We start from the raw sequence: 72,089 nt of genomic DNA, 5'->3' as shown, positions 1-72,089 counted from the left end.
TTCCCCCAACCTGGCACCCTGCAATGTGGTCTACTACTGTTCCCATCATTCGGTGCGCACACGCACACACACATACACACACCGTGTCATGGTGCCTTTGTGCAGTACACAACCTGCACACCTGCTTGCGGAGCCCTGCACTTATTTGTGTTTTGGACCCCATTAACCATCTCCAAGAAAGGAGGGTCAGGAACATTTCTTGCTCAATCAGACAGAGCAGGAACCAGGCAGCCACACAAAGATAAGCAGCAAGCTATGCCTCCCCCCTCTACTAGAATATGGGCCATAGCAGGTGCCCAATCGTGTGGCATCTCTGAAGCTGCTCCTATGACTACAAATCCAAAGCTTTGCAGTCCCTCCAACCCCGTGTGGCCCTTTTTGTGACAACCCCTTAATCTTCGGTTGTTGTGGATGAATAATCCATCCTCATATCTGCCATTCCCATTTAACTGAAGGATTTTCAGTCTGAATTAGAGAGAGTAAACTAACAGTTCCTTACTATGGCTACTCATGCCACTTACCATTTCTCTAATCTTTAGAGTCTCACTGAAGTCCAATATCTGTTTCTCATCCAACATTTCTAAGGGAAATGTTCCAAAAGCAATTCAAAGTGGAAAACTTTAGTTTGCAGATAAACTTCATGCTCATGTGACTCTTTATTCTATCCTCCTTAAACTAATGCATTCTTAGAAAGGGGACAACAGGTTACACACACACACATACCCCGCACTGCCCTTTCTGCTTTCTTAAATTGTGTAAGATACAAGATAACTCCAAACTTCGCTTCTGGTCCAAATGCTCTGCAAAATTCTTTGGTGGGGGCAAGGGAGGAGAGGGAGAAAAGTTATAATTTTATTCACTCCAGCCTTGCTCAAATTGTTTACAGGATCTAGGGTCACGGCATGTTTCCTCCTGTCTCCAAAAATGTATTTTCGAAAGAACAGGCTGTTAACTCTGATTAGCGAATGCTGTATCCTCACGCATTGTGTTGGGCACTCTGTGAACAGCAGTTTATTTTGGAAGAGTTTAAGGCCAATTTAGGACCACGTGCCTTAACGCCTGGGGCAGAGATTTCTGATACTGTCCCTGGCTCAGCAATGGAGCCATGGAGTGCTATTCAAGAAACCAGGGGTCTGAGGGGACACACAATTAATGAACAAGACACAGTTAATGAGCAAGATTAAACTCCACACCATATAGATAAATAAGGAGTAAAAAGCAAGGGGAGAGGAACTGTACCTTGTGATTATTATCTATTGTGTAAATGTGCCACAGTATTGTTACAAGAACAGACCACGGAACAACGGACTGGTTTAAGATTGGGAAAGGAGTATGGCAGGGCTGTATACTCTCACCCTACCTATTCAACTTGTACGCAGAACACATCATGCGACGTGCTGGGCTTGAGGAATCCAAGGCTGGAGTTAAAATCGCTGGAAGAAACATTAACAATCTCAGATATGCAGATGATACCACTTTGATGGCTGAAAGCGAAGAGGAACTCAGGAGCCTTATGATGAAGGTGAAAGAAGAAAGTGCAAAAGCTGGCTTGCAACTAAACCTCAAATAACCAAGATTATGGCAACCAGCTTGATTGATAACTGGCAAATAGAGGGAGAAAATGTAGAGGCAGTGAAAGACTTTGTATTTCTAGGTGCGAAGATTACTGCGGATGCTGACTGCAGTCAGGAAATCAGAAGACGCTTAATCCTTGGGAGAAGAGCAATGACAAATCTCGATAAAATAGTTAAGAGCAGAGACATCACACTGACAACAAAGGTCCACATAGTTAAAGCAATGGTGTTCCCCGTAGTAACTGTCATGTTCATCATTTCAATGTTAAACGTACATCGTAACATTTCGCATGTCATTTTGCTGATGCGTGTTTCGGTTGGGAGGGGAGGAGGATTCTGTCTCCTGGGATGGTATCTGTATTCAGCTGGATTGGAATGTGTTTGAGTTATTTCATGTGTTCAAGGTTTTCTTCCCAGGACATCAGCAGAAATTGTTACCAGCACCTGCGGTGGGGAATTTGAAATGGTTTGGGCGAGGGGAGGGATTATGTTCACACCGAGAGTTTTTAGTTTGTATTTGGCGCGCTTTTGCTCATTCTCAGCTTTCTCTGTATTTGCATACTATTCTTTAATAAATCAGATATCATTAAGTCCCTACTTGTGAGTCTGGTTCTGTTAGGGTAGGCAATCATTACATAAAGCTGAGAATCTTAAAAGTTTACCATTAGCCCCTTTCCAGAGTTATCTTGTGAGGGAGTAGTGCTAGCGATGACTGAACCAAAACCCCAAACCGGGGAAAGCGAGGACATGAGTGATGGGGAACCCGACTCCACAGTGAGGAGAACGGAGAGGGTTCCTACTCGGGAAATATCGGAGATACAGGAGATTTCGAGCTCCAGCCTGGAGGAAGAGGAGGTTGGAGGAAAAATTGCCTCTGAACCTACCGGAGAGTCGCCTGGTGAGCTGATCACTTGGGATGAAGCACAGGGACCCCTACCAGGGACGTCCAAGACGTCCTGGAAGCAGCGGTACCTGATGTCCCCAGTCGTGGTGAGGCAGGACGGGAGAAGGAAAGAGGATTCCCAAACCCCTGAAAGGATAAGACTATTGGAGGCCAAATTTGAGTCGATGGAATATATGCTAAAGAAACTGTCAGTGGACTGGGGGCCTCGGGAGAGGAGGAGAGGAGAATCAAGCACCAGGTATTCATTCCCTTCTCCCCCTCCCCACTCAGTAGAAAGACCCAGGAGACGGCACAGGGCTGAGCCAAAATCTCACAGCACCAGGTATTCGTCCCCTTCTCCCCCTCCTCGATTGGTGGAAAGAGGCAGGAGACGGCACAGGGCTGAGGCAAAATCTCACAGAGTGAGAATTTCCAGGTCCCCTCCTCGAGAGTGGAGATCCCCAGTATCCAAAAGAAAGACCGACCGCCCAGATGCGGCCAGGGGCCCGCCTGGAGTGGGGGTTAAAGACTTTGCAGTCAAATTTGATGGGGATACAACTAAGTTGTCATTTTTTTCTTACCAATGCAAGGAGTTATATGGACGAAGTTGGACCGTATTTCCGTTCCGAAAGGGCCAAGATAAATGCCATTGCCACCAAACTAAAGGGCCGGGCTGCTGACTGGTTCATCCAGTAAAACGAGGTGGACGCTCCTGAGCTTGAGGATTTCGAAGAATTCCTGTGGGCATTAAAGCTACACTTTGTAGACCCATTAGCCAAAGAAAGGGCAAAGAGGGCTTTAAAAGAACTCAGCCAGGGGCAAAGATCCATAGCAGACTACACTTTGGAATTTAAGTCATTGGCTGGGAAGGTTGAGGACTGGTCCCAGGCTACCTTAATAGAGCTATTTAAGGATGGTCTGAACATGGAGGTCCTGCGGTGGTCATTGGGCAGAGACAACCCAGATACCTTGTATGAATGGATACAGTTGGCAGGGAAGGCTGAACATGCCCATGAGACTTTCGCACACAGTAGGAGGGCGTTGAGACACGCGGCACTCAGCAAGGTATCCCGATCCACTGCCACGACTGGGAAATCCGGGCAACGTGCCTGGGAGGAGGAGAGGGAGTGCCATTATGCCAAAGGGCAGTGCCTCCGGTGTGGGAAAGAGGGCCACAGGGTGGCTGCTTGCCCAAAACCCAGGGCAGAAGATCGGTCAGGAAAAGCAGCGGGCAAATCGCCCTCACTGCCCAGGAAAATGAAAGCAGCCAAGGCGGAAACTGAAGTGGTGGAGGTTCCTTACTTCGGGGGAGAGGAGGAAAACAATCTAAAAGAGGCAGCGGGAAATGCCAGCCATCTGCTCTGAAAAGCGCCTGTGGGCAGGTGGTGGATGACGGGCGCGAAGATGTTTTGGTGAGTGCAAATTGTCCCACGCTGAATGTGAAAGTGAAGTTAGGCTCCCGCACTAAGACCGTTGAGGTTTGGGCATTAATCGACTCGGGGTGTTCGCGATGCTTAATGCACCCCGACATGGTGGCTGCTTTGGACTTACCCAGCTTCCCACTGCAGCGGCCCATGGTTTTCACCCAGCTGGATGGTTCAACTGCGGGAGGGAGACCGGTGACTCATTTCTCGGGAATGGTGGCGTTCCAATTGGGCAGCCACCGTGAGGGGTTACAGTTTGTGGTAGCACCTGTGGGTCATTCCCTAGTCATCTTGGGGATTCCCTGGCTGGTCCAACAAAACCCCTATATAAATTGGGAACACAGGACTTTGACTTTTGCCGATGGCTTTTACCAAGCCCCTGCAGCGGAACAAGTACCGTGTGCTGCAGTGGGGAGGGCTGCGGCAGCAACCCCGCATTTCGATGTGACATCACTGGAGGGCTTGCCGGAGAAATACCAGGACTTTGCGGATGTGTTTGGTGAGATGGAAGTGGACCAACTCCCGCCCCATCGAAAAACTGACTGTGCAATAGAGTTGGTCCCCAACGCTCAACTGCCGAAGCCGAAGATTTACGCCATGACTCAGAAGGAGCTTGCGGCATTGAGGGATTTTGTGGATAAAAACTTGGCCAGGGGATTTATCGAACCAGCAAATTCGCCGGTTGGCGCCCCCATACTGTTCCGGGGTAAGAAGGATGGGACACTGAGACTCTGTACTGATTACCGTGGATTAAATGCAGTCTCCATATCAAACAAGTATCCTTTGCCATTAATAAAAGACATGTTAGCACATCCGGCAAAGGGGAAAATCTTCTCCAAGTTGGATTTGAGGGAAGCCTATTTCCACATCCGCATACAGGAGGGGGATGAATGGAAAACTGCTTTCAATTGTCCACTGGGTTCTTTCCAGTATAAGGTCTTACCTTTTGGGTTGGCGGGGGCACCAAGGGTTTATGCAATTAATCAATGAAGTTTTACATGAACATTTGTTTAAAGGTGTACTGGTGTATTTAGATGATGTTTTGATTTATACTGAAACTGAAGAGGAGCACAAACGCCTGGTGAGACAGGTGCTTAGCAAATTGAGAAACGCTGAACTGTTTGCCAAACTTTCTAAGTGTGAATTTCATAAGACTCAACTTGACTACCTGGGGTATAGGATCTCTGACAAGGGCATTGAGTTGGACCCTGGGAAAATTCAGGCCATTTTGGGGTGGGAGCGCCCACACACTCGGAGGCAACTCCAAAGTTTCCTTGGATTTAGCAATTATTATCTCCAGTTCGTCCAAGGGTTCGCTGAGATTGCATTGCCCTTAACCGACTTATTACGTACCAAGGGGTTGGGGGACACGCGCAAACCCAGGGGCACTGCTGAATTGGACAACTGACTGCCAGGTGGCTTTCGACAAACTCAAAAGCCTGTTCACTGCTGAACCAATTTTACAGCACCCTGATCCCACTAGACCGTTTGTAGTTCAGGTAGATGCTTCTGATTTTTCAATTGGGGTGCTTTTATTGCAAACAGATGCTGACAATCACTTGAAGCCTTGTGCTTATTTGTCTTGGAAATTTTCCGAAATGGAACGGAGGTGGCATGTCTGGGAAAAGGAGGCTTTTGCAGTCAAGGCTGCTTTGGAAGCATGGCGGCACCTCCTAGAAGGGGCTAAATGCCCTTTTGAAGTTTGGACTGACCATAAGAATTTAGAAGCACTCCACACACCTCGCAGACTCAGTCCTAAGCAGATTCGCTGGGCTCAGTTTTTTAGTCGCTTTGATTTTCAATTGAAATTTATTCCGGGCAGGAAAAACTTCCTAGCTGATGCGCTTTCTCGCCTACCCCAAGATTCATTCCAAGCCCCTGACATTGTGGGCACAGTGTGGACGGAGCCCCAACTGGGGTTGCAGGCTGTCACACACAGCCAAACCCGTGCGCAACTGCCTCCAGCTTCGGTTTCACCAGCTGGGAGGAGGATGCCAGTTCCCTCTCAATTGCAACAACAGTTTCTCCAGGAACTGAAATCCGATACTTGGTTGCAGGCAGAGACAATGTAACTTTTGACAATGAGTTAGCTTGGAAGCAAAATCGCCTCTATGTGCCTGACAACTTGTGAAGGGAAATTTTAACCAGGTCTCACGATGATAAAGTGGCTGGTCATTTTGGGTTTGTAAAAACATTGCACCTGGTACGGCGCCAGTTTTGGTGGCCTACCCTGAGACGTGATGTAAAAAATTATGTTGCTTCTTTCCCTGTCTGTGCCATGTCAAAATGGAAGGGGGGTAAGCCGCAGGGGCTTTTACAGCCAGTTGCAAGCCCATCCCATCCATGGGAGGAGGTTTCTATGGATTTTATTGTGGACCTACCTCCTAGTCAGAAAAAGACTGTGATTTGGGTCATCAAGGATTATTTTTCCAAACAAGCCCATTTCATTCCATGTGCTTCTATTCCTTCCGCCCCACAATTGGCACGCCTTTTCCTAATACACATCTACTGGATTCACGGTAGCCCCTCCCGCTTGGTCACGGACCGCAGGACACAGTTCACTTCCCACTTTTGGAAATCATTTTTGAAACTGGTTGGCACCAAACAGGCATTGTCCACTGCTTCACATCCAGAGACTGATGGATCTACAGAGGTTTTAAATTCGACCCTTGAACAATTTTTAAGGTCATTTGTCAACTATCAGCAAGATAATTGGGTTGATCTACTACCTTTTGCTGAGGTGGCTTACAACAATGCTGTCCATCAGAGCACGGGGCACACCCCTTTTCAGGTGGTTTCAGGGCGAGATTTTGTACCCATTCCTGAGTTGCCACAGCCTTCTACGCAGCCCTGTTCTGCTTCTGATTGGGCTGCTCAGCTGGCTGATTCATGGCCGGTGATTCAGCAGGCATTCGCTGATGCCCAGTCTGCTTATAAACTACATACAGATAAGCGGAGAGCCCTTCAACCTGATTTTAAGATTGGTGATCAGGTTTACCTTTCCACCAGATTCATAAAGTCCCCACAGCCTTCCCGAAAATTGGCTCCTAAGTTTGTGGGTCCTTTTCCCATTGTGGGAGTTGTGAACCCTGTCATGTTTAAATTGGACTTGCCTCACAATCTGAAACGTTTGCATCCTGTTTTTCATTGCAGCTTGCTTAAGCCTGTCAGCCACTCATCCCATTGGCATCCGCAGCCTCCACCTCCTGCTCTGATCATGATTGATGGGCAGCAGCATTTTGAGGTGAAGGAGGTCCTTGATTCTCACAGGATTTGGGGCACCCTGCAATACCTGATTCGTTGGAAGCACTTCCCCCACCCTGAGTGGGTGTCTGCCCGTGATGTTAATTCTCCTGTTTTAGTTAGACGCTTTCATTTTGCTTATCCTCTGAAACCTGCTCCCTGATGTTTTGCTTTTTTTGGGGGGGGGCGATATGTCATTGTCATCGTTTCAATGTTAAACGTACATCGTAACATTTCACATGTCATTTTGCTGATGCGTGTTTCGGTTGGGAGGGGAGGAGGATTCTGTCTCCTGGGATGGTATCTGTATTCAGCTGGATTGGAATGTGTTTGGGTTATTTCGTGTGTTCAAGGTTTTCTTCCCAGGACATCAGCAGAAATTGTTACCAGCACCTGCGGTGGGGAATTTGAAACGGTTTGGGCAAGGGTAGGGATTACGTTCACACCGAGGGTTTTTAGTTTGTATTTGGCGCGCTTTTGCTCATTCTCAGCTTTCTCTGTATTTGCATACTATTCTTTAATAAGTCAGATATCATTAAGTCCCTACTTGTGAGTCTGATTCTGTTAGGGTAGGCAATCATTACAGTAACATATGGCTGCGAGAGCTGGACCATAAGGAAGGCTGAGAGAAGGAAGATCGATGCTTTGGAACTGTGGTGTTGGAGGAAAATTCTGAGAGTGCCTTGGACTGCAAGAAGATCAAACCAGTCCATACTCCAGGAAATAAAGCCAGACTGCTCACTTGAGGGAATGATATTAAAGGCAAAACTGAAATACTTTGGCCACATAATGAGAAGACAGGACACCCTGGAGAAGATGCTGATGCTAGGGAGAGTGGAAGGCAAAAGGAAGAGGGGCCGACCAAGGGCAAGATGGATGGATGATATTCTAGAGGTGACGGACTCATCCCTGGGGGAGCTGGGGGTGTTGACGACCGACAGGAAGTTCTGGTGTGGGCTGGTCCATGAAGTCACGAAGAGTTGGAAGTGACTAAACGAATAAACAACAACATTGTTACAATACCTGCTGATCAGCTAATCTGCATTAAACATCATCAACAAAAAATACCTCTCTGCCCCTGCATTAGAAATACTGTCAATTTAAAATATTTTCCAGAGGAGAGTTGTGCTAATCTCTTAAGACTCAGGGGGTACACTAAGAAATAATATGTTCCTTATGGGTCTGTTGGTGCCATTATTATGGTTTACTGCTCCCATTTTTATGATTTCCTGGAACCATTATTATGGTTGAAGCTTTGCTAGAGCACTGTGCCCTTCATCATAAATGTGTTATGGCCTTTCCCACTGTTGCTATCCGCCCCTCCTTGAGTCAGCCAAAAACTATTTGTAGTTGTTCAGTTGTTCAGTTGCTTCCAACCCTTTGTGACTCAAGGAACATAATTTTATCTATCTATTTATCTATCTATCTATCTATCTATCTATCTATCTATCTATTTTCAAGAGAGGGACTCTGGGTGGTTTACAATAAAGCTAAAAAAGATTAAAATACAATAAAAACAAGATATCTTACATAAAAATATAAATCTAAGATATAAGATAGCATCCAAGATGGTAATATTAAAAGTTTTCCAGTATTTTTTGTCAGTAGCTGCTTCTTTCAGTTCTCGCAGGCTTATGCTCATATCAGCAGCAGCAGTGATACTACCTAGCTATCTTGTCTTCTCTTCGCCTCTTTGTTGATTGCCTTCCATTTTTCCAAACATAGAATCTTCTCTAGTGACTCTTGCCTGATAATTTGTGGCCTGTCTCTGGTGGTGTCTGCTCAGCCAATTCAGGCTGACAGGGGTGGTGGACTCTAGGTCTCTTCCATTAAACAGTGTCATCTTTCAGGACACAGGAAGCACACCTTCTCTGACGTGATGCCTGCGGTTCCCCCTCAGATCCAGGTGGCTCCCACCCAATGGCATTCTGAGGGCCTTAAAGACCTGGCTGTTATCCCAGGCTTTGGGCTAGAGCAGATGAAGGCCCTGCTGGGTGTATGACCTATGTTATGCATTGACTGGATTTGCCATCTGTTTACTGTTTTATGTAGATTGTTATTTTTGGAGTCCTTGGTGCTCTCTGAGCTTGGCTGTTTGCTTGCAGATGTTTCATTACCCAACTAGGTAACACCATCAATGCCTAGTTATCTAGTTACCTAATTAGGTAATGAAACATCTGCAAGCAAACGACCAAGCTCAGAGAGCACCAAGGACTCCACAGTTCAACCCTGAGCTACATATACTCTCTTCTATTGGATTGTTATTTTTATATTGTCTTGTACTGTGAGTTGTCCAGAGTCAGTCTGGAGTCATGCGGCATCTAAATTAAATAAATAAATTATGTATCCCAAATGTTTAAGCTTTAGCTTCATTATTCATGTTTTTAGCAAGCAGTCTAGTTTTACTTCACCTAGTACTGAACAATTTGTTTTTGCAGTCCAAAATCTCAACAGTTTTCTCTAGCTCCATATTTCAAACCCCTCAATTTTTCTGGGTTCGAAGATCCAGTTTTCATATGTTACCCCTGGGAAAAGTATGTCCTTGACCATGTGCACACTTTTCATCAGTGTAATGTCTCTGTGCTTTCATATTTAGCCTAGATCTACTTCTCCAAATAGCAGAAACCTCTTCATTTCATGGCTAAAGTTGCCATCCCTGGAATGCTTGAGCCTGGGAAATAAAGTTGTTATTACCTCAACGATACTGGCATGGCATTTGCTGTCCCCATTGTCAGTTTCTATCCTGCCTCTATTGCCTCTGTTTCCAGTCAGTGCAGCCTCCTGGTAATACTGGCCTGGTAATACTGTGTGACAGAGCCTAATAAATCTTATATACCTTAAAGCTGCCCTGGACAGTATCAGATAAGGGGTGGGAGGAATACTACTTTAATACCAGTACAGCTAAAGATTACTTAAGCCTGTCTCACAGGTGGTCTGGGGACAAGATGAAGGCAATATCATGAGACCACTGCAAAAAAAAGGGGGGGGCATGTTTGAACCACAGCTAGGTGAAAAAGGTCAAAGACCATTCTTCTTTAATGTGCCACAAGACTGCTGTTCTTTTTCCAGGTTAATGTGAGCACTGGAATAACTATTTGGTTTTTTATGGCCAGAAATCAGTTCATTCAATAAATAAGGCTAATTAATCCCACTATGGCTAATGAACCAGAGTTAGGAGAGCTGTGGCTCAATACCACCTGAAGGACGTTAAATTCCTTACCCTTGGCCTCACTATCTCAGTCATGTCCACCTTATCTTCTCCTATCCTTAAACTTTTCTGGACACTTTCAATGCACAGATAGAGTTCTTCTTGCTGCTACTGTACTGAACTATCAGCCTTTTCCCATCACAGTACTACTCCTCTTCCCTTTCCAACAGAAAGTACATTCTTCCATGTCAGTCTTATCCAGTGTGAGACCCAAACTGCTTTTTGGTGCTATCAGGATCTCATTGGGAAACAGAATACAATGAATACAATCCAATTTCAAGTGAAAGGGCAGATGGGATGTATCCATGTTCATTACATATTTCTGCCATTCTTCATGACAAAAATATGCAAGAGGAGTTGTCCAGAGTCCAATGGAGTTGGGTGGCCAATAAATTTAAAATAACAATAACAACAATCATCACCACCACCTACAGCAGTTGCAAAACAACCAACATCTTGGGCAGGGAAGTGGACATTTTTGCATTTTCTCATCTGGTAGGACCTGACAAGTTACAACTTGGGTGATGTATATATGAAATCTATCTAGCTGCTAAAGCATTCAAAATGAATAGATTTTTATGAGCTATAGTTAGAACCTGTGGTTTTCAGTGCATGCTTTCCTCCTCAAAAGGCCACTTCTAAGAATTCTGGGAAAGATTATCCTTTTCATTTCTAATTGCTGCGATTGACTGGACAGGGTCTGGATTCTGAACTGATAAACAGAAATTGCTCACACAAATTCTTCTCCTGGCTAGAAGCTACTACCTAGAAATCATTCCAGCAAAAAAACTCATAAAATCTACAAGAAGCTTTATTTTTAATGGTTCTAATAATAAATCTCTGCTGAGATGGTCATAGACTGTTCTGGGGGGATTTAAGATTGATGCTGATGATAATTAAAGTCCCCTGTCTCCTACTTTCTCCTACTTTCTCCATATTTCCTTTCTTCCTTCCTTTCTAGAATTGATCCAGTTAACATTCAAATGCCGGTGTCTGGGATAAGCTGGAATTTCTAAGGCTGGGTTTTTGCATTTCTGGTATTTCCAGGAATAACAAAGGGAAGGGACTGGAAGTTCTACTGCTGTTAGCATCTGTCCTCTGAGGTCATTGCCTGTCTGCCTGGCAGCTGGACCTGCCCCTAAGGTTGGACTTACGCTTCATTGCCTTTTGCATTCCCAAAGCATTTTTGTACATATAATACCTCGTAACAACCATAGGACAGCTATTGGTACAGGATAAGAAGTCACATCTTTTAATTAAGTCAAGTTACACTTAATTGCTTCTAACAGAGAAACTCCAACAGCTACCTGATTCTGCTATACTAATGTCTCTGCATTTCTTTTGAAGGAATTGGGGGAGAGGTAGTATCAATACTTGTTGTGATGTGCTAAGGTTGCCATTATTCAGCTCCTTCTTGTGGGTCTCTAGTAGCTAAATTTATTAACAGAGAGTAGATGGCCCTTAACTCTAGTACTGAAGCATGTTTATTTTGTTTATTTATTTATTGCTCAAATTTCTGTCACTGCCCATCTCCCCCCACAATGTTGCAAAAGCATTTATGTGCACAAAAATACTAGCATTGGGTTTTTCTTCCCTGTCCCACATATTACATTTTTCTACAGTCCCAGTGCAAATGCTGCAGAATATGTTTTATATATAGCTATGACCATATAATATATATGTACTGTATATGTATATGTCTATATATGATTATATACAGTCATATAATATGACTATATTATACTGGTATAATAAGTACCAGTACTGTCATCCTATTAAGCTCTTAAAGCTTAAAACTGTCATGTTCGCCGTTTCAATGTCTTTGATACATCGTAACGTTTCGCATGTCATTGGCAGGTTGCGTGTTTCATCTTTCTCCGGAGGATGGGAGTACTTATGTTTTGGCTTTGCTCTGGAATGTATTTGCGTTATCTACTGCGCTCAAGGTTACTTTCCCAGGCTAGCAACTCTGACGATTGCTTGCACCTGTGCCGGGCGGGGCTGTTACGAGGGAGGCGGGATACGTTTGTACCAAGGGTTTAAGTTTGTATTTGGCGCGCTTTTGCTCATTCTCAGCTTTCTCTGTATTTGCTTTTAGTTCCTTAATAAATCAGATTTCATATAGCAGCCTCTTGTGAGTCTGAGTATTTGGGCTAGGGCAATCATTACATAAAGCTGAGAATCTAAGATCCTAACTCCGCTGGCCCCTGTCCAGGAAAAGACAAGTTGTCTACCCCTGTGAGGGAGAGTGCCAGCGATGACCGAACCTAACATCGTGATGATGGAAGAAGGGGAACCGGACTCGACCGTGAGGCGGCTCGACCGACCGTCCCAGGGGGGGGAGCTGTCAGCCATCCTAGAAGAGGCGAGCTCCGAGTCGGAGGATGAAGCCGAGGGTCTGAAAACCGCCCCGGAGACTACCGTAAATTCTCCGGGTGAGATGGTCACCTGGGATGAGACCCAAGGGGATGCCACGGTGGCGGGGGGCCCCTCCTGGAGGCAGAGATACCCATTATCCCCCAACGTGGTGCAGGTGCAGCCCACGGAGGGCTCTCCCACCCCGGATTGGATCCGAGTGCTGGAGTCAAAAATGGACTCGTTAGAAGCGATACTGAAACAGCTGAGCTTAGATGTGACCTCGTTGCGGGAGGTCCGGGAAGAATCAAGCCAGCGGTATTCAACCCCTTCGTCCCATGTGCAGTCCCCGGAGCATCGACGGGCGGTGCGGAGGCGCGAAGGGGACCAGTCGGTCCAGATGGAGATTGCGGCGTCGCCAGGGCGACCGCCCCGGGGCCCCGCGCCGCCGCGAGGCAGGGAAGTACAACCCCCTGCAGCACCGGCGGCGGGGCGCAGCCCGGCGGGAGGCGGGATGAGAGACTTCCCGGTCAAGTTTGATGGGGACCCGACCAAACTCTCATTTTTCCTGACGAATGCTAAAGCCTACATGGAGGAATGGGGGTCGCTTTTCCAGTCGGAAAAGGCAAAGATCATCACCATTGCCACCAAACTGAAGGGGAAGGCGGCAGACTGGTATGTCCAGATGTGCCAGTCGGAAGCGCCTGAACTGGAAAAATTCGATGAGTTCCTCTGAAACAACACTTCGAGGATCCTTTGGCGAAAGAGAGGGCGAAGCGAGCCCTGAAGGAACTTAAGCAGGGGTTCAGATCCGTGGCGGATTATGCTTTAGAGTTTAAAGCGCTGGCTGGGAAGGTGGATGACTGGTCCCAAGCCACCATTATCGAGCTATTCAAGGATGGCCTGAATACAGAGGTGCTGCGCTGGTCCCTGGGGAGGGACGACCCATATACGCTGTATGAATGGATCCTGCTGGCGGGGAGGGCTGAACATGCCCATGAGATCTTCGCCCATCGAAAGACCGCCAAGTCGGGGTGGGAGGTGAAGCCCAGCCGCCCAACAAGCACCGGGGGGAAACCAGGACAACGACCCTGGGATGAGGAGCGAGAGAAGCGGTATGCAAAAGGCCTGTGTCTGAGATGTGGTAAAGAAGGGCATCGAGTGGCGGCGTGCCCAAAGGCAAAGGGAGAGGAACGGCTCGGCAAGCCGCCGACAAAGTCCCCTGCCCTGCCGAGGAAGCAGAAAGCTGCGGTGGCTGAAACCATGGGAGACGATGTGATGTTCTACGAGGAGGAGGGTGAGCCCGAAATCCTGCAGCCAGCGGGAAACGCTAGCCACCTGCTTTAACGGGCACCGCAGGGCAGGTGGTGGAAGAAGGGCGCGAGCCTTCATCGGTGAGTGGCAGTTACCGCATTCTCACGGTGAAGTTGAAGTTGGGCTCCCAATCCAAGATTGTAGAAGTATGGGCCATGATTGATTCGGGGTGTTCCCGGTGTCTAATGCACCCTGATGTGGTAGCGGCTCTGGAGCTACCCACTTTCCCTTTACAGCGACCCATCGCCTTTACACAGCTGGATGGGTCCATGGCAGGGGGCAAACCGGTCACCCATTTCACCGGGCGGGTATCCTTGCAGCTGGGCAGCCATCAGGAAGGTTTGTCTTTTGTCGTGGCTCCAGTAGGGGGTCCCTTGGTGGTGTTGGGGGTGCCTTGGTTGGTTCAGCAAAACCCCCAAATAAACTGGGTTTACCGGACTATCACGTTTAGGGATGGGTTCTACCAAGCGACTGAGGGGAAGGGTGTCCCAGAGGAGATGGTGGGGATTGCGGCAGCTGCGACTCCGCATGTTCCGGCCCCTCCTCTGGAAGGCTTGCCGGCAGAGTACAGGACGTTTGCTGATGTGTTTGGCGAAAAGGAAGCCGACCAATTACCCCCCCATCGAAAAACGGACTGTGCCATTGAACTGCTGCCCAACACCCAATTGCCCAAGCCAAAGATTTATTCCATGACCCAAAAGGAACTGACTCTGTTACGAGACTTTGTGGACAAAAATTTGGCGCGCGGATTCATCGAGCCGGCGAATTCACCGGTGGGGGCGCCGGTTCTCTTTCGCCCAAAAAAGGATGGGACATTGAGACTTTGTACCGATTTCCGCGGATTAAATGCCGTCTCAATTTCCAATAAATATCCCTTGCCATTGATCAAGGACATGTTGTCACACCTGGCCAAGGGAAAGATCTTCTCTAAACTTGATTTAAGAGAAGCCTACTATCATGTACGCATCAAGGAGGGCGATGAGTGGAAAACCGCCTTCAATTGCCCGTTGGGAGCTTTCCAGTATAAGGTGTTACCTTTTGGTTTGGCTAGGGCCCCTGGGGTATTTATGCAATTGATCAATGAAGTACTGCATGAACATCTGTTTAAAGGGGTATTGGTGTATTTGGATGATGTATTGATTTATACTGAAACCATGGAAGAGCATGTGGCTCTGGTCAAAAAAGTGCTGAGTAAACTCAGATCAGCAGAATTGTATGCCAAACTGTCTAAATGTGCATTTCACCAGACGCAAATTGACTATTTGGGGTATAGAATTTCAGATAAGGGCATAGAAATGGACCCTGCCAAGGTGCAGGCTATCATGGACTGGGAAAGCCCCCGCACCCGCAGGCAACTTCAAAGTTTCCTGGGGTTCAGCAATTACTACAGATTGTTCATAAGGGGATTTGCTGAAATTGCCTTGCCATTAACAGAACTGCTCCGAACCAAGGGTGTGGGAGATACTCGGAGAGTAAAGAATCCAGGGGTGTTGTTGCGCTGGACGCCTGCTTGTCAAACGGCGTTCGAGCAGCTGAAAGCAGCTTTTATCAAAGAGCCCATTTTGCAACATCCTGATCCCTCCAAACCGTTTGTGGTGCAGGCGGATGCCTCCGATTTTTCCATTGGGGCGTTGTTGATGCAACACGACGGGAAAGGGTGCCTCAAGCCATGTGCCTACTTGTCCCGCAAGTTCTCTGAGACTGAGCGACGTTGGCATGTATGGGAAAAGGAGGCATTCGCAGTAAAAGCCGCGTTGGAAGCTTGGCGGCATCTGTTAGAAGGGGCGAATCACCCCTTTGAGGTGTGGACTGATCATAAAAATTTGGAGGCTCTTAGCACCCCTCGAAAACTGAGCCCGAAACAAGTTCGTTGGGCTCAATTTTTTAATCGGTTCAATTTTCATTTGAAGTTTATTCCGGGGAAAAAGAATTTCCTGGCTGATGCGTTGTCAAGGCAACCTCAGGACTCGGGGGCAGCGCCAGATGTGGTTAGCACCCTGTGGACAGCACCCCAATTGGGTATGCAGGCTGTGACACGTAGCCAAACGCGCGCGCAGCAGCCACCCGCTGCGGACGCCGCCCAGCCAAGCGCTTTGTCAATTCCTTCCCAGTTGCAACAAAAGTTTCTAAAAGAACTGAAAACAGATACTTGGTTGCTGGCAAATAAAAACAATGTTACTTTTGACCGAGGCTTCGCTTGGAAATCCGATCGCCTCTACGTCCCTGAAAGCCTCAGAAAAGAGGTATTACTCCGTTCACACGATGACAAACTGGCAGGTCACTTCGGTTTTGTAAAAACCTTGCACCTTGTTAGGAGGCAGTTCTGGTGGCCCACATTGCGTAAGGATGTCAAAGACTATATTGCCTCCTGCACTGTTTGTGCGATGTCTAAGCGCAAGGTGGGGAAGCCCCAAGGACTGCTGCAGCCGGTGGCTGCCCCTTCATGCCCCTGGGATGAAATCTCCATGGACTTTATTGTTGAATTACCACCCAGTCAACGCAAAACTGTCATTTGGGTGGTCAAAGACTATTTCTCAAAACAAGCCCACTTCATCCCTTGCGTGTCCATTCCGTCGGCACGTCAATTGGCCCGCCTGTTTCTAGTACACGTGTACAGGCTACACGGATGTCCTTCCCGCTTAATTTCGGACAGGGGCACACAATTTACTTCACAGTTTTGGCGGGCGTTCCTCAAATTGTTGGGAACGAAACAAGCCCTGTCCACGGCTTGGCACCCCCAGACGGATGGGGCCACAGAGGCTCTGAATTCTACTCTAGAGCAATACCTTCGAGCTTTTGTGAATTACCAGCAGGACAATTGGGTAGACCTCCTCCCTTTTGCCGAAGTGGCTTACAACAATGCAGTGCATCAAAGCACCGGCCAAACCCCATTTCGGGTGGCTCAAGGTAAAGACTTTGTACCTATCCCTGATCTACCGCAGCCTTCGGGTGGATCGGCTACTCCGGGTGATTGGGCGTCGCAACTGGCAGACTCCTGGCCAATGATTCAAAAGGCGCTAGCTGAGGCACAATTGGATTACAAACAGTATGCTGATCGGAAGCGCGCTCCTCAGCCGCCGTTTCAAGTAGGGGACTCGGTTTACCTTTCCACCAAGTTCATAAAGTCCTCACAACCTTCCAAGAAGCTGGCGCCCAAATTCGTGGGTCCTTTCCCAATTACCGCTCAAATTAACCCGGTGACTTTTAAACTTGATTTGCCTCATAACCTCAAACGCTTACACCCTGTTTTTCATTGCAGTTTGCTCAAACCGACTATTCCTTCTGATCGCTGGCATCGCCAACCTCCACCTCCAACCCCCATCATGATTGATGGTCAGCAACACTTTGAAGTTAAAGAAATTTTGGACTCTAGACGCCTTCGCAATACGTTGCAATACCTAGTTCGTTGGAAACATTTCCCTCATCCGGAGTGGGTCGCTGCACCAGATGTGGCTTCCCCTGTCCTAGTGGCCCGTTTCCACTCTGCTTATCCCACTAAGCCGGGTCCCTAGGAGTATTTTTAGGGGGGCGGTATGTCATGTTCGCCGTTTCAATGTCTTTGATACATCGTAACGTTTCGCATGTCATTGGCAGGTTGCGTGTTTCATCTTTCTCCGGAGGATGGGAGTACTTATGTTTTGGCTTTGCTCTGGAATGTATTTGCGTTATCTACTGCGCTCAAGGTTACTTTCCCAGGCTAGCAACTCTGACGATTGCTTGCACCTGTGCCGGGCGGGGCTGTTACGAGGGAGGCGGGATACGTTTGTACCAAGGGTTTAAGTTTGTATTTGGCGCGCTTTTGCTCATTCTCAGCTTTCTCTGTATTTGCTTTTAGTTCCTTAATAAATCAGATTTCATATAGCAGCCTCTTGTGAGTCTGAGTATTTGGGCTAGGGCAATCATTACAAAAACATTCTTCAGTGGTCTTTTTAATAAGATAACCTCCTTCAAAACCCAAACAATAACATCCAATGTAATATTTTATATTGCAGGGTAAAACAAACAAGCAAATGAGAAACAGAAAAGTGTTTAGAAAAGAGTTATGTATTTAAAATAGAAAGAACCTGGGATTGGTGGACTTCCCTGTTGTGAAAATATGAATCTTAGAAGTAAACATGCTCGTATTTTAATCTCGATTTCCCCAAGCTGGAGCCCTTCTAGATTCCTAATCATTTAGAAATTCTGGAAAGTTGGAGTCCCAGCATGTCTTGAGGACATTTAGTCAGGGTGGGCTGTCCTAAATCCATGAAAAGATCTCTCTGAATAGTCAACTAGGTTAGAAATAAAATTGTTCCATGTTCCATGACTCAGGGCAGGGAAGGGATCTTAAACCACTGAGGTGCTCATTCACTGGTAATATGATGGTCTTACATGGACCCATATGTACTGTTGATATCACCCTTCCCTAACCCACTGCCCTTTGGCTGTGTTACATTCAACACCCATCAAACACCCATCATTCACCAATAAGAAGGAAAGAGTTTGGGGAAAGCCTGGTTCAGATGCTGATTTATGCCACTTCAAAATGTTTTAAGCCACTTCTGATGCAGTTTCTTAGCATACTTACACACCATCGCGGTTTGCATCCCCTAAGTCCTCAGAACCAGTTTGGAGACAATCTGCCTCAAAATGCTGGGAATATGAACAAGCAACAGTGATCCCTACCTTTTTCAGAGCAGTGGAAAGTCCTACACTAACCAAACTAATCATCACCCTCATCCCTTTTGGACCTAATAAGAAAGGATAGAAAAATATCAGTAGCCTGGCATTTGGCACACCAACTCATCTGCTGCAAAACAGGAGGGAAAAACAGACCCACCTGTCAACTTTATTTCCGCTCCTTTGTCTGAGCTGCTGCAAGGGAGCTGCAAAGCCGTCAAGCTAGCATTTCTCTACTTACCTCCGACAAGTCCCAATAAAAAGGAAACTGGTCAGATTCTGACTCCTGGTGGTCTAAAAGGTAAAGGTAAAGGTTTCCCTTGACGTAAAGTCCAGTCGTGTCCGACTCTAGGGGGCGGTGCTCATCTCCGTTTCTAAGCCTTGGAGCCAGCGTTGTCATAGACACTTCCGGGTCATGTGGCCAGCATGACGACTCGGAACGCCGTTACCTTCCCGCCGAAGCGGTACCTATTGATCTACTCACATTTGCATGTTTTCGAACTGCTAGGTGAGCAGGAGCTGGGACTAGCAACGGGAGCTCACCCCACCGCGCGGTTTCGAACCGCCGACCTTCCGATCGGCAGCTCAGCGGTTTAACCCGCAGCGCCACCGCGTCTATGTAACTATAAACATTCCTCTTAGAAAATCAGAAGCTCAGGAGTTGAGACAAAGGGGGAGGCAAATGTTCCTCCAATGCCAAAGTGAAGCCACAGCATCTTAAATAACAAACTAGCTTCTCAGCAATCTGAGCCAGGAATAAATCAGCCCAGCAATCATAAGACTAAAACCATCTGTAGTAAAGGTAAAGGTTTCCCTTGACATTAAGTCCAGTCATGTCTGACTCTAGGGGGCGGCGCTCATCTCCATTTCAAAGCCGAAGAGCCGGCGTTTGTCCGTAGACACTTCCGCGGTCATGTGGCCAGCATGACTAAATGGAACACCGTTACCTGCCCGCTGAAGCGGTACCTATTGATCTACTCACATTTGCATGTTTTCGAACTGCTAGGTTGGCAGGAGCTGGGACTAGCAACGGGAGCTCACCCCGTCATGTGGATTCGAACCGCCGACCTTCCGATCGGCAAGCTCAGCAGCTCAGCTGTTTAAACCGCAGCGCTACCGCGTCCTACCTGGTTTTAAACTCGGGCAGAATCTTGAGTGGAACTAAACTTGTTTTGAAGGGCCGTGGGTTTCTGCCCCCTAGTCCTACACTAAGGGTAACATTTTTATCCAGCATGATAAAAGGAAAACAGTGTAACAGAAACCATGCAGCCATGTACCGAAGTCTAAGAAGCAACACCATTTTTTTTCTTTTCTTTCTGGTGCCAGCTACATCCAGGTTAGCCATTGCCTTGATCTCCTTGCGGGTTATATTATTGCTTCTAAAGTAGAATAATATTAGAGAATCCAAATTTTGCTTCAATGTAAAAAAAAAAATGAAAGGAAGCCTGCTTATTTCTACTATTCCCACATAAAATGTGTTCTGAATGGTTGCAGAAAGGCGGATTTCCTGCAACTGTAAAGGGAGCTAATTTGCAACATTTGTTCCTTTCTCTATAACTCTGGGTCAGGAGTCCAGAAGGAGGAGAGCATATGATTTTCCCAGGAAATGAATATTCCAAGAGAATATTCCAAGAGCATCTCCCAAGAGGGGGAGATGGGCAGTAATATAAATTATATAAATAAATAAATATTGGTCTTCTGGAAGGGTATAAAATTCATGAATCCACAGGTCACAAATTGCACAAAACTATGGTTCACCATCACACTACAGCGTAAGCCATAAGGCATTTGAGGCAAAGAAATGGTTATTTGTGATTTGGAAGTTGCCCTGGTTACTTGTCCAATGAGCCCTTCCCCTTCAGGGGTCTCAGGGGTCTCAGGATGCAACTTTTAGCATCCCAGTATGAGAATGTTGAGAGACGTAGTCCTGATCCATCTTGAAGGACTAGTTTGGGAAAGACCAATGTAGGTAAAAGGAGAGATCTCTCCTTCTCTTTGGCTCTGATCCTTGACTTTTCCTGCTAAAGTTGTGCTCCTTTGCTACTGTTGGCAATTTCACCATTCCTGGTCCCAGGCTCACTTGTAGCTCCCCACGTTCTTCCTTTTGTTTTCTTTGTAATAATTGATCCTGGAGAAATTTCTGAGCCCTTCTTACATCAGTCCTTATGAAAACAGAGAGCCACATTCCCTGCTGATGATCTTGTTTTCAGAGCTTCATGCTCAATGAGTCAGAACAGCCAAATGAGATGCCCCCAATGAAGGGGGGTGGAGTTTGGCTTAGGTGTGGAATTCTATTGCTTCCAGTGTTATTGTGGATGGGGGTATCTTGGGCCAAAGCCAAGGAATGACTGATCTTGCTGCAATTATTTGACTTTAAGTGGTATGTAATGTTTTCCTGCAATATTCAGCTTACAAAAAACAAGATTTTTCATGGGGTCTGTTACAAATAGTTACCTAGCCTTGCACAGTTGATATTTTTAGCAAAGAAGATAGAAAGCTGCCATGGAGCCTCTCTTCTAATATTAGAAATCTATGTTGGAAATGTGAACAGAAGGGAAATTTTGTCATGCTGCCTGCCCTCTACCACCCCAGCTCACCTGGCCATCTTCTTGCCCCCTCTTGTGTGAAGCCGGTTCCTGCTGAAGCTGCTTGCAAATGTCAAGCATCTTCTCCAGGAACCAGCTTTGCATGAAGCCAGCAAAAGCATGCCCTTTCACTCAAAGGTGCCCCTTCATGCCAAGGCATGCCTCTTTGTCCCCCTTCACACAAATTGCAAGTGGCTTCTGCAGAAACCAGCTCCACACAAGGGGCTATTATTGTTGTTGTTGTTGTTGTTGATGTATGAAAGATGCCAGGGTTCTAACTATTCTTCTAATGAGCTGACCCTATACTTTATGGAGGAAGGAAGGAGAGATAAGGAGGCCCTACACATCCTTGCATCTACTACTTCCTTTCAAGGTATCAGCTGTGTGCACATGAAATCACCAACCGGCAACAAAATGGCATCATAACAGGAATTCCATACTTAAAGGAGCCACCAGAGAAATGTAACTAAAGACCTATATACAACAATATATCTGTATAAAAAAGAACAATTTCATAAGAGTATCATTAATGCAAACTAAATTCTCATTCCAATCCTCCACAGCAGCTATGTTCTCCAGAAGGTTTAGCACAGCTGCTTTGAATGCTTTCTCAGGTTGTCTTTAAAAGTGTGTACGGGAAAGTGTTTTGCTTTGCTGGTGATCCCAGCAGAAGAAATATCTCTTTTGATTTGATTAAATATTTCTGTTCTCTGGAATCATATACCTGGAAACTAACAGGAGGACCACCAAACTGGGTATCATATGCTTTTATGGTTGTAAGAAGATGGATACTACAAGGCTATACTACAAGGTTCATTCTCTGTCAGTTACACAATAGCTCACTTCTCTTCTGATAGCAGAACTAGCATTTGATTGCGGGGAACCTCATGTGAAGAAAAAATTAGAAATTTAGAAATGACAAACTGTACTGTATATGCTCAACTCTCCCTCCCACCCCTTTTCCTACAGCAAACTGATTTAAATATTAATTATTCAGCTGTATAAATATGAAACAAATGCATATGTAAGAGTAGCTGTTTTGTCTAGTACATAAAGCATTATGCATTTGGAGTTTTTCTGCTGATTTTTCTTTATTTTCTTTCTGAGGGAGAGAGTAACAGGCTAATAAAGAAAGCCTTAGACTGAGACCCATAGAGTATAAGTGTGCTTCTTAAAAGCATGGCCCCAGATCTATGATTTCTACAGTTCAGTGCTGGTTTTAATGATAATACTGATAATAATGAAGATGTTTCATTCACATACAAGTTAAATGTGTAGAACCAAGAGCATCTGTTAAGTGGACTGCCAGAGCTTTAGCTGTATTCCACAGGACTACAACATCAAAGCAAATATGAGAATTTAAACCAGTAATTCTGTTGATTTTACTACCTTTGCTTGTAGTGTTTAGGGATGGCTGTTGCTGAACCAGAGAAAATGATGATAATGGATATGTTTTTTGCTAAGTGGACAATTTACCTGTAGCTTGATGTTTGCAGTCACTGCTTTGTAGTGTGTTTGTGCGTGTGTTTGTGCACGCATGCATGTGCAGGAAGGAAGGAAGAACGAGGAGGAATAAGAGACAATTCCCAATTATGGAAGAAGATATATCAAAAGCAAGATGTGTGTTCTAGCTAGAGATGCTGCAGTTGCTCTTGTCACTTGCTAGAGAAGCAGCAGTTTGTTGACTGTTTCAAACTGCTGCATGTTCCCACCATGCTTTGTTGTGTAATTGTAATCAGAGCAATATCTATTGTTCTTTCACCTCCAGATGAAACCAAACGCTATAGCTACGTCCTTGAAGTTTTTGCATTGAGGAAGGTGTGGAACAAATGGAAGTATTTTTCTCATCAGTCAGAGAAGGGGAATCATGGAACTAAGACAACTTAACTGTATACAAAATGTTTTTTGCACCGTAGAAATATATAATTGTTTGTGGCAAGTAATTCTGCAGACTTTCATCCAAAATTAAAAACAGCTGCTGAACTGCAGGTGGCTTACAAAAGGTACAAGTGTTTCCAACTATATCTAAAGCATCAATAGAATTCTCAGAGGAACCAAAACAGTTTGGCAACAATACCTTTATGTCCTACAATTTCCAAGCATGTTTAAAGTGAAATAAATACAAACACCAACTATAACACACACTAACAAAATGGCCAGTGCAATGATGTGTAGTGTGGCATGTTATGACTTGTATTGTGGCATTCTGCTTATTTAGACATTTTGCCTGGAGAGTTATGGAGCTGAGCTCTCTCAGATACTCAACAGTGGTTTTCCTTAAAGTCTTCAAGTCTGTCTTCTGGGCGCTCATATGGAGGTTATGAAAAATGATGTACAGTGTGTGACTGTACTTTCCCAGGAGATCTGATACTGTATATACTTGTGTATAAGCCCATCCATGGATAAGCCAACCTTTGAAATTGTAACCAAAATACCATGAAAAAGGGGCCAGCCATGGAAAAACCAACCCTTGATATTTTCATATCTTTTAATTTTCACAATTGGCTTATCTTTGGGTAGTCCACAGATTATCCATTTTTCATGGTGGTTTGGTTTAAAATTCAAGGGTCAGCTTATCCATGGATGGGCTTATACGCGTATATACAGGGTATGCTGTGTTTTTAAAACTGAATGACATTTCCTCTCTAAACCCTTCACATACATTTATACACACACAGGACATTCCAGACACTTTTTTGTTTTTCATTGCTCAACTTTGCAATTAAAATGAGGCAGGGCTGTCCTGATGGCTGAGCTACCAGACTGCTAAGGGAATTGGTATTTTTACTTCTATCAGACAGCCCAAAAGAAGTTGCCCTTCCTGGCCAAGAGTGAGCTCAAAGATATCTCAGGCAACTTGTGCTCTGATGTTGGCCGGTAACTGAGTGCCTTGCCCTGTCCCCCTAGTTTCACGGGGGGGAAAAACATCCCTTCCCCCTTCCCTACCCACCCACCCTGTAAGTAACAGTAAACGGCAAGTTCGCTGCTTGCTGTGGTGGCCTATTCCTTGGCATAATATTTCTGTCTTCTACCCCATGAAAGCCAACATTGCAAATGGCTGCTATGTCTGCTATCGTGAATTGGCAGATCTAAGCAATAGTTTCGCTTTGCAAAAAGTCTTGCAAACATCACAGGAGGAACTGGTGCAAGGGCCATAATACTGAGTGATGAGTGATACATACACTCTATCCATTTGGCAAGCAGATCAAAAGCAGCACTTGGAACACCCACAAACACACCCACACCATAATGTACAAACATATACTTTTGACAGACGTATTACATCCAAACTATTTCTTCTATCTCCAATGTGCAGAGTTGAGCAATATTGCCTATGTAAGCAAAATGGCAACACTTTTACACAACAGTATGCTAACCCCAATGTTTGCAGAAAAGCAAAAAGAAATTGTGAGGAAAAGAAGATTGTGAGCATTTGGTCCTCTGACTATAGTGTGAGGTAGAAAGAAATGAAGAAAAACATGTAAGCAAGGCATGGAATGCTACTCCCTAGAAATGAAGGAGGTTGAAAGGAGGTTATCCATTTGCAGTTGTAGCAGATACGTGTCTTTCCCCATGCACAGCAATTTATTTCCAAGAAAGGAGTATAGAGAATTAGGTGAGGTCATGGAGTGGACCAAGTTGCAGCTCCCAAGATTCCAAAGCCACAGGTAACCCCCATAAACCTCAGGTGCAGCCCCCAGAGACCCTCCCAAAGTTGCCACTGTTGCAGTTCTTAAATGACAGAAGAAGAAAACGATTAAATACACAGGAATGCTTGCATAAGCTTTATACAATTAAAGCCTTCCCCCAGATGTGAGACAGGCTCCCTGGCTCCTGGACTGTCGAAAAAGATTAAAGACCCGGTTTTGCCAGCAAGCTTGGAACAGGAGGGAGAATAGCCACACCTGGGGATGGCTAGCGCCCTAGAGAGATCTTTGATGGACCTACTACACTCACTGACTGATAAGAACTCTCAGCCATCTAGATTCCATCACATTTTATTTCTAGTGTATTTATTGTATTTGTAACTGCTTTTTGTGACTTGATTTTAATTTCATTTTTGTTGTAAACCGCCCAGAGTCCCTCCTTGGGAGGGAGATGGGCGGTGATAAAGTTTTGACTGATAAATATGTTAATAACTTTGTAATAAATAAATATGTTAATAACTTTGTAATAAATAAATATGTTAATAACTTTGTCTTGCCCCTCCTACTTCTTCATCACCTATTGTTTTTGGAGAGCAGCATGCCCTTGGCCTAACAAGAGACCTCACACCCCTGATTTAAGGGAATGGGAGCGGAGTGGGTAAATTAAATCTAAAACCTTAAATCCCTCTTGCCTCCATGTCCTGAGAATTGTGAGTCTTACCAGAAGTGGATTATCCCTCATATCTGCAGCAAGACACAACCTTGACTGTCTCAAGCCACCCGTTACAACCTGGCTCTAGTGTCTTTCAAACAGTCCAAATGCCATTCAGTAACAACCATTTGATGAATGGATGTTCAGATATGTGCTTTAGCAGTACCAGCTCTTTTTGGGTTGTGTTCTTCTCCTCTCAGGGGAGAAAGGGAAATACAAACACATCAGTGGGGCTCTAGCAGAACCAAAGTTATCTCCCCAATTCTCAAACACCGTTCACTTTTTTGTGGAAATTGGGCAGCTGGTGCCATGACAGCCACAGCTGAAAGATGTTCTGGGTGGGGATAACATGGGGGTGCAGTTGCAAATTGCATGGTTTGTGGTACGAGAGTGCTTTCACTGGACCTTCAGTTGTTCTGATTAACCTTGCCAGTGTTGTGGGCTTACAGCCCAGCAATTAAAATGCCTCGCAAAACCCACCTGTCAGGATTGCCCTCACTGGAGATGATGGGCGCAGCCGTCCAACACACCTGGAGAGCATCAGATTGGGAAAAGTTGGTAATTCTGACTGGGAATTCTTGAAGTTCTCTACTACCTCTGAGATGGCATTGGGATCTACCACAGGGGGTTACAAAATGTAGCTGGGATTAATTCTAAGCTTCTGCTTCTCATTGCCTCATCAACAAGAGTCAATGTGGCGCCTGGATTTACGATCTTAATTTTCAGTTGAGATTGTGCTATTTTCATTTCACGTACAGAAACTTTCACGGATAGATCTGTATCCGGAAAATGGGATAAAATAATTAAACCAAGCAAAGTTCCAAATCCTGGGGGCAAAAACACAGGTAGTATAATTGATATAAACTCTATCAGCTGATTTTTTTTTTTGAAATAACAATATAACTTTTGTTGCTCTGTATGGCTTGTAAACTATCTGTTTCCCCATCTGTGGTAATTTCTGCCTCTACACCTCACCCAGATCCTGGGTTTCAGCTCTTTTAAGACAAAAGCTGGCATGACAGTTTTTCAGATTCAACCCTCTAGGAATTGCTTGGTCTTTCTTATATCCAACCAGCAATTGGACACAATGCAAAGTAACGCTGTTGAAGAGGGGCAAGAAACGTTTTTTCTCTTTTTCATGGGGTAGGAGTGAAGAGAATTTTTTTCCTGCAAGATCTGTAACAGCTTGAGGACATGGAATGGTTTTTTGCTCCTTGTTTTCAGCATTTAACAGGTGGCAACTTTGACAACAATAAGGGATCGTCTTCAAACTTCCCTTGAGAGATTGGGAGTGGAACAGGTGCATCTTCAGGGAAGGGTTAAAAAAGTCAAGATGGTGGCCATGATCACATGATCAAAGCCCTACCCCTTTTTTACATATAACATACATTAAAAAGGAACAGGACTTCAACTGTGTGATCACAGCTGCCTTCTAGACTTTTTTGACCCCTCCCTCTCCCCATGGACACCCCTGAAGCAGAAGCTGTGGACGTGTGGAAGTGCTATTGTGATACTTTGCAAACTAGCAGGACCTCTTGTGAATGCTCACATTGCATGTCCCAGAAGCTGAACATGCACAAAGCCAAAACCAAAGTCCATTTCGGGTTTCTTCTTTCCTCATCTAAAGTTGCTACAGCTTGCCTATAATTATTTTAGGTTACACTACTTGTCATAAATTGTGGTTCTGTGACAGCACTGTGAAAGTGCAGGATGTAGCATTTGGTATGACGTTCAACCTCTCATCTCAGGAGCTTTACAGCAGTCATTATTGTTGCTGTGGGCGTGAACAAAATCCAAATGATATCTGGTGAAAATTTTGGAACGAAGCAGTAGTGGTAAGATTTCCATGCCAGTAGCGGGGCAGGCAAGGATTTGGGTGATGGCTTCAGTTTTTGGATAGCTCTTTACCCTACCCTATGACAAACAAAAGCACAATTGATTGTGCAGTTAAGAACAATTGTGCAAAATTGCCTGTTATGCATGGTTCACATAGATTGCAGAATCTAATTTATGTCTTTCCAGAAATGTTGTGACTTTCTTAACGTATAGTTGGCTTTATAGTTCCAGCAATATTATATTTAAATTGTGGATTCAAATTAAGTAGGCTATACCACACCATTCCCAAATTTTCACTTTAGGTGCTATTTTTCCCTACGATTTTGGAGATGGGATAGTCTGAAACAGAGCCAGTTCCAGTCCCAAGAGAGGGAGACTTGAGCAAGGTAGCTCCAACAGCAAGCTAGCTAAGCAAGTCTATTTTCTGAAAACCACTGAAAATTGCAGCTGCTCCATTTCCTTGAAATTTCCAGATCCAGCATTCTTGATTAGCAGAGAGCCAGTGAGCAGACATTCGATTGGTTGCTCACTTCTCTGGAAGTAGCAATACTGACAAGAAGGTGATTATGTGGTACGATTGGCAGGTGATCATGCCAACCCTAGCAAACACTCTAGTCTGAGAGGAACACAGCAGGGAAATCAGTCTGCTGATGCCCTCTTCTGCTCAGTTGTGATAAAGGGTAGCTATAGGCTACTGTATAACTCTGGGCACACATCAGGAAGATAGTTTTGACCTGGTCCTGCATTGCTGCAGAGAAAGTAGTGAACTAGAGGAGCATTCCCTCCACATGGTCATATTTTCTAATCAAAATTTGTACTCTCAAAGGAGCAGGAAAAAGACTTTCCTATTTGCAAATATATTTTGCTTAAAATTCTTAACAGTTCTTAACCATTCTCCACCACAGTTACCAACAGAATTTGTGTTAGCGAAGACACTGATGTCACAGGAGCTCAAGCACCATCAGAAACAGAGAGGTTGATTTTGTACTGGACAAAGCTTAGGGTTTCTCAGAGGCTATGAAAAACAGTTTAAAGAAAGAATTCATAAAGTCTATATGGAGTGACACAGAGCAAGATACCTTTATACTCAGTTCTATTACGCTGGGTCCAATGATTGGTCACACGTAATCCAAGGTTTCTCAGCCAGCGGAACCCATGGCGTTAGTGGCATGCAGAAGTAGTTCAATGAGATGCAGGCATACTTGTGAATTGCAGCAGAAGGAAGGATTCCTATGAGTGTGGATGAAAGCTTTGAACTCATAGAAAAAATGAAGATGCCAAGAGGAAAAAGAGTCCTTAAAAGAGGTTCTTGCAAAAGAAAAAAAATAATCAATACATCTGTAGGACTGAATAAGTCATTAAGCATGACCTGTACAAGCTTATATGCACTAATTAGAATGCAGCCAGTCACAAAATGGTCACTCTGTGATGGAGAGTCCACCCTTGCAAGAAACAGAGAGAAAGTCTCAGTTGGGGCAACTGTCCTGCTCATGACATGCACCTTTGTGATCATAAAACCAGAAGACTAAGAATCGCTGGCTTAATCCAGTATTGTTTAAATCGATTGGGTCCATGCTGGGATTCATTGGAAAAGTCTTCATAGTTCCCCAGGGAGATGACTGGTAATGATGGATGAACTACTCTAAAAATTGGCACAACCACCACAACCAAACTTCCCATTTAGGGTTTGGAAGGAAAGTCTTGGGAATATTTCAGGTTAGAATTTCACATTTTGCAGCCCCAAATCTCTGGCCAGTGTCCTGGCTGAAGTGAAGGTCCAATTCAAAGCTTTCCCCAGAAATGTTGGCATTGTGCAGTGATTTCTTGGCTGACAGACCAATCTGGGAAGCAAAACATAAAGACAGAATTTTGAAAAATGCTAGGGTCTTAAGGAAAGTGTTTCTGCCTCTGATGGATAACAATCTTTCATTAAAGATGAGATGCAGGGTAAGGCTTCCTAAATACTTTGTTACCTAGGATTCACTGTGACACTTCCTACACACTAAATCTATTCTCTAGCGCTCCAAATTCTTGGCCCTTCTCAGGTATTTGCTGAAAAAGAATTACCCCAAAATATTAAGGAAAAATAGTGTCAACACAATAAATCAGTCAGTGAAGGGCTGGACTGAATCACACAAAGCATCTCTCTCATGCCAGTCAGCTGTGGCATAGCATCTCTCTCATGAAGTCAGAGAATTCCAATACATGACAAGACCCTCCTTTGGGGGCAGATCTGTTTTAAAGAGGTAGGAAGGAAGGGGGATCTAAAGATTCAGGAACATAGGGCTTTCCCACCAGGCCCTGGAGTACTCAGGGGACACAAACAACCCATTATACAAGGATGGTCAAGAATAGACTACCATGTTTCGTGGTCTGAATGCTGGCAGTTTGGCTATTCTTGTGCTCGGGGAACAAGGCCAATATCCTGAAAACTTGTTATTGTATTCTGTGTGCACCAAGAGTGGGAGGTTAAATTCTTGGGGGGTGTCCCTCTCAAAGTAAGCTTCAGGGAGATTTACATGTGAGGAAGCAGCAGTTTCCAGGCCTTTTGAGCCTTTCTTTGGAAACTCAATGATTTTCCTGTTTCTTCTCTTTTTCAAACATCCAAATTGCCCAAAGAGGCTTGGGGCAGAGGTGAAGGGAGAAGATTTAGCAAGCTGTTGGCTCCTGTTCAGAATTTATGCTGATGGTCCTTGGCCATCTGCCCCCATCTTGAACATCTTTTTCTCCATGTGTTTATCAGCTGAGTCCTTCAAGAAAAGTGGGTTGGGGGGAACAAACAATCTAAGAGTTCAAGGACAGTTTGCCAAGAAAACGAAGGAGCAGCTGGAAATGACATTTATCTTATCAGCATGTCATTCCCCAATGGAAGGCCCATTAAAATGAATGATTCCAATGCAAAAGTCTACATAATATTTGTTATTAGCTGGCACCAAAGACAGGGAGGGTAGAGAATAAAGACATAAATCTAACTTTTGTCCACACACTTCTTACTGAAGCTTTCATACAAGCTGGGATAACAATCCAAAGTCTTTCTCATTTATAAAAATAACAGGCAAAAATGATTAAAGCCAGGATTCACTTTGCCAGATTTGGGGCTGAGGATAGGAGGAAAGGGGAATAACTAGCTGAGCAGTAGCAGCTGCCAATAATAATTATGAGATTGCTTTTTATAATATACGGAACATGTGTCAGCAGTATTATGTGCTGGTGAAAAGAGGCATTCTCAGTTATCCTAGATGAAATAGCATTTGGGTTCACACACATTGCACTAATCACATGGCTTGTTAACCATGCTTAATTGATTAAACCATAATGGCTGGCTGCAACCAGTGTGCAAACCATGATTTGCACACCACAATGGCTGGATTGGCATAAGCAAAAATCAAGCCAACTGCATTATAGTTTAGCATGCTGTGTACACCCAGCCCTGGAGCATCCACTGGGGGAGTTCAGAAAAGTCAAGACAGCGGCTGCAACCACCCAGTCAAGAGATTCAGGCATTGGAAGAATTAGAGAAAAACCGGATCTGTCAATCCAGGTGGATGGAGAAGAGACATCCAAAGCCCTTAAAAATCAACCTCTTGGGTTTCCCTCTTAGGTGGTTTTTTTAAAAAAACAGAGAGAAAATGGGTAGATGCCAGGTAAGGAAGGAAGCCCCATCCTATAGAAATCCAGATTGGAGATCAGGGAATTATGCAGCAAGGTTCTTTGTGGAAACCAGCTGCAGTAGGCAATTGATTTTCTTTTACAGACTGAGACTTGAGCTGTGTAACTTTCTGCCCCACATGTGTGTTTGCAGGGGACCCTGGCTTGACTGAAATATCATTTATTCCCCTCCTTCCCCCACCTCCAACTCCTTTTGTACTTTCACCTTCCTTTAGTTATTTCACCTTGATATTCATAATGAATTCTTTAATTCTTAATGAGCCAATGACATTTGCTCTGGGGAAAGGGATCAGCCTTTAGCACACATCCTCCAGTCAGGTCAACCTGCTGAAGGAAGGAGGGTCACCAATTTGCCTCTTCTTGAATAAAGCTGGACAGAGAAGGGTTTCTCTGAAGAAAAGCAGCTGGTAGAATGGAGGAAGCATTACTGAGTCAGCTCTTCCAGGAGTTGTGGAGAGGGTACAGCCAGGTTGTGGATGAAGGATTTAGAAGCCCCCTTGCGGGAGCCAATGGTTGCCACTCCACCACATCTCAGTATGTTTGCACATCTGCAGCCTCTTACACCACTGCAGTTCATCAGGACAGTTCTGAGGGCTTAGGGGAAAATCTGCAACAGGAGCCATGTAGAAGTGCCATAGAGAACCAAACCTGTGGGCTAATGGATTGGGTGTAAAGCATGCTGGCTGGGGAACTCTGGGAGTTGAAGTCCACACATCTTAAAGTTGCTGAGGTTGAGAAACACTGCCATAGTGTTTTTAGAATCATAGTTCGTGTTTGTTTGGCCTATGGTGGAAAATAACACGTGTATTTATATCTTTTCCAAACAATAGGAGCAATTTTAACCCGGAAAAAAATGGGGGAGAAAATAATTAAACCCCCTCCCTTTCACCTCTAAACTGAATTGGGGAAACTAACATGGATATGCAAGAATAGGGAAAATATTATGTTGTATGTTGATCTGTTAAATAGATGTTACAACTCAGAGCAGCATAACGAAAACCCTCCTCTGCCAATTAATCAAAGAAATTATTCCATTTTATTTTTTCAGCCACCCTGTAGGATACATTAGACTGAGAGGCCTGATGATCCTCATCATCACTCTTTATTACAGTCATAGACCAATACAATGGTATTATTCTGTAAGATAAACATAGTCACGCTTAAAATATTAAAAACATACAATAATATATATATATATATATATATTGAATTCAGGTAAAATACACTAATTATCTCTCTAACTCTATATGTAAAGTCTAATGTGTGGCCTATTTTAACTATTTAAGTGTGTAAAATTTTAAGAATATATTAGATATGAGAGATAAAACATGAAAACTGCATAGCGACTATGTTTTGTATATATCGATAAGATTATAAAGAGTTTACAAAGGTATGCAAGACATTGCAAAGGTTGGCCCCTCTTGGTGTGTCAAATCTTCATTGCTGCGGCACAGAGCCTGGCTACCTGCGCCGTAACTGTAGAATTTTCATCTGTAAGCAGCAATTGCGTATACTCAGTATCTGTACGTCCAGGATTTTTAATAATCAGTGGTGAAATGAATTTAATACGAATGTCTTTTTAAAAGGCACAGTGCAAAAGGACGTGGTCTATAGTTCTGACCTCCCCTGAGTCACATGGACAAAGTCCTGCAGGCAGTGGGATTTTTTTGTATTTGCCCTCCAATACTGCAGAAGGGAGAGCGTGGCAGCAAGCTAAGGAAAAGGCTCTCAGGTGGGTGGGGATTTCGAGTTGCTCGAGATAGCTGGCAGCAGAAGCAATCCTAGCCCAACCTACACTTTCCCCATAAAAATCTGAAACTATCAGCTTCCGCATTACACGTCTTAATTATATTTCTCTTCTGCTAAAATTATGTTGTAACATATAGACACTCTTCATTGTAGAAAGTCCCATGTCCAATTTCAATTACATTTTCAAAGCTACCATAAGTCTTCAAGGCTGTCTTCCCCAAAGGAAATTTCCACTCTGCAAACAAACATTCTGCACTTCCTAATCTTTTGGGGAGGCAATAATATAATCTGAAGCCAATGATCAATACTTGGTGAGCTTCTGCCAGATTTCCTTCTGTTTGGGTAGAGATGATTGAGAGAATTCTACCCACAACATCTTTTTAATCATTTCTTTCCTTACAGATCGAGCCTAAATTGAGGAGCTGGAGCTTACACAGGGCTTAGGAACTGTTCCTCAGAAAATATTGTGAAGAATGATGGATAGGGAATGGGTTACCCTTTTTTCTCATCCCTGAAATGGGCATTCAGTTAGGAAAGAATGAGGGTGAGCGGAGAATGCCCGCTGGCTGCCATTTTTGCCCTACCACCATCCTCATTGATTTAGAATTAGGTATATCTTCAGGTTCCTGGATTCTCCTCTTCCCCTTTCTCTTGTGATTCTCTTCTCATCCTTATTTTCAACAAATCTTGTTTACAAGCAAGGACCAACTGTAGCATAGCTAATCAGATACAGCGTTGAACAACAGATTGCACAAACAAGGATCTGTCATCTTCCTATATGAATAAAGAAAAGAGGCAGAGGAAGCCCATGAGCCTGTGGCCTCTAGTGCTCCTTCATATAACTCCAAATTATGCCTGAATATTACACTCCACTTTCATGTAATGCTACATGCCTTTGGTTTTAATATGTAAGATTGCTCTTTTTAAAACATAAAAAAATAAAAATCTCCCTTTGGATTTCTCTGATGTTTTTCAGGGCCACAACCAGGGAGCAAAGATTTAAATTCCCTCTCCATGCCTGCTGAAATCTCAAGATCACTTTATGCTTTTTGCTTCTCTTTTAAATACAAATACTGCATTTAATATTGCTTTTAGTTCAGGCCTGTCTGTTTCTTTCTTACACACGCTTTGGATCCTTTTCAGGTTGGAAGTGCAGGAAACGTACCTCTGTATCTTTTGAAGGAAAAGGAGGAATGAGACATTGCCACTACTTCCAGGTAAGATGTAGTTTGGCCTGAATATTCTTTTCTCAAACACAGGAGGGAGGGGGGGGGCTAGCAATCAAGACCCCTATAATGCCTGTTTTTCTTACTGTTTATGGTGATTCTCTTCCTTTGTACTGGATTATCTCAGTGTTTTCCAAACTTGGCAGCTTTAAGATGTGTAGACTTCTTAAAGTTGCCAAGTTTGGAAAACACTGGATTATCTGGAGCACATGGAATATTTCATCTCCAATGGAGGAGGAACCTGGAAATATAAATGTGAAAAATATCCACCCTGCACATTAGTGGGTTTTTTTCTTTTATTTTTACCATTTATAAATAGCTTTCCTCAGAAATGCTCAAATGAAGTGATATACAACTGTAGCATTTTAAAAGTTTGTTTTTTAAAAAAAAATACAATTAAGAGCAATAAAATTCACAGCAACAAAAACATTGCAACGAATATATTAGCAGATAATCACAGCACTTATTGTATGCAAAAGCCTGACAGGTTGAGGAAATGCACTATACAGATGTATACAATACTGCCAGATTTGACTGGGTTAAGCGTGCTGTCTGAACAGAGCCACTGGCTGTGAAGATGTCATATGTTCCCAGATATGAGACAGAACACATCTAGCAGGACTGTGCCTGCTTCAAAATGGACTCAGAAGAACTGCTTTGGACCTCATGGGATTTTGAACCCTGCACTTCTCTGCTATTCCACTAAGGGGACTGATTGTTAAAATGTGCTGCTACTTTAAGAGTTGTATTAATTTGCAGAATGAATCATTTTTGAAGGGTACACAGCCTTAGTATCTGGTGCTGAGAAATTCAGTCTCCTCTCAAGAAAAGTTCACCTTCAGTGTCAGGGGTCTAAACAGAAAAGCATCATGGTTTCCATTCTTGACACATGGAAATGTAATTGCTAGGCATTGGTTGTGGTGATGCTGAAAGGTGTTATGTGTGATGTGGCTTAATATGAAATAGTGCAATAGGAGGCATAGCTGTTCAGACATTAGCCCCACTGAATGTGATGGGCTTGACTCCCACGTAACTGCAGCTTGAAAGATGCACTGTACTGACAAAAAAGCAATAAAGAAGGCATAGGCAACCTGAGGCCCCCAGCTCCTTTTTGTGTCCCCCAGAGACCCTTTGCACCACAGCTGTCAAAAATTGGCAGTGCCATTTTGAGGCAGGAAAAACTCCAAAACTGTCACTCATCCCTCAGAGAAATGTAACATCTCCTTTTAAAAAGAGAACACTCTCCCCACAACCTCAGGAGAAAAAATGAGAAACCTTGACCGCACCCATTTTCCATCACTGTTCCACCCATTATGCTGGCTGGGGAATTCTGGGAGTTGAAGTCCACGCATCTTCAAGTTGCCAAGGTTGAGAAACACTGCCATAAAGGTTAGGGCAACCTGCAGATGTTAAAAGATTGCTCATACCCATGGGAAGGCACGGGCCAAAACTAGCCCTAGAAAATATCACAGGCAAAATTAAACTAGCTAGCAATAACTAATGTTATGCCACCATTATGGACTATATGAAAGTTTACATGTTTCGATCCATGACAAATGCTGTGTTTCACCAGTCAGATTTGTAGTCTTCCCAGACTGGTGCTCACCAGAAGATTATGAAAACAAGACCAACCATTTGAAGATGACCAGGGAATTCCGGGAGTTGCACTCCTAGGGGACTGGAATAGACCTGCTGACTTCCAGATGCTCTAGTTCAGTGTTTCTCAACCTTGGCAACTTCAAGCTGTGTGGACTTCAACTCCCAGAATTCCCCAGCCAGCCATGCTGGGTCTTCACAGCTTGAAGTTGCCAAGGTTGAGAAACACTGCTCTAGCTAGAAATGCCCCAAGCAATTGCCAATGGGCACTGGCCATACTGAAAGGAACTGAAATCCCAAACCTTCCAGCAGTAGATTGCAGCCAGTTTCAGATTCAGTAGATCTGAATCTACTCTCTCCTTTCATTTACCAGAAAGGATTTGGTCCCTCAAATCCACATCGTAAATATCCTAAAACCAATGGAGAGTTTGCCATACAAATAAAACCCAAACTCTCTTATTCGGATCAACACAAGCAGCCTGGGTTTGGAAATAGTGAATAATCTGCTAATTATTCCTCTTTCTCTAGTTAGCTCTGTTAGATATCAAGTTGACAGGTTTATTGGGAGATAGTAGTTGTTTACAGATTGAGATAAGATTCAACCATATGTTTGTTTTCCTCGTGTTATGAATTATTTTGGGGTTTTTTTTCCTTTTTATTCCCTTTTTGTTTGTCCTTTCCTCCCTTTTTATTGTTCAAGTACTATCTTTCACCATGTTTTTGTTTCTCTCTTTTGATATATTATTCTCTTAGTACATTCTAAAAAAAGAATCTACTGTACATGTAGAATAATGTCATTTCAGGAAGAAAGGCTGCAGCTGAGAGTTTCAGTTCCTTACTCAAAATGCTTCCTTTCTAAAAGCTGGCATCTAATAAAGGTGACAACATTCAAACAATGATTTCTCCTCCTGTAGTCTGAAGATCTATAGTCCAGGAAGAGCTACACCCCATGGTTGTTCTAAACAGGTAATGAGGTCTTACACCCTTGGAATGCAAAGGACTTAGTCAAAAAATAGAACTATCATATGTTCTGAAGACATGCTTCAGAGTCCCCTTCTTGACCATTTGCTTATCTGGATGTTCAGGCCAGATGATGTAAGTTGCTTACATTATGCAAAGGACTTCCTAATCTAAGGGGAGATAATTTTTAAAAAATGACAATGAATTAATTTGCACTTCACGGAGCTTATATTGTCTTTTTAAAGGCAAAATATGAGAAAACTGCTCCATAGGAAATTAGTAGTTTTGCCAACAAATTTTGACAGCTCAGTCTGAGGATTTTTATGAAGCTCTGCAAATTATGATCATAATATTATGATCTCTGGATTACTCCCCCAAATGATGCAAGTTCCACTTACTAATGAGAAACATTTCATTCGGGGAAGGGATTCCTTGTCCCACAGAACAATTGCCTGATAGCATTACTTTGATTGCCCTATAACTAGAAACCTTTTAAAACTCACAAGAAGGCTGTGAGCTAGAAAAAAGTAGCCTTCCTCCCAGTAGTAATGGATGCCGGGCTCTAGAATGGGCAAATGCAATCTTGTGCGCTCTAAACATTTTCAGCTTTATTTCCAGATTGGTTTGAAACTACTCCTGCGTTGGGTAGACACCTTAATATCAGGGCTATAATTACGCTACACTTGGCTGGAAGGAAGAAGAAAGCAAATATCTATACCGGGTGAATCTCTATTGGGCAATTTTGAGGGTTTTTTCCCTTTATTTTATTAAACTTTTAAGAAACAAGCTAAAGCACAATCCTTGAAAATGTTGCTATAGTCCAGCTCCCATGCCAATTTCTAAAACTTCTTTTGTCACTATTAATAGAAATTGGAAGCCTGTTATTATTACCAAATTCCCTAGAATCTCAGTTTTCTAGATTTCAAAGATGCTACCTTATGCACCAAAGATCACCTTACTTGGTCTGAAAATAAACTGAATGGTGCTCAGAGAGGATAGGATATCATCTGGATTATACCAGCCAGCTTTCTTCTGATTTTTTTAAAATATGAAAATGATGATGCAGAAGTTTATTTTTAAATGATTATGTTTTATGATCTGAGTTTTTTGTAGTTGTACCTCTATACCTATTTTGAATATGGATTAACAATTGCAGTTCTTTTAAATTAAAGCAAAAATAGCAAAATAGGGGGAGATTCCTGGAAGGAACATCCTAAATTCAAAGTGAAGCTCTGCTATTCTGATGGAGAGACGTGGCCTCTGGAACAAGTTTGTTTGGTCTTCAGGTCTATGAGGTGCTTTCGTCACATGTTCAAGAATACTCTATTCTATATTGTTGCTTTAAGTGTTTCAGGACTAAGCCATGGCAATGAAAACCACCTCCAGGACTGAAGCCCAGTGTATCATGGCTGGAAAATGAGGCCTTCCCACTTAGCATAATTTCTCCCATCCCAAACATAATTTATCCCTTGCATTAAGGAGATAAAGGATATTACAATGAGAAGAAGTCTAGGCACTACTGAACCAGCCTGGGTTTTAGAGGACCCTTAAGAAAGGTGAGGAAAGAGCTTTGTCCCCTCTTTTTTCCTTTTCTCGGTGCAGACCTTGGCAGAAGAACCAGTTCCCCAACAGTTTGTACTGAAAACAAGAGCAGGTCTGCTCAGAGGAAACTCTCAAAAGACCCATTGAGGTACTCAAGATTAAAGTTGGTAGGGCTTTGTGTCATCGGTGGTCACTCAAATGGAATACAGTTCCCAACATCTGTGGAGAATGGGCTGTGGATGCGAATAGCTACCCAGTTAAACAGCAGAGAGATGTGGGTTGACTAGGCCACATCATGCTTAGATTAATGCAGTTATTTTGAGGAGAGGGGCAGATGTTACTGCTATTATCATTCCCCCTCAGGGAAAAAGGGGCATTGTGGTAACTCCCCAGTTTGCATTCCATCTATTCATCAAACACTAAGTACAACGAGTTCTCTTGGCAGGTTGTCAAGGCAAGTCTCACTGTCCATTTATCAGCCTGGTCACTCTTGCACTCCATCCACAGGCTGATGGCAATCCAACTCTCCCTTCAACTCCAGACTTCCTGGAAACTTAACCCCTGTCTTCCGATCCACACACCAACATTTCCCTCGTTGCCCATCCAATGCTGGGTGACACTGAAGGAGAAAGATAAGAGAGTTAATTAATTCACAGGATTTTAAAAAATGATACAATCCTACTAAGAACATTCTTATATCCCTCTGCTCCTCAGTAATTATTTTTGATACCATATCCTTGTGACATTGCCTTCATTTCACTCACAACCAAGGCAGCCTAATCTTTAGCTGTTCCATCTTCTCCCAACACAATGTTAGCCGAGATTGCAATCTAGCATGCTCCATCAATGATGTGGTTTCGGGTGTGGTCAAGAAGGGAATCCGCCCAACTCCTATGGTCCATTTTAGTTGCTGCAAGCAATCTACCTGCATAATGCCTAACCAATGCTTTCAAAGAATTGGACAGGTCTTCCATGGTTTCTTTATACATATGGGTTTATGGTTTATGGGGTTTTTTTAAAAAAAAACACTAGGATTGTATTTTTAAAAGCAGGAAAAGAGTGCTAGTACTGGGCTGAACAGAAGGTCAATTTAAACCAGAAAAAGGGGCAGATTTCTGCTAGTTGTGTGATGCTGATTCTGTCACCACCAGATACAGTCCAGGTTTTCTACTGCTTCTGCTAACAAAGAGTTTTGTATGGCTATACCCTTCACTGCTTTTATTAAGAAGGGAGAGGGCAGTGCCGTTTTGCCTATTCAGTTCCAGGTCCATGACCAACTGCAGGCTACTTCCAGGTGCTGCCAGCCACAAGGGCAGAACTTGCTACCAGCATTGCCATTCCCCTGTAGCCCAAGTTGAAGACAGAACTCACTCGTTATTGATGGAGCATTTCCCACTTCATCCCACACCCCACCTCCTGGCCTGTGACCTGTCATCTGGAGTACTTTTGGACTGAGGTTTAACACTCGTTTAGAAGAGCGCTAGAGCCATGTTCAGAAATAGCCTGACTGACAGGTCAAAGGTACGGCACACCTCTGAACCTGTGATCTGTTTGCCGGGCAAATTGACAGATAGTTCAACACATTGTTCCAAGCACCTGCCTCTGCTCACCCTATCCTGCCCTACCCCACATTAGAGAAAGTTGTGATGGCTGTTTTCCAGTTGGCAGGCAACACTTGGTGGAAGAGGAAAGGAAGCTAGGAGAATCCAGCAATTGCTTTCCTTAAATTATCCCACATCAAAGAAGTAAAAAAGAGCACCATTCACCAGCCTCATTACTCTGCTCGAATAGGGCTCAGCAATTGGGTCAGCAAATTTTATACCAGCATATTTTTTGCTGGCTCAAGGACTGATGGATAGCACTTGAACATGGCTGCCTGGCTATGCCCTAATAGTCCTCTGTAGTTAACCTAAGGGTGGAAATATATTTGGCTTTTAACAGGTGAATTTCCATACTTCTATACTTCCCATCAGTAATTCTGTGCTTATGTCTTCTTCCTGTCCCACCAACCTATCTTCAGCTGTTGTAAGTGCCACAACCACAACAAACTTCATCCCACTCTGCTCAAAAAGTAAAGGCGGGAGGGGGAATGGTACCTTGGTAGTTTGTATACCAGTTCTTTCCCCTCTATTAATTTTATCTGGGCTACTGAAGAGCCAGCAAGTTAGCATTTCTCTAAGAAAATCCGAAGCTCCAGAGTTGGAATGAAGGAAATTAAGGAATGGAGCCACAGGGCCTCAAAAAAAAAAAAGAATCAACTATACCACAGCTGAGCTGGAAATAAATCAGTTCAGTTCTTCAACATTACTGATACTACGGGACTACAGAGGTTCAGAGGTACTTTTAAACTGGCACTGTGTCTAGTGTTTTATCTGGAACTGGGCCACCAACTCCCACAAAGCAAAGGCAAATAGAATGGCAGACAGTACTGTGGGGAACCTATCAGGATGATGGGTGGCCACCTCACCAGCTTCCTGATGAGTCTGTGTTTTCTGACCAGCTGCGCCATCATAACAGTCATTTTGTGAGCATGCCCAAAGCATTTTTTCAGAATGTTCTCACTAAAATTGCCTACCTTGTATAGTTTATTGTATCAGAAAGTGATAGGCTGGGAAAGGCTGAATGACACCATGTCAGTTCTCAGAAGCAGGACAGGTTATTCATTGGACATTGCAATGCCCTGCCCAGCTTTTGAGGTATCAGGGCAGTAAGTTGATTATTATATGATCACATTTAGCATCAGAAGGGACCTTCCATCACCCCATAAGTTAAAGCTGGGGGAGAACAGAGAGTGGAGCTTTGTTGTTCCTTCTGTGTTTATTTTTGCATCCAGGTTTCTCAATTGTGTTGATCCATTATTGGAGTTCCATAAGACAAACTGAACACACATGAGTTGTCTTAATGCACAACTAATAATAGTTCTTAGCATGTACTATGCACTTCTGAGTTGTAATAAATTAAAATTTGCTTGTAAGTCAAGGGAATTTGTTAAAAAAATGTAGCCCACACAAAATAAAAGTCTACCCATGCCCTTGCACGCTTCAGGGTTACCTGCTTGGGATGGAAGTTTCCATTGTGGTCACAGTTAGGGATGGGGATGATGTAGAGATCCTCATGGGTTCGGGTTTGGGAAGCTGCTAGTCTCTCTAGGGCTCTCTGAAGCTCACTATGACACAAGCCTTGAACCTGTTGGCAAAACAAAAGGAGGAAGTGCAATCAGAACACAGGAACAAGAATTTTATTGTGAATACATCCAATAAAATTAACTCTAAGTAAGTTTGGACATCATGTTTAGCTGGGCTTACGGGTGGACATTTTCACTCTCACCAGCTGGCTTCTCCGTAGAATGGAGGTGGCTAATGAGCCATTCATGGCTTGATTAGTCAAGTTCAATGAGATAGTCAAAAGGGGTACTATGGATTCATTGAGGAATCCATGGAATGAATAATTTGTTCCTAATTAGTTAATGGCACGTTTTCTGTCTTCTTCTGAGCTAAAGAAATAATATTACCAGTCTGGCTATCACACAAAATTTAATTAACCAATCTGTGGATGACTTGTTAGCTGCACCCATAAGAACCAGCAAGCTCACTCTAAACCATAATCCTAGATAAGTATACAAAAGATCCCACATGGGGAAGAATGACCATAGCACTGGTCTCTGAATGGGACATAGCACAATCTCATCTCCATTTCCTCCATGACACAGTACAGTAAAAGTGATGGAACAAGTCACTTCCCAACAGAAAAAATATCCTGGTCCCTAACCAGTTTAAAGATAAGTTAGGCTGCAAATAAAAAATGAAAGTGATCATTTTATTCAAGTGATTTTGATTCTGGTCAAAGCCCACATAGAGCTGAATCTGCACAACCTGTGATCTACTCAACTGAATGCAGACATTTTGGCTCTGTGTATGAGGGACCTTTGCTGTCTTCCCAGAATCAAAAATTGGAATTTCACCAAAATGATAGCCAGAGTTTTTCTAATTTTTTGCTAATGTCGTCAATGAGTGTTTTTTGCTTGATTGGGAACCCATGTCATATGGCTTGATGAAAGCCAAATTGTACCAGTCTACTGCAGCCTTCTCAACTCTGATGTCTTCTAAATGTCATGGGAATTCTAGAAATTGTAGTCCTAGATATCTGAAGGCACCCAGATGAGAAGTTTGTTGTAATGAAAAAAAATTGGAAAGCTAGTTGATTTCATGAAGCTGCATTTCAGGTTTCAAACTGCACCTTTTTCAAAAACCTCCTGAAGTACCATTCAATGAAGTATGGTATTAAGACTAAGAGGAGTATTAGACCTTTGTATTTAGTCACTTCCTCTTTAAGATGCTGAGATACATAGTGGAAGACTAAGACTCATTCAGTCCAAGCAACCACTTTCTCTTTGCACCTTCTAGTTTGCCTTCTTATGCACACCCTGTTTAGCAGCCTTTTCCCCTATCTTCAGAACCACCATGTATTTAAAAATTACATATAATTGGGAAACCTCCGTGAGTTCATCTGGTTCACTGGATTAAGTCACTAGCGGTAACCAACACCGAGGTAGGTTGGGAATGGATTTTATAAAGTAGGAAGAAATAGAAACAGATGAAATAGAAGCGGAAATACAAATATTGATTGTTTTAAATAGGTGTTCTTAATCACATTCTCCTCCAGCCCTCCAAATGCATCAGGCTAACATTTCCAGAAATTCCATGGCTGTGCCAGCAGGGAAATTCTGGGACTTGTAATTCCAACACATCTGAAAGGGACCTGGAATGTTGGGAAATGAACAGCAAAGCTGAGCAACAAATGTGAAGAGCCTAATTCAGTGAGATGTGGTTTCTGTTCCCCTTCCTCTGAAGAAACACCAAAGCCCCTCACCACCGGCCGGGTGTCCTCCCGGAGAGCAAGGCTCCCATGGCTTCTCATCTTGACACCGCTGTTTATCCGCTCCCGGGCTCTTGCTTGTTGTTTCTGCAGGCATTTACGGTCATGGCTGCTGCAGGGGCTGAAGTTGTTGGTGGGAGGGAGTTCAACCTCTGCCTGCTCTAAAGAGGAACAAAGTCAGAGGACATGACAAGGGTCAAAACAAGGTGGACTGGTCTTGAGGGTTGAAGAACGTACCCATCCCAAGTGTTACCTGTGTTTCTGAAAGTCTGGTTGCATAAAAGTTCCTTTCGTGTGCTTTGTTCCTGTTCAAAGGAGCAGGGAGGGGGGGAGTTTTGGCTGTTCTAGCCTCAACCCATTTGGAGATCAGAGCTGTCAACATTAAGAGACCCACTAGATGACAGCAGTGTCATCATCAACTTTGCCTCAGTCTGGTGGTCACCCAGATTTTTGCAGCCCAGCTATGGTAGCTCTATCAGTTCTCAGTTTCTCCCAAGAAACTGCTGCTTACACCTTTTTTGGAGTTCATAACCTGCAATCTAGAAACCTGGCCCAGTAAGTTCATGGTTATGTCCATGGATGGGTTCAACAGTGGTAGAAGTACTTTCCGTCCTGTATTATTACACTGAGTTCCTACAACAATTTAGTTTCCAGGGACAATTTCCATTTTTCTCTTCAAAACCTTGCCCAGTTGGCTGTCTCTGAGTTTTCAAACTGTGGCCATTTTCTCTTTTTAATTCTCCTTTTCCAAAAAGATTGAACTCAAGCTTCCAAGAATGTTTGTAAAACTTTGGCTCAAGTTCTCATAAGCTGACAAACTTTGGAGATGCACTTGCATGCTTGCAAAACAAAGACAAGATTTTCTCCATCAGTGAGACTTCCCTCTTCATTTGCTTTACACCAAATTATGTTTGTCAGCATTTTCAATGTAAAAGTTGGAAAGAACCTTGGAGATCATCTAATCCAACCTCTTGCCCAATCCAGGAATCCATTATTGCCACCTCATCCCCAATAGACAGATGTCCAGCCTCTGTTTAGCTCCAGGGAAGGAGGTGGTTTGGGTATGACAACTCCTTGTCAGATTTGGTAGCCTCTAAATGAAAAGTTCCTTTGCCTTTGGAGAAAGCATTCGTACTAGCCATTTACACACACCACACTACCATCGTTCAGCATAACATGGACAAACTATAGTAAGCATCAGATTTTTACACACCTCTCTCATCCAAGAAATTCTATTTACACAGAATTGGGATTAAACATCCAATATACTAATGGTGGGGGCAGAGTCATACCACATACTAAGGCACAATGTTATATAAATAACAACGTTATTTATAAATGTGATTTATAAACTCACTTTACTGCTTAAAACATTGTGTGAATCCAGCCTGGATAATTTATTCCCTATCCCTAATTAGCCAAGTTGGGCTTAATGGGTTGAATGAATATGGCCAGTATATGTGTATAGCATTCCAGAGAGTGCTTTGCAAATATGTGCCCTTCGAAACAAATGTGCTTGATGAAACATCTTTTTTCAACAGTTTGCACAGCCTTAATGAACAGAGCAACAGAAAAGCCAGTAGTTGTTTGCATCTTTGCCATCTATATACAATAGCCCTGGAGAACCCAACAGGCCAGGTGAGCAGCAGAAATTTGCAGGAATTGCCTCTTCTAAAGTTCCAGTAGAAAGGTGAATAAAGGCAAGGCCAGTGCTGTCTGGCTTATTTTCCCCTTTAAGTTACTTGGCTGCATCAGCCTCCAGCAAAAGTCTATTTTGCTGATCCTTCTCAACTGCACACCTGACTTTCAGTTTGACCTACACCTTCAGCTTTAGCCCAGGTGGCCTGCTGGGGGAAAAACCTCTTGCTAAGATTAGGCAGGAAGTAAGAAAAAGAAAAACCATTATCCTCTCCCTTCCTTCCTACAGTACCTGAACTTAGGCCACCATTGTTACCTCTTCTAAAGTAAATAAAAAGAGTGCCTTGCATGGTGCTCAGTTCCCCACTAGGAACATGCCTGTCTTCAGTGCCATATTTTAACTAAGAGGGTTTCCAGCAATCTGGCCAATTCCAGGCTCTTCCCTGCCAGTGAAAAGCCAGATGATATTCTAAACAGTAGATGAAGTACTTAGAATACAGTCTTTTGAGTACTTTAACAGAACATTATTGACAAGCCTTATGTCAAGAAACACAAGCAGAATCTGCAAAAGTAATTTTGAAGAGGAATATTGGTATCTAGCTGACCTTGGCTGATCTCAAAAAGCTAAGGGTTTGGGGGCTTCATTAATACTTGGGTAGGAAATGCAAGCCCAGGAAATGCAAGGGCTGTATACTCACCACAAATAGAGAAGTTGAAAAAACATCCCAGGGGTGGAAAGTCCATTTTTGCTTCCTCTTCTTGCTAAGTCTTTGCTTTTCCTCCTCATCAACTAACTTAGGGTGGAAAAGGAAATTTCTCCCAGGCTTTAATGAATGCAATACAACCTCTTCAAGCTTCCTTTGCACCATGGCAAGAGAGCATGGATAGCTTTCATATGCTGATGAAATAGATCTCCCTTCCAGAAAAAAAAGCATCATTGTATACAGATTGAGAGCTGATTATGAAATAGCACCAAAAAATAAAAATAAAAAAGTCCCTCAGCAAGCAATTCTAGATCCATAGCTATCAATCTGGCAGTGAAAAATATTAAATCCTCATATCACACAAATTGTTTGGTTTTTCACACAGGTACATTCAGAAGCAGAAATTGCCCCAGCTTCCTCTTGTCCTATATGTCTTAATGTACCTACTGGCTTAGAAGCAGGATGATTCAACTTCTGCTGGTGTTCATCAGTTCTTAAAGTTCTTATTTAAAAAAAGTTGAGAAAGGCTGATCTAAAGAGACAACAAAAGTTTGAAAAACCGTGTATGGAAGATATGGTGATCGAAGCTAGGTCCCAATCTATCAAGTAGGATGTCAGTCAGTTTCTCTGTCAGACTACATAGAATCAATTTGGCTGTTTATAAAATCTATTCTGTATTGGTCTCAGTCAATCAATCAATCAATCAATCAATCAAATCTTTATTATAGTCATAGACCAGCATAAGGAGGGTGGGGTACAGTCAATTAAAAAGCATAGAAGATACATAAAAATTTTGAAAAGCTAGAAGATATAAAACATACATTAAACTAGAAAGTATATATAAAAACAAGAGCCTAAAAGAATCTAAAAGGTGGGTAGGAGCATTAGATGGGTGCAGGGGAGCATAAAGGCTAGTATGTGGAAGTCTATATCTATCAAGTTACAGGGCACTCTAGTATGGCGAACTAGATGCTCATTAAGTCTAATTTATGGCACATAAATCATAAAATTCTGATGAATTTTAAGACTGCTGTGCAGAACCTGGCAACACTGTGTGTTGTAGCAGGGTTGGTATGTGAAAGTAGCAGGGAGGTGTATAATTGTCCTATGCGCCTGGGTATTTAGGCAGTAATGGTGAGATGAGGCTAGTACAAATGTCTCTGTAATACAGGCACCAGAGAAGCACATGCTCTGTTGTTTCTGTGTGTCCAGAGTCTCTCTGGGTAAGGAATCTTCCTGTATCAGCTTTCAAGGACAGCTGAGGGGAAGGTATATCATTGTGCCAGAGTAAAGGCCCTCCGGTGTTTAGATACTTTGAGTTTAGTTAATTATGCCATAGGGGAGGCAGAATACCTGATGGATTAACTGGCAATAAAGGTTGTGGTCCTGGCTAGATTCAATTGGTGCTCTGTGTCTGCTACACACTCTTTAATGAGTGCTTTGGCCTGATCATATCCCATGCTGAGTAGAAGACCTGGAGAGAAGCCCAAGGATGAGATTTTAGTTGCCACTGCCTGTTTCCATGTGGACTGAAAATCATCCCTCATAGTTAATGGGGTGAGGCCAAAGGATAGTCTCAGCCAATAGTTGAATATGACCACCCACACCCTAGGCTCCACTTTCATGAAGCCTGAAAGTTGCAGGGTAGCATTAGAGAGACATTTTGGAACTTGAAGGGCCAATCTTAGACATTTGGATTGTACAAGTTCTAATGGTGCAAAATTGGAGAAGGGGCACAGCTGAGCACCATAAAGAAGTTGTGCTATTGGCTTGGTTTTGAATAATTTGAGTGCTGCAGGTATATAGTGGCCACCTCTTGTCTTAAGGGATTTAAGGATGAGCTCCTCTGTGCATTTTCAGCACTGTAGTTCTTGTGGGCTTTCTTACTGCGGGAAGAATGAGGGACTACCCTCAGGTGTTTGAAACAGGAGATCTGCACAATCGTATTGGTCTCTTGGAGTGGGCATCCTCATCATAAATAATGAAAAAATTCCAACTGCCTGTGTTTTTTCCAATAAGCATCACTCTAATGAGAGTAAACTAGACTACATCTAACATTTTAGACTGTCTTTCTAGTGCACATGAGCCTGTGGATAGTTCTTGGACAGACTGATCAATTTATAACTAACCATTTTTATTTTCTTCCTCCAAATTCTAGCTGTGTGTAGAGATGGAATTCATTGCTCTCAGAGAAAGCAAAATCCAATCACTGTCTGTCTAGAATCTTTTTGAGACCATTTTAGTACAAATAATGACATTTTCAACTCTCATATAATTTGAGAGTTGCAGGCTGATCCCTACAGTTAAGGACATACTGTAGGTGTCTGTTTCTAACCACAGTGATGTCAAAATGACAAAATGCACAATGTGATATCACAACATAAGTTTTGCCCTTTTATACTTGTGTTGCAACATTGCACATAAAGGAGTTTACATTGTGATGTTGTGATGCCTGTTTTGTCACTTGCTCCTCTTGGCCCCCTCATGTGGACACTCATGGTTAGGGCCAGTCTTATCTTCTATGTTGATGGAACAAGACACCTGAGAAGGCCTTTAGCTGGGAATTATGGGAGTCATAGTCCAACAAATATGGAGAGGAATAAATTTTTAAAAGTTGCTACATGTTACTATTGACGAGAAACCAAGCTAAGGTTATCAATCCTACAGTACAAATGACAATTTTCTCATTTAAGTTTATGGTATATTCTTTTTATGCAATTTTGCTTATAATATTTTTATGATGTTTGTTTTTTCAACACAGTACATTTTTTCAAATGTACAGTACATTTTATTTGTACTGATATTTACTTACTGATCATGTATTAAATGCTGTGGTGTGATTTTATTTTTGATGAATTATTTTAGGTGTTTGCTGAAAATATGTAACAGTCATGCTTAACACTAAATTAAAATATCATCAAAAATTGGGCAAAGAGTGTCCTTCAAGGGACTCTCTTCTGCACTCATAACCTTTTCATAAGCCAGCCCTATCAAACTCTCAGGAATTACTGAAAAATGGCTTTTAATTGTTTGACTAAGTTTTTAAGGACATCGATTTTGTAATAAAGCAACTGTTCTCTCTTGCTGTCATAGTAACTCCAGAATAGTTATGTTTGCTCTATTCTACCCACTTGATAAGGAAACTAGAGTCTTTTTAACAGGATTAAGTTACACAGAAATTTAAGACTTCACAAACTTTAATGAGGAATAATAACTTCTCTAAGTTGTCATTCTGACCGAGAGACTGCTGAAGCTCAAGGCTGCTTTGTGGATTGTAAATCACTACAGTCTTTACACATCTTGCTTTAATCATGAGCACTACCGGCAAGATGCCAGCCTCAATATGTTTAAAGATTAAGATTTATGATCCTTCATTTCTTAAATCCCCTATCATTAAGGTTGGCAATTGGCTACTGAAAACAGATGATGATTTTTAGTACTCCATATGTTGCTGAACTATAGTTCAGTATCCCTTATCCTTGGCCATGCTAACTGGGACTGCTTGGAATTGTAGTTCAGCGGCATTGGAGGACACAAGTTTCTTACCCTTCATTTATGGAAAGGGCCATCTGCAGAAAAGGTGCCAGATTCAAACTTCCTCCCCCTTCCCCCAATACTTCTAGCTAAAACAGGATTGGAAAATACCCTTTTGTGTGACAGCCAACGCTAAGATGCAACAGGCAGTGCAGAACCAGATAGATCAATGGCCTTATCCATCAGCATAAAGTAGGAAAGCAAGTGGAAGAACACATGCTTTGCAAGGAAAAATTCCCAGATGGAATTCCAGTCGTTTCCTAGTGGGGCTAGAAAAACTCCTGCTGGAAGCTTGTGAGAGCCACTGCCATTCAGTGCGTAGATTTACACTGCACGCCAAGTTATAATGGGGAGTTTGCTTTTGCTTAACATGTTGTCTGAATCCAGCCTTTGTGGTTTCTTAAATGTGGTTTATGGCTTAATGTAATGTGTGAACCCTGCCAAGGACCAGATAGCAAAGGCTGGCACGCAGACATTAATACTGGGTTAGCTGGATCAATACACTTTGTGTGTTCAGTTTCTTTAGATTCTGTGTGTAGATTCAAAGATCAAACCTTCAAGGGTGCTCATTTTCTGCTGATGTTGCTGTTCACTTTCTTTTCTTTTAGGGAGGGGAAAAGTTGGACAAAGTGGATTTTATACTGGCCTCTCTCATACTGCCTTTAAGCCAAAGACCTCACTAGCTCTCCAGAAAAGCTTGTAACCATGACAAAAGCTATCACCCAGTTTGCTCCTCGCAATTGCCCATTGTGGAAACAGAAGGCCCAATGCCAGGGAAACAGCGATTGGGCTTTAAATGAACCTGCAGTCTCCCATCCAGGAGAATCAAGCACACTGGGCAGAGGGTTGACATGTGGCACTTATGGGCTACCTCAGTGATGCTCTGATTGTGTCCTTGCTCTGATCTAACCATGTGTTTTGCACCTCAACTCATTCTCTCCAAATCATCATTAGCAGAGCTATCTGGTAATGTTCTTTTTCATTGCCAGAGTCCATTTCCAAACTTAAGGTATAAGCTAGGCAGGTTAAAGCATCCTCAGTATATGAGCTCATTCTGTTCTTAAACAACACAAAGCGGGGGGGGGGGAGTTGTGGCAAAGAGTATCAAAGTGAACAACTGTGGAGAGTCTTGGCAACTACTTTCTGGGTTAAACGTGATTCCAGTGGTGGGATTACCAGATGTTGGCAACCCAGAAAGCAAGTGTCAAGAGAGCACATCTGGCTAGTTTCACTTTTAAAAAAGGAGAAAGCAAATGTAGGATGCTGTGAATTTAGGGAATTTAAAGCTTAATATTTTGCTATAGCACAACATGATTTTCCCCCATTGTGTATGCATGTGTGTTCTACTTTCTTCTTGCTGAACTTCTCTGCAGCTGCAAGGTCGAGATGTCATGCCTTTAAACGTATGCTCCCACGCCCGCTGTAGTCTGTACTGAATTATTGATTTCCGTGAACAGAAAAAGCTCCATGGTGCTTTTGCAGTGAGAAGAAGCAGCTCTTGTGGACAGAAACGAAAGAAAACTGTCTTCCAGAGTGCCAGGCCCCTTGCCAACAACTCTGAAACCAAACAGGCTCCCTCTCTGCAGAAGCCTACATGAAACACTGTGAGAAATGTTTTAGCACAGTCGAGTGGGGATGGGGAGTCCCGTCAATGGAAAATATTGATTTTCTGAGCTCTTAGAACAAAAACACAGCTGACAAGCCTTGATTATCCAAAGCCAAATCCACTTAAGAAGAAACAATTTAAATCTTTAAGAAAATATACAAAGGTCGACAAATGGGGAAAAATTGTATTAAGAACCAGGTTGTTGATATAGCCGTATACCCACTGGGAGAACTATTGGAGCATCTGTTGTATAAAATTGTGCAGATTTCCTCTGTGTTGGACTTGAGCTGTGCAGGTCCTGTGGAATTGACTGAGGTATAGTCTGGTATGATCATCTGGGAAGAGTTTGAGCCGGTAGGTCCCAAGGAAGTAAGCAGGGTCTTCCGAGCTGTTGCACAGCCACCTGTTCATTAGATTCATGTGCCTCCTGGTTGCTTAACACCTCCCAAGAGGTGACTTGTGGTTGAGTCCAAATGGTGGTAAATTCATCCTTGAGAAAAGGGGTGGTTCCTCCTGTCTTTAAGGAGGAAGGGATCTGTCCCTACTTAGAAGCCTTCACTAGACCCAAAGGTGTTGGATTATTTCCAGCCCATCTCTAACTTTTCCTTTCTGGGGAAGGTTGTTGAGAAAGTGGTTGGGAAGCAGTTTCAGAGGGTCCTTATGAAACAGATTATCTGCATTCCTTCTGGTTAGGTTTCAAGCCTGAGCACAGAATTGAGACAGCAATGAGCACTTTTGTGGATGACCATATAACTGTCCCTAAACTCTGGAATGTACTAACCTTAGCATGCTTTAATGCACTCCCTACAGTGGTTCATGAAGGTAGATACCCAAAAATTCCATATGGGCTAAGGTTGTGGTCCTGTGGAGAAGGGTCTAATCGAAACCATAGTCCATGTCCTGCTATATTGTATTTTTTATAAGAATGCAAGAGCCCATCTCATCACTTCCCATTTAATAAAGAACCCAGGCAACTCCAACTGATTCTATGTGCAGTTGTTATTATCAGACCAGTGTGACTCTGTCTCTGTGAATGTGGCCAATTTTTGTTACACTGTCTACAAAACTAGGCATACCTTTATTGCATTAATGAAGTAGTCACAAGCTGCTTTATTTTGTTCCATCCACTGCTGATTGGAGTGGAGTCAGTGACCATAATAAAAAGGTATGTATGTATGTATGACCTATGGTGAGATCAGGATAGGGGAGGAATATCCATCCTGGCCCTCCTTAATCTTCCAATGGCTTTTGAGGTCATCAATTGTGGTTCCTTTCTGAACTGGCTCAGGGGGTTAGGAATGGGAGGCACATTGTTGCAGTGGTTCTCATCCTTCCTTCAGGGCCCATTCCAGGCAGGGCTAATGAGAGGAAGAGATCTAGCCCTTGGTCCTCAGATTGTGGGGTGCCTCATGGCTCAATTCTTCCCCCCACCCCCCATTTAACATCTACATGAAGCTTCTGGATGAGGCCATCCATCAGCATGGGGTTAGGAATCATCAGCATACCCAGTTTTGTATTTCAACACTTGGCCAGCCAAGCAGTGCTGTTGAGGTTGTGTCTTAGTTATGGAGGCTGTGGGGATCTGAATTGGGAAGAACAGGCGCAGACTCAACACTAGCAAAACCAAGTGGCCTTGGATTTTAGAGGTGCCTGGATCTGGAGATTTTCCATCGTTTCCATCTTTGTTTCTGGATGAGGTCACTGTATCCCAGATAGACCAAGTGTGCACTATGGGGGTCCTCCTGTATTCATGGCTTCTGCTGTGGCTTGGAGGACCTTTGCACAAATCCAACTGCACCCACTTCTATATATAGGTTGTTTATTATTTGCTGCTTTTAATTGTTGTGAGGTTTGAGTCTGATCCTGACTCTGAAAATGAAATTTATCTTGAGCCAGAAGGGAAAAAGAAACTTATCCGGAGGGAATTGGAGAAATAGAAACCAGGAGTGACTCAGCAGAGCGGTAGAAATTGGAGACGCTGATTGGACAAACTTCAGAGGGAGGTTTGAATCCTCCAATCAATGCTCGAGAGAGAAGAACAGAGAAGTGTGTGAAACAAAAGGCAGTCTGATTGGCTGCAGAGGGGAAACAGTGCAGGAAGGATCGCTTAAAAAGGCACACAAGCCAAGAGCAAGCTGCCAGAGACAACTGATCCTTCGAGCTCACAGCATCTGCGGAAGAGTCCTTACCAGAGTTGGGATCCTTGCCTGTAGCTGACATGGAATCAAAGGCAGCTCCTCCTGCTGTCGTGGACCTGCTTCCTTTGCACGCCAATCCAGTCAAGCCTCGTCTCACTGTTCCAGCCGAGCACAGTCTTGCTTCCAGTTCCAAGCCTTGTCTTGTCACTCCAGCCAAGTCCAGCCTCGCTTCCAGTTCCAAGCCTTGCCTTGCTGTTCCAGCCAAGTCCTGCCTTATCTCCAGATCCAAGCCTCACCTTGTCACTCAAGCCAAGTCCTGCCTTGTCTGCAGATCTGAGCCTTGCCTTGATGCTCCAGTCAAGTCTTGCCTAGCATCTGTTGTCAAGCCTAGTCTAGCCTCCATGCCAAGGCTGACACTCGTGCCTCAAGCCTCCTCCTTGCCACACGTCCTAGCTACAGCAGTTCTTGCCATCTCATTGAGGGGATTAACTGAGTTCTGCCTTGCTGTCTTGCCATGATCTCCTTCTACTTCTGAGTCTGCAGCCTTGCCTTGCTATCCTCCACTGTCTGGGTGGACTTGATTGAACTGCACTGTCTAATCTATTTTGAGGACTTTCATTGTTGTAAATAGTTAATTGTAAATAAAGAATTTAATAGTAATTCTGCCTGGCTGTCTCATAGTCTGAACAGGACAATTGTATATTTTAATTGTATATATTGCTTTGAGTCACATATCACATAAATTAAATAATGACAGTTCTTCAGGCAATTGACCTTGAGTGCATATTCCTGTTTATCATAACATAGCCCTTCTATGCTTTTTCAAGCATCCTTACTTGGGGAAAGACAGCTTGTTTACAGTCGATGTTTCCTTCAGTGATATCAAACTAGTACATTATTTCCAGATAAAAATCCATTCCAAGGGCTTTCTCAGATAATCAGCCTTCCAGCACCTCTGAATCCAGTTTAAAACACTTTCAGGGCTGATCTATTTTTATATCTATCTGAACATCAGGTTTGTATGAACAGAGGCCTTTTGAAAGGCTTGTGAATGGACATGCAAAAAAACACCAACCAATCAATGCTTGCTATTTCTGGCTAATAGCTGAGGACAGATCTGTCAACTAATCAATGCTTGCTTCCAGCCAGTAATTTTTCCACCACCCTCAAGGCTTTGTGTAAATGACAATCCTTTCCCTTCCTTACAAAAATAGAAGAGATTTGTTAGCTAGGGATTTCACATGTTTCTGGACTTGTATAGTGGCAAATCTCTAGTGGCATCTAAACTCCTAGTTCTGCATTTTTGCTTCTTACCTACTCATGCCAGCATGCTACTGTGAGCAATCCCAGGAACTGGAAGCCAGAGCAAGCCAAGAATCCCCATAGTGAAAATACAAATACTGTTCCTTCGAGCACAAGGCAGATGTATACTGTCATTTTGAATGCAGCATCTCAGCCTTCAAATGGCGTTTTCCCTCCATAGACCCCAATCACTGGCTCAGGGATCAATCAATATTGTTCACGGCTGCAAATCTCTGGTTGCCCCATCATTTGATCATTTGGAAATCATCATTCATTTGGAAATCATCATTCCTCACTACCCACACTGTTTCTTTGTTGGGAAAACTGGCTCCAGTACTAGGAGAACTAGATGCTTGCCAGCTTTAAACTGGTTTCATGACATTCACCTTTGAGACAATTGAGCCTAATAGTGTTTGCCCAGTCAGGTTGCATCTTTATGAGACCACAGTATTCCCCAGTCCTGTTCTCTGAAATCTGGTCTGCACATGCAGAAGAATGTGAGGTAAGTGTCCTGCAATGTGCTTAATATATTGGAATGTTCTAATTGTTTTTTTAAAGTTCCTTACAAACAGTGGTTAGCATAATCCAACATAGGCTAAGCTAAAAATCTCACAGTGTACAGCTATGCATCTAATGCAGCCATTTAAACCCATTTCAATTTAACTATCAGAGTTTCAGTCAAGATATCCAGGGAATTAAAATTTCCTGGAAGCTAGAGAAACCTTTCAAAGCATATGCTGACATGGGAGTCCAAACAGCTACTGTTGCATCCTGTTCTCCACCCACACCGCCCTCCCCAACACGCTGCTGTGAGCAGAATTCGCAATGTGTTGCACAGCAGGTGAGGAAGAAGGATAGATGAACAGATCAGGAAGGAAATAGGTGGGAGGAATTCTACAGTCTTGTTTATTTATTTTATTTACATCCTGTCTTTCTGCACAAGATGAACAAGGTCGCTAATGTGATAAAAATACACAAATAGAAATTGATAAAATAAAAACAGCATAATTTAAATATAATTACAAACACTGAGTTAAAAAATACTAAAATCGTGGAATATCTTAATGCTCTGATGGGAGATAGGAAGAGCTGTGTCTGGAGTCCAGGTTGCAACAAGGCAAGAATCCTGCTTAAAGTTTTGCTGGAGAATTTACTCAACAGCCCTTGGCCTGGTCTACAGATGGAACAGAAGGAGGAGGTAATAGAGAGAGGGCCAGGTTTAAGGAGCCTTTATCAAAGTGCCCTCTGGTGGACATGTGCTACCAATCCATCTAACGGTAATAGCAACAGATATCTTTAATTTCACCACAGTCCTTTGATATAGTATTGTTCCAATATATTGTGGGATGAACAAACAGGAGCACTGAGCCCCATCATTGCAGGAGGTCCAGGGAGTCATCACCCCTAAAGGACTTTTCTCGGCACTGAGTTCTCAGCAGGTTTTAGGAGACCCTGTATAATAAAAATCCAGAGTTGGCAGAACAAGCCATACCTCTAAACAGGTATGGTACAGAAGCTGTGCTTAAATGTTTTCCTCATGGGAAATAATTTTGCAAGTTTAGACATTTTAAAAATAACAACAAATAAGTTCTTGTCTAATGGAGCCCACTGCCTGTGCTAATTCTTCATAGAAAAAAATTAAAATGTTCCCTTTGCAGCCTGAAATTGTACAATCCATTTTATTCTTTCAATATATGACCATCTCATAGTTCTGTATATATACATGCAGGACCTTAGAGGACTATATAGTAATTCCTAAGATTCTCTAGAGGAAACCCAGGCAGCTGAAACAGCTTCAGGCCAATTTAATTTCATTTCTGTGCTCCAATATTTTTGTTGGCTTTTGACTTTTTGGCAAGTATGTTAGCGTTAGCAGCTTTTTGCACTATTAACCACGTGCTAGTTAGACCAACAAAATTACAGAATTAGACCATTAAAAAAACCCCATATACTTACTTTCTCGAATTGCAGGACTTCTATATGCTCCTTGATTAAACAGCATAAATTTAATTTTAAAATGTTTGCATTTCTGGTGCACATTACAAAAACATCTTGGGGCATAGACGTTGGCTTGGCCAGTTCTACAGAATTTAAATCACCCTTTCAAAGTGTTGAATTCAAGTGGGAGCAAATAAAAACATTTTGAATGAAGCCAGATGCAAACAAAACCTTGTTTAATAAAATCATTGGAACGCAAAAGCAACATGAAAAAGAGAGGGAAAAATTGGCCACTGGGAAAGGAAATTTGATCACAGATGCCGGTTTGGAAAGAAAAGCTGGCCTTAATTTCCTATTCTCCACCAGGACAATAGATCCATTCCCAATTTGTCAGTATTTTACAGATGCCAATAGCCAGCTATTCCACACTTGCAATTCTTTAGTGGCTTATTTGGATTAAAAAATAAAATTAAAAAATGTTTCTTATCTTGAGATCCTAAAGCCAATCTACACAACTGGAATGGAGGCATGAGTTTAATAAAACCTTTCACCAAATATAAGCTGCAGGAGACAAAACTTTTTAAGGGAACAAAACAGAATATTCTATTCTCTTTACAGGTAGCTTATACAAGCAACCTTCTAGCAAGTCAGATCAAATTTACACCTAGTCCAGTATTGTTCACTTCAGTTAGTGGCTAGTTACTGTAACTGAATATACTGTTTTCTCATTTTGGTATCTTTTTTCCACTGACAATTCACATTGTCCCCCCATCACACCTGTTCTGACTAACAGCTGGGGGGAAGCAAGCAGAAATTCACCTGATGAAATTTCTCACATCAGGAAGTTGCTTTGAATCTAAATACTTCTCTGATTTTTTTTGTGGAGGGGTGGGGATCATGCATTTAGGTACTGGCAAAGAATTGGCAATGTAGTATATAATTACTCTATATTATTCATACACTTGCACACTTCTTTATCAACAAAGAAAGGCCTATCTGAATATATTGTCTTAGCATAAATGTTACTGTTGGGCCATGTTCAAAAAGCACACTGGATCCCTCAAATATATTGCACAGTGAGATTCCCAAGCAGGGTGTTGTTTACATTCTCCCCTGCTTTTGATACTTATATAGAATAGAAAAATATTTGACAGAAGCAACACCTGAACCTCTAGCAGCACTGAGATGCAACAAACATGCATTTCTTAAAATTTCATCTTCTATATAATTATTATTCCCAACAGGGAAAGGTTGACCACTCTTATCTACAGCATATGGCAGGTTCATTTGGTTCCAGATGTTTAGTTTCATGACACCCTATCTGAACGTTTTAAAAAGTTCACTGTAAGCCCTTCAGAAAATGTGAAGTTCTTGGTCATGCAATACTGCAAGAATTCCCAAGGACCATCCCAGTTTATAAATTCTCCATCATCTCTCTGAGCTACTGCTATTTTAGTGGCTTGGGCAGAATCAGCATTCTAGTATGCTCCTCAGGAGATGCTTTTGACAATATGCTTTGGTGAAAGAAGGGAAATGGAGGAGGAGATGCTGTTCTTTATTCACTGTTTTGGTCTTGTGGAATAGCCTCTCCCTAGAATTAGAGTGTGTTCCATCCCTTGTAAACTTTTGTAAATATTTACAGTATTTACAAGGTGTAAATATTCCCAAAGCTACTTAATACGAAAATCTTCTGAAGAACATTTGGAGTATAGCTGTAGTCATCAAGTTTATTTTACTTTAAATTAATTTAAGGTTATATTATTTCATTTTTATATCCGACTTTGGTATGATTTTATTTACTTTTTATTTTTATTATTATAATTATTAAAATTACTTGTAATTACTTTTGTAGCTTATTTTATTTAATTTATTTATTTAAAACATTTATATAGCCACCCCACCCATCTTACATCAAACTCTGGGTGGGTCTCAACCAGCAATTAAAGCAACATCAATAATAAAACAACATCACACATATATCTATTAAAACCATAAACATTAAAAACCTGGCACCAAAGTTAAGCTTCCACTTGCAGTCCATCCTTAAATCCTCTCGTCCACTGCACCCTATCCCAGCGCTTGGGGAAAAAGCCAAGTCTTAAGTGCTTTTCAGAAGGCTAGGAGGGTACAGGCCTGCCAAACTTCAAGGGGAAGGGTATTCCATAGGGCAGGGGCTGCCACAGAAAAGGCACACTTCCTAGATCCCATAAGATGGCAATGTTTAACAGAAGGGACTAGGAGCATGCCCACCCTATCTGATCTGGTAGGATGGGTATATGTCCTTAGAGAGAGGCAGTCCTGTAGATAACCTGGCCCTGTGCCTTATAGGGCTTTAAAAGTAATCACCAGCACCTTGAATTGCACCCAGAAGGAAACCGGGAGCCAGTGCAGCTCACACAACAGAGGTGTTACCTAGGTAAACCTAATGGCACCCATTGCTGCTTGCATCACCGCATTCTGGACCAGTTGCAGCTTCTGGGTGGTCTTCAAGGGCAGCCCCATGCAGAGCTCATTGCAGTAATCCAAATGGGAAGTAACTAAGGCATGAGTGATCATGAGCAAGGCCTCTCGGTCCAGGAAAGGCTGCAGTTGGCACACCAGACAAATCTGTGCAAAGGGCACCCTAGCCATGGCTGCCACGTGCTCCTCAAGCAGGAGCCGTGAGTCTAGGAGGACCCCCAAATTGTACACCAACTTGGTCCAGGGAAGTGCCACCCTGTCCAGAGTCAGAGATGAAATATCATCTGGGCCTTGGGAACCAAAAACCCAGAGCTACTCCATCCTTCCAGGGTGAAGTCAAAGCCAGTTTCTCCCCATCCAGACCCTTACATCTTCCAGGCACTTGGCCAGCACTGCCATAGCATCACCTGTCTGGCTAGGGGTGGAGATATATAACTGGGTATCATCAGCATATTGTTTATACCACACCCCATACCAACGGATGACCTCCCCAGCGGTTTCATGTAGATGTTAAAAAGGAGAGGCAAAAGGCTTGAGTCCTGAGGCACCCCACATTGCAGGGGTCTAGGGCTCGACCTCTCCTCCCCCACCAGCACCGACTGGAACTGACTGTGGAGGAAGGAGGAGGACCAATACCTCCCATTCCCAACCCCCAAAGCCAGTCCAGAAAGATACCATGGTCCATGGCATCAAAAGCCACTGGGAGGGCCAGAATGGTTGTACCACCCCCATCCTGGGCCCTCCAAAGGTCATTGACAAATGCAACCAATGCCGTTTCAGTGCTGTGCCCTGGCCTGAACCCAGACTGAAAAGGGTCCAGATAATCCGCTTCATCTGATTATCTAGTTTGATTTGTAACTGATTTTTTCTAATTTTATTTATACTTACCATAGACATTTTAACTGTTTATGGCTGACTTAATGAATGAATAAAAGGGGCAATTCTAACACAACCATTTTCTCATTGTATTGGACTGTCTGGCTAACTTGTACAGCACACCATGTATTCTTTCTCCTAATACTATTTCTCTCTCCATGTACTACCCCTGCCCAAGAGAAACTGCATTTAACCAGCATTTTTAAATGACTGCAATTTCCTGGCACTATCCAATTATTCCTGCTCTAATCTACAGACATTATTATCCTTTCTGGTGGGAACAGTTTTAAAACTGTTTTAACATCAGAAAGGGTTTTCAGAATGGATATCCATTCCCCTCCCCACCACTAATTTTGACTGTACACTTACACAATTGAACAGCTGTGAACAATCATACAGTCCTTATTTTTAAACCTAAAATTCTGCATAGCTTTGCAGGAAGAGAGGAATCTTGCATAGCAACATTAATGGAGAAGAAACTATGATGTCATTGGGCTTGACTATATGGACTCTGCTAGAGACTTAATTACCTGCACAACATAATGTGAGCAGCTCTGCAGTTCTCTCATAGTTAAATTTCTTGTTTAAAACCAACCTGAAACAGTAGTATGACCTGCCACTGTTTGCGGAATTCTGGAAGAAGGTGGCATGTGCTTATCCAATAAATGCAACTGATAAACCTCACGTGACTTCTGTCACTAATAGAGCACTGTGTTGTGATATGTTGCAAAACCGCAGATGTGGGCAGTAATGTCCTGCACATTAATGTATACCCACCAAACAGAGATTGGGATTTGGAGAAAATATCAGCTCAGCAGAGCTTCAGAATAAAGGGGATTTCAGTGCAACTCTAGAATCTTTCCTCACTTGTGATTTTCAGCAGAAACTGAACAACCTGACAATTCTGATTTTACCCCTGCTCATATGAACTATCTTTATCTTGCTGTACCTCATTGTACAAATAGTCTCATCTCATCGGTTTTTTCTTAGGCCACCAAAACATCTTCATTGCACTGCACCCTCCTTGATTTTAGGGAATAAGTATTCTGTAGCCATCCCAGTATTGACTGTCATTGATAGTTCATCATTGCCATGGAATATGCACATCAGACAATCAGCACCCTCAAAATATCTGCCCCCACCAATGTGGACAATTGGTTAGGCAGCCAGAACATCAATAAAAGTCAGGACAGCACAGCATATTATGTTAATACAGCAAGGACTAAGTCATGCTAAGGACTGCTTGTAGGGAATGGCTCTTTGTGTTACCCAACACTTTCAAAAAAGCATTTTAGAGTAGCACCTGTACTAGCTTTCCATGGAATTCTTCTCAGTTTTACATCCTGTGGAAAATGTGCTTCCTTTTATTTGTCTTAACCAGGAAATCTTCAGTTCAGTTGTCATCATTGTCCTGAAATTGCTGGACAAGATTTTCAGCAGCTTCTTTTTCCTTCGTCCCTATGTTTTGCAATAGGAGGAAAATACAGGGCAGCGGGGAGGGGGAGTCACACAACATGCTCTACCAGAACCTAACATTTTCTCTAAACCAGGGTGTCTCAGCCAGGGTTCCGTGCAACCTTAGAGTTCCGCAAGATTAAAAACGGGGAGGGGGAAAGGAGAAAGCTTTGGTTAAAAGCCACAAAACCAAGTTGGCAGTAGAGAAATCAAATGGGGGGTGGGGAGGGGCAGGGAGTAAAATAAATAAACAAACAAGGGAATTGCCTTCAGTCAAAATAATAGTAGGGCTTTGAAAAGGTTGCTCTGCCACTAGAGGGAAACACCCTGCCCTTTGTTACCTAGCAACCATCAGGTGAGATGAAGGGAGCACATGGTCTCTATGTTACCTGCGGGCCACACAAGGAGGGTGAAAAGGAGCCTTGCAGCTTCTCAGTTACTTGGCAATTATTGTTCAGGAAGTTTTTTCTTATCTAGCCTTCCTTCTCTGCCACCCCTGCTACTCTATTAGATCCACACTCTGCCTAGCCATGGATATGGGGGAGGGGGGCGGGGGGAGACTGTGCCCCAAACACTTCCTCTCTGTTTGGGTTCCTAGGGGGAAAAAGTCCCTTTTGCCAATTATTGATTTGGGAAAATAGGAGGAAGAAGGAGTATTAGGTTATGTTCCTCACCTTGAGTTGTTTATAAAAATAATAAAGGCGGGCTAAAAAAAAATCTAATAAATAAATCATGACTCAACCCACCCCTGCCGGCTTCTCTTTCCCGTTATGACCTTCTCCCTCTCTGTCAAGGGCACTGATTTGCCTTTCTCCCTCAGTAAGTGACATCGCCAAAAATAACAATTTCAGAAAACCTGTTCCCGGTATTGAGGGTGACACTAAGTAAAAATGTTTACTCTCAACTACACATTAATCTGCCTTCCGAGGGCGCCTGCCACAGAGAAGAAAGTGATATGAGTCAGTCATCTCCTCAGCCCTATTGACTTTTTAAGCTTGAAAGTCTGAAAGTTGACCTTTGAATCAGGGTTTTGTCCAGCGGTGTCTGCAGGGAGGGGGTCAAAAATGTCAAGATGGTGGCCACAACCATGCCATCAAAGCCCTGCCCCTTTTTTTACAACTGTATAGTTGTGGCCACCATCTTGACATTTTTGACCCCCTCCTTGCAGACACCCCTGGTTTTGTCTTGCATAGCTGCCAGATATCTCAAAGCAATTTATTACAGGGTAGCTATGACCCCATCCATGGTCACTGGACTCTGGTATTGGGTTACCAGGGTTATACTACCTCTGAATGGCTACATGGTTCTCATAGGAATTACTGATAGAGTTGTCCCTTCTCATATTTATATAATCCAGTCTTCCACAGTTTTTGACCAAACTGGCTGGTTATTCTGGGAGTTGCAGTCCAAACACACCTGGAAAGCACCAGGTTAGGGAAGGCTGAGTCAATCTTAAAAAAGAAAATAAAATTATGTTAGATGCCAGCAGTACTGCAACAATTTGCGTAAGGCAGCAGTAGCTTAGAAGCAAGGGCCAGCTCCAGCTCCTTCATGTACAATATTTAACTACTGTGACCTCCAGAAATAAAAACATCTGTGCACAGACTAGGAACTGGTCCTTTCTAGTAGTTGATCACTTCTTAGCTCATTACCAAAATTATCAATATCTGGATTATGATCTTTTCATGGGCCTCCTCTCTATCTTTCTTATTTATTTATTTATTTATTTATTTATTTATTTGACTTGTACTTCTGCCCATCTTAGAACCACAACTCTGGGCAGCTCACAACAATTTTCACAGTTGTATGGAATATTCCATTATAAGGATCTACCTGTCTCGTTAATGGCAGTGTCAAAGTAATAGTAGACCATTGTTTTTATTTCTGTTTGCTATACAGTAGTAACATTTGTAAGTCAAAAGTTTTGGAAGATATAACTTGCAAACAAGGAATAGCATCATTTCTCCTCAAAATGATCTTGAAGAGACATGGCTTCCTGATACTGCCTGTATTCTTCGCTTTCCAAATTAGATACCATTTCAGAAATACCTCCATAGTATCCTTGAGTTATGGTATTGCCATTTGTTATTTGGTTAGTTTTCCTTGTATAAAATATATTGCCTTGTTCAGTTTTTTATATTTTAAACAATTTAATCTGAACTTTAAAAAAAAAAAGGATAGCAACAACACCAAGGGATTTGTTGGCAGATCATTTTGTAGGAAGAGTGGTTGGGACTTCAGCTTACAGTCTATTCCTTCTTCAGTCCAGCAAATTAGTAACTAACAAAATGTACATAGAATAGTAAGTATTCTGTGATTACATTCTTCTTTGTGTTCATGCCCAGCCTACTTTGTATCAGTATTATTCAGTAAGCACATCAATACCCCACCCCACTGCCCTAGGCAGTGAACATTAAGGACCATTCATTCCACCTGCAACTGTTGTACATTAGTATGAATATGTTAGTCATTCCCCATGACTCTACTTGAAACTAGTTTGAGATTAGACTGTAAGTCCCATCTTACTGCAAAGTATGTCTGGGCATCTTATATGTTTGAATTCATATAAGTGTAAGCAATGGAAAAGATTCCACTTGGGAAAATACAACAGCTGACCAAAAAGTATTGCAAAGCGGGCATCCCCCTCATACACATAGAATTAAATCCCTATCCATTGAGATAACACCTTTATCTTACCTCCAGTAACCCTTGCAGAAATGGCAAATAGCCAGACACTTAGAATCTATAGCAGATATCCATAATCATGAAACTATCAGAAAATTATTTTGGAAATACAGAATATGTTACTTCTGTTAGAATCTGTGTAGATAATAGGTCACAGGACTGGTGTGCTGCAGTGGTTAAGTGTCATAAAACATATTAACCCAAATCATTGTTTGCTTGTTTGTAGTTTAGTATGATGTAGGAACCCAGCCACATCCTTTGTAAACCATGCATTATAGTTACTATAAGCATAACAATCAAACCCACTGAACTATGGCTTCAAGAAACCATCTTAACAAAATTGTGTGAATCCAATCGTTATTTCTCAAGTCTGCTTATTTCTCAGGATTGTTGTTAGGATAAAAGAAGGGGAGATTCCCCTGTTCACCATTCTGAGTGTCTAGCTAAAAAAGGGATAGAAATGTAAAAGTAGAAAAAATAGAAATCATTGTGGTAGTGCTGAGAACTTTATATCAAATTGGAAATAAATAAGTACATAAATAAATAAAGCAAGGCACTGTCTTTTTGTAGTGGAACATCAAATTATACAGTAATTATTGGGATAACATAATCTACTGTGCCAGTTATCAATTGATGGTTATAACGATCATGTAAAAAATGTCTGGGAATACTCAGTTTTAATCCATAATGAAAAGCCTGTAGATGATGGAATAGATGATGGAAATTGACAATGGAAAATTCAGACAGTCATATTCAATGCTTCCCACTGCAAACACTGTGATGCCACAGGAAAAATAAATAGAAACCCTTTTCCAGGCATGGTACCATTTCAAACTAAGAGACTGTTAATAGAAGAAAGGGTTTGGTTAGATAACTGTTCATTTGCATTCTAGGGTATTTCTCTTCCAGGAGGACTAAACAATATTCTTTTTAATATACTCCATGCCTGTTAAGGAGCTGTAATGATAATCCAAATAAGTAGAAGCATAAACCTAAAGAACTGAATACAGGTAGTCCTCATTTAGTGACCACAATTGGGACTGGCAATTCAGTCATTAAGCAAAGTGGTCACTAAGTGAAACCACAACTGTACTTGTGATTTTACTTCAGCTTTCCTTTGCTTTACAGACCTACAAAGGTCATAAATGTGAGGATTGGTTGCAAAGTGACATTTTCATCACTGTCATAACTGCAAACTCTCACTGACTTCTTAAAATTACTAGATCCCAGGTGTTATTTTATTTTGTGTGTTGTATTTAGCCCTCTCAGAGACTAGTTTTGATTTTCTTACACTCTTGATTTTCGTAGGACTTAAACTTTCCCTATACACCTCTCTCTTAACATTTCCCTGCCTCATTTCATTCTATATCTTGCCTTCAGCCACCTATCTCAGAACTTACTTCTGAGCATACCAGGGGTCAGCAATCTGTGGCCCACAATTTTTTTCCATGCATTTCAATAATGCCCCCAAATTATGGTTACCAGATATCTGAACAGGCCAAGGAGGACACAGACAATTGGAAATGAAGACAAAGGGGTGGGCATTGGGGAGAGGACATACTTTCTTGGCATCCACAACAAAAATTGCAGAAAAAAATGTACTTAGGCCTACCTGTATATGAAATTACTTTCCCCAGCATCAGAAAGACTGACTTTTCAATTGCAGGAATGCGCTAGAGCCCTTGAGGCAAAAGTCTTCAACATGTAACTGATTAAGGTCTTGTCAATTTCAGGCAGCAAGACCAGGGGAGGGTACTAATCAATTAATGTCACAAGCAGAGCTTGTTAACTTGCTTTAGCACTTACAAGGGAAGCAAAAGCTGCTCAGGAAGAAATACTTGTAGATACTCAAAAAGTCAGACAATATTTGATTTTAAGGCTATGTCCCCCTTTTGCCAGACATCTGGTAACCCTAACCAAATAGCTTAATGCTGTTTTTAAAAGCAAAATAAACTTCAACTACTGTATATTCAGAAATCAGGAAGAAATGAACTTTCTAGACCTGCCCAGGTGTATTATATACACATATTACACTTTAATACATTTCCACTGTAGTCCTCTAATCTCCAAAATAGAAGTGTAGAACACCCACACACCAACCATTCACCCAGTCCTGTACTGCATCTTTCAGAGCTTCTGTTTAGTCACATTTCCAGTTTTTGGCCTTTTATACAAAGCTTATTTTTAGGACATATTTTAGGACATCCAGCTATCTTAGTGAAGCTGAATAGATGCCATTCTGTTTGTTCCTTAAACAGCAGAGTATTCATGGACTTTCCAAATGATCACAGCAACAACAACAATGAAGTGTCAGACTATTACCTTCACAAGTGCAATACAATATAAATATTGCAGTCATACCTAGTGTTGGGAAACTATTTCTATCCCGTGATGGAGGAAGCTCTTGCTCAGGTTTCTTTTTCAAAAAGGATATTCCTCTGATGTCCCAGCTGTTTCCCAGATGTCTAATCTCCCCAATATGTACTTGAGCAGGAAAGTCAGCTTCCTGTGGCAACTTCCAAGGTAGCATCCTTCAGGATGTCATGATTCAAAACAAAATCCCCAAAAGGAGATTCTGCTCTCTTTAAAACAAATAGCTAAAGAATATGTGTGCAATCCAGCAGGAGAAAGAAGAGAATTTGAAAGAACTGTACTAGAAGGATGAACAGAGAGATACATGAACTTGCTTGATTAAAAAAAAAAACAGGTACCACTATAGCTCAGGATTCTAGGACTAGTTATCTGAACCATATGAAGCCTGTGATCGTTACACAGATATTCTGCATTAATTTTATCTTAGTTCTGTGTTTTGTTTTGTTTTGTTTTTTAATCTCATAGCACCAGCAGATCTTCATGCACTGACTAGCTTCAGATATTGTATTGGGGGAGTTGTTTACAGTAGTTGTGTGCATCATCTTAGTATGAAACTGTCTTCTCTAGCTTAGTGATTCCCAGATGTGCTGGGACTGCAATCCCTCATAATTCCCACCATTTTGCTGATGGGAAATTTTGGGATCTGCATTCCCAATATGTCTAGAAGATAATTGCTACAAGACTTTTATTACTAGATAATGATAACTGTATGATAGATTTGCCCATATTTGGGGAACTGGATTGTTTTAATCTTATCTTGGGGCCTGAGGATATAGAAGTTAGCTATCACTGTTGAGAATCAGAACTGATATGCTACAAGACTGTATTTTATGCTGAATTAATTTTACTGTAGCCATTTAAAGACTGTGTGTTGCCATTTTTTATGTTTAACTTTTAGTTTACAAGGAAGTTAGTCATAGGTCTACATCTTTTTCTATCTGTCAAAAAGTCTGTGTGTTTTCCCAAGGCTGAAGATGGGGTTGAAGAACACTTGGTTTCTATATTTTCAAAAATGAAGGGTCAGCCATTGATTGCAAGTTTCTGTAGCCCAGCAGTCTTAGGGCAGTACAGAATGCAACCTAAAATCACCACAGAAACAGAGATTTAAATCTGAATTATTGTGCTTTCCTACAAACTCCACCTTAAGACACTGCCCATGCAGACTTCAGATTTCTCAGCCTTCCCCTTCTTTTGTTTTTTGTAACATTTTGGCTAATGGAAAGGTCTGAAAATGTGCATATTTGTTAGATATTTTTGTTGAAGTAATAAATGCATTACCTGGTGTGGATTTTGACATTTTCCTCTGCTTTGGGAGTATTATTTGTATTAAAAATATACTTTTTAAAAATGTATCAGATACCTTAATATAGTGATTCTTAGTACATCACTGAAAAAAGTTACATTTGTAAAATTACAAATTTAGAATGCCAACTTTTAAAGAGTCTTTGGCAAATGGATTAGTTGCAATTAGCAAGTGAAAATAATGATGATCATTTATTAAACTTGTATCCACCCAATATTCAACAATTTTATTTATTTATTTAAGTGCTTCATCTGCCAACGTATGCATATTGGGCTGCTCTTAAAAGTGTACAATGTGGCCCAACTCTTTATTGGTAGAAACATCCTTTTTTAGATGAAATTTTTTACTTGCAGCTATTCTTGAATTTATAAACTCTATGGGTATTCTGGAAGAAAAATATGGCAAATTTTCTTCCATATCTTCATGGGAAAAATGACTAATGAATTTTTCTCCAACATGGAGCATCCTGGTCTTCTATAAGTATGAAATTCTGCATGGCAGAAATTCCAGTGAGGAGAAGGAATATTCCCAATGGGCAGCTGGGATTCTGAGATATGCAGATTAGAGACACTGATTATAAGAACTGAATGCTCTTGCTTTCTCTGTGGCACTCTAAGAACAGCCCACTTGAAAGTTTTTCCAGGAGGCAGTGAATTGCAGTTTCCAACGTGTGTCCAAACTGTAATGGTGGGGAGTACTTACCTGTTGAATTAATGGTGAGGAGTACTTACCTGTTAGATTAATGCAGAAATATCAGTAGTAAAGGGTGGGATAAACCAGACAAAATGGAAAATAAGATTCCTGTGCATTTGGTCATTGTTTAAAAGGGGAGATTTTCCAAGCTAGATAAGCAAGTTACACCTTCTAAACTCCTTGATTTTAAAAGCACAGGTGCCATGCCTCCTCTTATTAACATAGTAAATACTAGTACCTGTTACAACTGGTAGCAGCACCAAGTAGTACTTTCTATTATTATTTCACCATGTGCTTGTTGCATGTCCTGACTACATGAATCTACTCATGACAAGATTGTCAATTGAAGGCTGCCTTTTCAGATCATATACGTAAATCTCTTACTCTATCTTCTTCTTTGTTCATAATACACTGGAAAAATCATTCTAGTCCTAATTTTACTATTGGTTCTGCCTTCAGAGAACTATTGCATCTGCAAAATTAACCCTTCCTTATTCCAGGGTAATTCAACAGGAATAACACACCTATAGGTTCCATAATGCATACCCCCATAATAGCTAATGACTTATTTGTTGAAGTCATATGAAGTAGATGAACATGAAATAATAAACCACTTATAACTCTTTGCATGCACTTCCAGCAGCATGGAAGCACTTCTGCATAGGTTTATTCTATTTCACAAAGGCACTTGTATGATTAAGTGCATTATAAGGGATCATTAAATCTGAGCTGATCTAGATGAGACAGATTGACAAACACATGAGAGAAACCTGCACAGCTGACCAGCTCTATGTGATCATGGGTTCCACATTGTCCTTGTCCACAAAAAGTGGCTCTTACAAGCTTAAAATTAATGTGAAACAAAGCCTCATCCTCACCATGAAGGTGGATGAAAAACACTTCAATGTCTTCCATCATAGCATCACAACATGGAGCAATTCCAGCAGATTTCAAACCTCCGCTAGCAGGGAAATGTAATGGATGGATTAAATATCAGCATAGGAGTTCTTCACCTATTGAATTTCTGACTGCCACAGAGCTGTTAGATAACAACGCCAAGGAGAGGAAATCCTTGACAAACTATTAATAAGGAATTAAAAGGCATGTGCCTTGCTCTTTTTAGTGCATGTTTGTAGCTATAGCAGAAATGATGATATGCTTTAGTGATTAGGATTAGTCTAGAGAAGAAATTATTATTATTATGGATTTATTTAATTGAAAGGGAAGTATGAATACCATTCTAATGTGTATATATTATCAATTACTGGGTATTAATTATGCCTTTGTAGTCTTGAAGAAACCTGCTATTTTTTACAGTTAAGAACTTCAACCTGGAAGTAACGCTTAGCCATCCAGCTTTTTGAGTGAACTGAGGATATGAATCTTCTCTAGGGCAAGAAGACCTAGAGGGCAATAATTATTGCAGATTAATATGAAATACAAAATCACGTTTTGTATTGAACATATGTATATAAGATGAATATACCATTTCATATACATTTGCACACATGGGAATGCATGTAGAAGAAATCCAACCAGCCTTTCAATATATCATTTCAGACACAGTCCTACTCCCTCTATTTTAGGATTAAGTTCATTCAATTTATTAGAATATTTCCCAGATAGTCATGCATAGGATTGTGCTATATTCCTCTCTTTTATCATTGCCACAAACGGTATCTGATTCATGTAAAGAAACACAGAAGAAGCAACTTTTTAGCTCCATAGTGTAACATCTCCCTAACCTTTATAAAGAGGAGAGATGGCCTGATCAGCAAATGCTCCTCCTGCTAACTGTTTTTCTCCTATGTGCCAAATTCTATCAGAGAGCTCTGAAGATAATTAAAAGAAATCTTCAGTCTTATATTATCTCTGAGTATTTGCACATGTGAAAAATACTGTTCTTTATTAGACAGCGCAACATACAAAGGGGGAAAATAGATACATGTGGCTTGCAAATATTTCTCCAGTGCAACAAGCAGGGGGCAGATTTCTCTCTTAGTCTCTTTCTTTTTGCTTGTACCACTTCCTACTTCAACAAAGGTAATACAAAAACCTGAAATCAAGATTTGGACGTATTATCCAGGAGGAACTCTTTGCAGCTGTCAGGCCTGATTTTTTTTTTCTGGATTGAGCATAGAAACCCTATGCTGCCCCTATTTCCAATTCTCCTTTTGCTACCATACCTACTCAATTGAAACATCCAGATGATATGAGCAAAATGAGTATATGGGGGTGGGGGGGCTAGCTTGATTATTTAAAAATGAATCCCCTTTTAATTCTACTCAGGAATAGAAGAATATCTTTCCAACCAGGTAGGAAAGATATTCCTCCAGCCTCCCTGGAGTCTCACCAACCATTTAGCTTCCTTCCTGGCCAGGAATTGGATGATGTGAGACCATATTCAGGCAGGGTCATTTCTCTGCAGATTTCCTTCTTGTTGCAACCCCAGGCACATGCAACACCATCAATAGTAATAACTGCATTGCTAATAGTGCTGCCTTACTACTATCAGTAAATAATCAGAGCAAAATCTTCACTCCCTTTAATAATGTTCTTCACCAACCCTTTGCTCTTTGAAACTAGTCATTCTAGGATCACCACTATGAACGTGCCATTGAACTATCAGCCAAATTAACATACTCCTAGCCATAAATACAACACATGGCTCTGCTGGATTTCCCAGAAAGATTAGAGGACACTTAATCCTCCCTAAACCAAACATACTGAATGCAAATTTGATGCCAGTTTCCTTCCAGGCATTGGTCGAGAGGTGTAGATGTGGGCAGAACTAGCAGCTTAAAGCCAGTGTGCCCAAGTCATTGCCCCCTCATCTGAAGTACCCCAAATCAACCTCTCCTTTCCCACATGTGGAACAGCTTGGTAAGCCATTCCCAATAAGTGGTGCATGCAGCAAACAGTGATGTCTTCCAGCCTTCAGGGTCCAGTAACCTGATGGTACCTTACCTGTTGACTGGATGCTCTCTTGGATCGCCTCGACTTCAGACAGCTCCATGCACACCCCTTGGCCATGCATGAGCGTGCGCAAGGGCTTTTCCATTCCCCGGGGTGGGTAACACCGCATCCCTGAACCGCAGCGAGATGTGTACACCCCACAGAGCATCCCTTTTGCTAAGGCGCACGTGGCACAACATCCGCATCCTGGTTCCTGCACCAGCTCCTCACATCCAGAGGGTACCCTGCAGCGTGCCAGCTTCTCCTCGGAGCATGGGGGGCACTGGATAGCCTCAAGGCTCACAGAAAAGCCCACCTGGGCTAGAAGCAGCAGGGTGACAGACACCTCCCGGGAGGGCATGGTAGGCAGGCCGCGGTCCTGGAGATGAAGGGCCAACAAGCAAAGGCTGCAAAGAACAGTCTTGCTGGCAGAGCACAGCGCCTGATCTCCAGCGAGGGGGACTCTGTACTGACGGGGGGAGAAGCTCATTCTTTGGACTTTATACCACTCTCTGGCCACACCTCCCTGCTCTAGGGAGAAGCAGAGAAGGAACAGCACAGCAGCCACATAGCTGAGGCAGCTTGCCCCACAGCCGAGAAAAGACCTTATTTGCCCTGAGGAAGGAAGCACAAAGAGCTTGCCGCAGCTGCAAAGACTTGTGCTAGGAATGGAAAACAGCAACAGCAGCCCTCCAGCCATGCTTCTCCTGTTACTTTGGTAAGTTATGAGTGAGGGCACTTCCCCAGTGCCTGATAGGTTTCTCACAAGCTCTTTTGTTATATTTAGAGCACATGGTATAAAAAGCTTAACTCGCCCAGTGCTGTGCTTCTCGGCCAACCCACAAAGGTGAGGTCATCCTCTGCTCCCTTCAGCGATGGAAAGCTGCGATACAGCGTGCTGCCTTTGACTGTGGAAGTTCCAGGTTAATTACTAGGCTACATATTTCATGAATTGTCTGAAGTTCCTTTTCGTAAACCTAGGTGGATGGCCATTACCTGCTTTTGCACAAATGCATTTCTTTTGTGGCTCTCTGGAAGTAAGGGAAAGTAGATATACATTTCTCCTATCCTTTGGTTTTCCTTGCTTGAGCAGAAAGTCACACACCCTAATGTGAGTTTTTGGAAGATGTTCAAAAATGTGTCTGGAACTTCTCCACATTCCTTGGAGAAAGATGCACAAGTTCCCTCTACTGTACAGGCATTCCAAGAGAGGAGGAAAAAAATGGACAGATCTACCATGTATATGCCCAGCGTCTAAAGATACCTGGAATGGACGCTGAGGAAATATTCCCTTTGGTTTGTCTCCCACCTCACTGGTTGAGAACTGATTCTAGTGGAGAAAACAGTCACTCTCACCACTGCTTCCTTTGTT

General features: G+C 42.5%; 1 protein-coding gene across 1 annotated transcript; it reads right to left on the bottom strand.

Moving 5' to 3' along the window:
- Positions 1-34,447: 34,447 nt before the first annotated feature.
- On the bottom strand, positions 34,448-71,222 carry IGFBP4 (insulin like growth factor binding protein 4). The gene is made up of 4 exons (XM_063300706.1): positions 70,730-71,222; positions 43,052-43,218; positions 41,234-41,368; positions 34,448-38,801 (listed from the first exon to the last, which is right to left on the bottom strand). Exons 1-4 carry the CDS (start codon positions 71,205-71,207, stop codon positions 38,667-38,669), a joined length of 915 nt encoding a protein of 304 aa, XP_063156776.1. The 5' UTR covers positions 71,208-71,222; the 3' UTR covers positions 34,448-38,666.
- Between the last annotated feature and the right edge of the window lie 867 nt (positions 71,223-72,089).

This window comes from Candoia aspera, chromosome 4 (genome assembly GCF_035149785.1).
Source record: "Candoia aspera isolate rCanAsp1 chromosome 4, rCanAsp1.hap2, whole genome shotgun sequence".
NCBI lineage: Eukaryota > Metazoa > Chordata > Lepidosauria > Squamata > Boidae > Candoia > Candoia aspera.
The sequence above is the reverse complement of the archived record's forward strand: the minus strand, read 5'-3'. Positions and strand labels throughout refer to the sequence as shown.

Bases quoted from the DNA above. Each gene is read 5' to 3' on its own strand.
- IGFBP4 (XM_063300706.1), bottom strand. From the start codon at position 71,207: ATGAGCTTCTCCCCCCGTCAGTACAGAGTCCCCCTCGCTGGAGATCAG. The intron at 43,219-70,729 runs GTAAGGTACCAT...GTTCCTCTTTAG, and splicing joins AGAGAGCATCCAGTCAACAG to AGCAGGCAGAGGTTGAACTC. The intron at 38,802-41,233 runs GTAACCCTGAAG...TTTCTCCTTCAG, and splicing joins GAAACTTCCATCCCAAGCAG to TGTCACCCAGCATTGGATGG.